This window comes from Ursus americanus, chromosome 2 (assembly GCF_024610735.1).
Source record: "Ursus americanus isolate L20-20 chromosome 2, mUrsAme1.1.p, whole genome shotgun sequence".
In the NCBI taxonomy this organism is placed as follows: Eukaryota; Metazoa; Chordata; class Mammalia; order Carnivora; family Ursidae; genus Ursus; species Ursus americanus.
The window spans coordinates 73,484,968-73,557,056 of NC_142128.1; the positions used below are offsets into that span (position 1 = coordinate 73,484,968).

Sequence of the window (72,089 nt, forward strand, 5' to 3'; positions counted from 1 at the left end):
AGAGTTTGCTCTTTTGTCTAGGCAACCATCTTTGTCTCCTCAAGGAACAGATAGTCACAGTTGGTGGGCAAGATATAGAATCCAGGTGGGTAGTTTCATCTGTCCCACTGAAGGAGACTAAATTTAGGAAGTGATCTGGATGAATAACCAGGCAATCCCAGATGGTTATGGGAAACTTAGTTCTGGGGTTAACAATCTTAGAAGAATTACAAATGTGCCTTACATCGAGTTGTGTTTAGTGCTTAGAAGCAAAATACTAGGTTCTATGGGATCCAGTATCATTCAGATATTCTGAAAGTCATAATAAATCTTCCTTTCTTCTTAATTAATCATCTTCAAACATTTAACTTGCAGCGCATGCTTTTTCTGTGTTGCAAACACAGACTAGAATAACTTCCACACTACAACAGTTAGTTTCACAGAGTGAATCATTTGATGTTGTATGTACGTTAGAAAACCCAGGAATTAGGGAAAAGAGGTTCCCATTGAGGTATTGTAATTGTCATTGTATGGACTAGATTCTTGAGTATTTTCACACTTAGAGACTCATACTACTCTGTTCTGCCTAGACTATGTGCTATCAAGAAAGAAATTTAATTTTCAAGATTAAAAAAAAATCCATTCTTCTATGGGCAAGTTATACCTACTTCTCATCACAGAAACCACTTCTCAAACAGGCACCACCTCTGACATTCTATTTTCTCTCATGCTATGACTCGTAATTCCCATAGAACCCACCGCAGACGCTGTGTATCGTGAGCTGCAGTCCCTTGCGCCTTTTTGCTCTTGTTTACTCAGAGAGGAGTCAAAGATATATTCAGAAAGGAACTCATCATGTGCCCCCTCTGAACAGCAAGAGAGTCTTAGGTTTACAGTAACTACACACAGAATCCCAAAGGGCTCTCCCGACAATCTCCAGACTCCTCTCCAAGCAGCCTTATCAGCTGACTTCTGTCAGAGCTGTGCTCAGCACCTGGTCTTCTGGTCACTCCCCCAGTCCCTCCCCTTTAGTGACACGCAGCTGAGACTTTGCCAAGGCTTCTTAAGTTGGCTTAGGCACCATTTCAATTGTTACGGAGAATTCTTTTCTTCATATTGATTCAAGTGTCTGAGAACACTGAGCCCCAGCATGGCACCCCTGAGACTCTGTGCCATGGCCCCCAAGTTGCAGAGCACTTTCCCAGCACTGTACATCTTTGGGATCTTGACCCTGCTGTGCCCTTCTGCCTTGTGTGGTGAGTATACTATTTATGGGGAAAGGAGGGTAGTTTCTCTAAGATATGGAGGACAATTCTTTTTTTTTTTTTAAGATTTTATTTATTTGACACAGAGATAGAGACAGCCAGCGAGAGAGGGAACACAAGCAGGGGGAGTGGGAGAGGAAGAAGCAGGCTCCTAGCGGAGGAGCCCGATGCGGGGCTTGATCCCAGAACGCTGGGATCAGACCCTGAGCCGAAGGCAGACGCTTAACCCAGGCACCCCCGGAGGACAATTCTTAATTCTCCAATTAAGAATTAAAGGAATGTAGTCAGATAGTGGTAATTCATCACGTTTTTGAGAGAGTATAATGACCTATGTATTAATAAAAATGAAGAATTTTAAAATATAAAGGAAATTATTTCAATTCAGGTAGAATCTATTATGTCTAGAATAAAAAGGTGTTGATATGCAAAATTCCTTGTGAGGCTGCTTTAGCAAAGAATAATCTTGAATTTTGAAATCATTTTCTTATAGTTCAGTGCTCCCAAATGCTTAAAACAAATTTACTTTCCAAATAGGTTAATTATGCCATCCACAGTCTTAGTTACTGATTGATTAGAAATAATTTCCATCCAAAAAAGCAAAACTATTTTCTGTTGTCAGATGGAGCTAGAGAGGATAACGCTGAGTGAAATAAGTCAGTCAGAGAAAGAACAACACCATATGATTTCACTCATATGTGGAATTTAAGAAACAAAACAAAGAAAGAAAAAAAAGAGAAAACCAAGAAAGAGACTCTTCACTATATGTTGTTACAGGAGGGTAGGTGGGCAGGGGGATGGTGAAATAGGGGATGGGGATTAAGGAGTGGACTTGTGATGAGCGCTGGGTGTTTGTTGTACGGAAGTGCTGAATCACTGTGTTGTACACCTGAAACTAATATTGCAGGGTATGTTAACTACAGTGGGATTAAAAACTAATGATAAATAAAAATTTTAAAATACATATTCTGTTACCAAATACTGAGTAAATTTTCTGAGGTAAAATTACAACGTACTTTGTGAACTGTAAGCCATTTTATAAATCTAAGACATTGTTATTGAAATGTAGGGAAATTTTCGCCAGAATGAGAAACAAAAGTGGTTGAGAGAACTTACCAGAATCGATTGAAGGCCTGATGCTGGGGAAATTAATTTGTTGTTCTGTTATTTAAATGGAAATGTCCCTTAAGCAAAGTGATATTTTCCTCTTTTGTTAGTTGACATTATTTTTCATCTGAGAGAATTAATTTTTATACTGAAAAATATTTATAAACATATCCTCTGAAACAGCTATCATGGCATAAAAATTGAGGATTCGAGATAGTTTAGAGGGAAAACCTGGACCCTAAAATAATGCTGAATGCTCCTAGGCGAGCTGGCCTGTTGATTTAAAAATGTGGAAGCCATGCTTTCTTCATCACTAAGAGTAGTCTGGGGGAAATTAAGGGTTAATTAAGGGGGCAATATCTGGAAGAGGATTTTTCACATCAGATGCATGAAAATTACTGAGAGGCAGTGTTAGTTTAGTTATAGGGTTGGCACAAGATAAAGGACTTCATGCTCAGGGGATTTTTCAGTTCTCCAGCTTCATCTCTGAGTCCCCCTCCCATACATCTGAGGTGGCAGAGGAAGGCCTTATCAAATCTGTCACACCTTTCAATTATTTCTTCATGGTTCCATTTCCCTTCCCCCTTTTCCTTCTGTTCCCGCATCTCTTCCCATTTCCCATGGCCCCAACCCTCTGAAATGGTACTTAATGTCTGTCAGCTCTGACATGAAGCTCTTTTCCCTCACAGTAATAAGCTTCTGATGCCAGACTTTGCTCACTGCCCAGTATTGCTCTGCCTCTCCTATCTTACCAACCACTCAACTTCTACCCATCCTTCGAGACCTATCTCCAGCTTTCTCCTGGAGGCCATCCCTCCATACTGCCAACACCTTCTCCTATAGAACTCATTTCCTGTCCTAATCTGGCACTAGAGTGACTGGTATAGAGTTGTGGTGTAACTATGTGTGTGGCTGATGTGGGAAACGAAAGCAGTTCTCCTTACTACCTACAGCCCACTGACAAGTCCTTGAAAGAGGCAGAGTGACATTCCTCTGGGAATTAGCTGTCTTGATGTTGACACTTTGTTAAGGGCAAAAGGCAATCCTAGCCTGACCTCGCCCACCCCCATGATCCTGTAAGCCTACTTTAACATATAAAAATTCTCTTGGAGACTTCCTTTATCTCTAAACCCCCCAAGATATGTGTTGGCAATCCTCCCCCAAGCATATGGCCCACCAATATACATCTGTGGGGTCTCATGGCTAAGGTTTTATTAGACAGTAATAAATGACCTTTTCCCAACAATAGGTAGCGCCCTCAAGGTCCTGAAAATCTTGTTTCCAAATTCCTTAGAGACTTACACTCTCCCTAACCACCACCGCCCCTGCAACTTGAAAGTATATAATGGGCCACTGCTTGTGACCCCAGTGCAGCTCTTTCTGCCCATGCGTCCTGTCCCCATGCTTTCATAAAACCACCTTTTTGCCAAAGACAAAGATGTCTCAAGAATTCTTTCTTGGCCATTGGCTTAAACCCTAACATCTTTCCTACATCATGGCTACATCTTATCTTTTTAAGTATGTTGCAAGTATGCCTCCTTGATATTACCTGAGAAGTGTTGTACAGAACTCTATATGTGTGATTGGTCATAAAAATTAAGAGCTTTTTTAAAATACTTCTATGGAGGGGCTTAATCTGCAGTTTAAGAAATGCTCTGTGGTAGCTGTTGACTCACACACAGGTGAAATCCTTTTCCTCCTTGCTGAAACAGAACTTACTTTGGAATTACTATTCTTATGCTTCCTGGAACCCTCAGAGTCGAAGCTTTGGGAGGAGCAGAGGTAAGGGAAACAGGGCTTGACCTGAGCCAAATCTTTGCATCAAGAGTGTTTCAAGCTTGCTTTGTCTCCTGTGTTTTGTTGTTGTTGCTGCTGTTTTTCGATAGGTCCTTCCTCATCACTGAGGATCTGCTAACTGCAGTTCCCTGGTCTGCTTGATCCTGGGATCCATCTCTGATTCCGGTTGATCACATTCTCTTTTCTATCTCCTAAAGACCTAGTGACTCCTGGAGATTTACTTTTACTGAGGCTTTCTTCCCACCTCAGGAGGTCTTTTTGCACAGGCCTGAAGACAATGCCACCAGGCCTGTCTTATTCATGCAGCCCATTTCCAATTCACTGGAAGTACTCGCTCATCCTTTGTTCCGAATAACACCAGGAGTACCCAGGAGTACGGGGCAGTCTCAAAGCAGCAGAAATCTGTCCTTCTCTCTCACCAGCAGAGCCACTAGACAGCCCACCTTTGCATTTTAGATTTCCCAGGCAGGAGCTCAAAAATAGGCCACTGTGTCTACTGTCCCCCCCAAACTGAAAAGAGGCGTAGTAGCTTTTCTCAGTGGGCTCCTTAGAGCCCCTCTGTCAGTGTGAAGGAGAAATGTCCCCACATGTTTGCCTCACCTGGGACTAATTTGAATTTAAAAATTAAATTCCTAATCTTTTAATGCCTTTGGTTTGGGTGATGGAGTCAAGACTTTTCTAATGGATTCTGAGCTACATACTTCATCAATTATGGGATGTTACTTGACTGTGTTATTGTTCTTCAAGCAAAACTTCCATTTTATGGCCCTTAAATATCCATTGATGCCTTATAAAGTAAGCATCCAATGATCGCTACAGAGAGCAGAAATAGCAGTATTCCAGAAAGTACCAGGGGACTTTGATACAAACCAGAGCTTAATTCCTAAGTTTGATTCATGTTGCTGGCACTTACTAGCTGTGACCTTCTGTGGAATATCTGATCCCTCTAAAGTTGAGTTTCCTTTTCTCTAGAAGGGAACGATGATCATACTGACTCGGAGAGTTAGTGTGGGGGTCAATTGGTTTAACATATATAAAATGATTAACACTGTGTCTAGCAAGTAGCTAAGATCCCAGTAAATCATTCCTATTGATTTCGTCAAGGAAATGAAATATACCTCTGCAGTATAATTTAATGACTTCCTTCTGTAAAATAAGAAGAGTTAATTAAATTAAACTCTAGCTCATTGTCTTCCACCCTTCTCTTTTACCATTCAAGACTGCAAAATATTTCCAAGCATTGCCCATGGATCCTATGAAGACGTGAGTTCATTTTTCTCCTATACTACTGTGGTGCAATATCAATGCGATGAAGGATATGTTCTGGTTGGAGAGCCTAAAATCACCTGCAGGGACTCCTACTGGTCGTCTTCAGCCCCTAAATGTAAAGGTAACTTCCACCTCACTGATGACCCTGTTTTAAAAAGTAGAGCCTCTGTCAATATTCTGACCCTGGAGTCTCTTTCCAGCCAGGGGAAACACTTAACATTTTTTTTTATTGTACTTATTTATTCGTTTCGTGTAGTTAATGCATGCCTATGGTACAATATTTTTAAAGTCTGAACCATCACCCAGTTTATCAGTCTTGGAAGTAACCATTGTTACCAACGTGTATGTTTTCGGAGGTAATCTGGAGGACCACTTTTTGCTCTGTTTTAATAAAAGTTTTAATTGAAATGTGACATACTACAGAACAGTGTACACATCTTAAGTGTAAAAGTCAACAACTATCACAACGTGAACCTACCCTTGAAGCATCGCATGTTACTCCCCACTCTCCTCCCCAAGGAAGGTCACTCTACCAACACCATGTGTAGGAGTGCTAACAGTACTGACTCCATCTTTGGCCGTTCATCTTGTTCCTGTTCGTTTGACGACCTCTCTTGGGGTTATGTGTTCCAGGCGCATTGGAGATTAACATACATACCTCAGAAATGCCCACCGAGGCCCATGTAGGCGGAGGCTCTCCTTGGCTCCCATGAATCTTAGAGATAAAATAGTCCTTCCTCTTCCTGACCTATAGATGGCGCCACAAGATCTAATGAAAGGTTAGCTGTCAATTAGGTGCAAGTGAAGCGTTCGCTCTCCCTGTAATGTCCTGCACTACAATGTCCCCTGGCTCTAAAAAATCTGTGGACTGAAGTCCAGACTTTTTGGAGAATAGCTGTACAGGGCCTGGATCGTTGTCAGCTTGATTTCCCCGCATCTCCATCAGTAAGTTACCCTGAATAAAACTCTGTGTGAACTGTTTGGTATGGTCTGCTTTGTTTTTTGGTTTCAAAGTGCCTTTTCAGCTTGGGGGATACTTTATTGTTCCTCTTCCACCTTCTAACACAATGGATTAGTTTTTTTCAACTTTTCGACTTTGTATAAGGAAATAACGCTTGCACTCTTCTGTATCTGGATTCTTTCTTCATTAGGTTTGGAAAATCATCTATGTTCTTACACATAGTGATAGTTTCTTCATTTTCATTGCTTTATAATATTCCCCTGGATGAATAGACTACATTTTATGTATTTTATAGAAGTTTGAGTTTTTCGTATTTAGGCTATCATGAATAATGCTCTTATGGACACTTTTGTGCATGTCTCTTGGTACTAATATGCCAACATTTCTGTTAGGAATAAGCTCGGGAGTAGAATTGCTGTTTTGTAGAGTGTACACATATTCCTCTTTAGTAGATGAGGCCAAATTTGTTCAAAAGTGGTCATAACAATTTATATTTCTACCAGTTGGGCATGAGTGTTCTGGTTTTGAAAAACTTAAGTTCTAAATTCCAATTTATTTCAAATTATCAATATTTTCCTTGATATTGGAAACTTTTGTGTCTTGTTTAAGAGATACTTGCCTACCACAAGGCAATATTCTATACAACAACAAAATACAACAAAAATGTTCTCCTATGTTATCTTATAGAGCTTCACTGTTTTACCTTCCACAATGGTATCACCAACCCACTTGAAATTCCTATGTGTTTATGGTAGAAAGTGGGGGTCAAATTTGGTTTTCCCCAGTGGATAATCACTTGTGTACCACTTAATAAATGGGCTGTATTTCCCACTGTTACCTTTGGCATAATTCAAGTGCCCGTGTATATATGGTCTGTTTCTGCATATAGAGATAGCAATTTTTAATTTGAGACTATCAGTGAGGATGTAGCAACATTTTAGTAAGCACCTGCTTCATTTTAAATGACTACTCTTATGGATAAATTCCAAACCTCCTTGAGGTGTCTAATATCTCCATTAGGGCCTCACGCATGGCGTTCATCTTCTCATGATGAAGTTGGCCTAATAAGAGACTTCTGGTTGACCACCAAGATTAGGTGTGCCATTTTAAAATCACATTGCTAATAGCAACTCAAGGGACTAATTTCCCACCATTGTCTTCATTTAACACAGGAAGATGTTAAGGGTATGTGAATAAAAATTACATACTTAGGATCATGAAAAAAGTGAGGTTTTGAGATATTGCAGTTTTAAAAACTCGGATTCTAGGACCACAATCCTTAGGTTTATATCATAATCATGACACCTAAAAGCTATGCATCCTTAGACAAGTCACATAAACTATCTGTACCTAATTTTTCTGTCTAGCCAAATGGAGACAATTACAGTGTTTTATGGAGCACTTGGGTGGCTCAGTTGGTTAAGCATCCAACTCTTGGTTTCAGCTCAAGTCATGATCTCAGGGTCATGAGATCAAGCCCTGCCTCAGAGTCCATGATCAGGGCAGAGTCTGCTTAAGGTTCTCTCTCCCTCCCCCTCTTCTCTTTCCCCTGCTTGTGTGCTCTCTCTCTCTTTCTCTAAAATAAATAAACAAATGAATGAATAAATAAATAAAATCTTCAGAAAAATAATTGTTTTATGTTGACAATAGTATGTAAAATAACATTACTAATATTAATTTTATTGCTATAATCATATAATCAGTGGAGGTAGAGAACAATCTCAGCATGCAGGTATAATTTATTATCAGTGTTTTTCATCCCCTCAGTATTCTTCACTTCCGTAAGATTTTTATTCTGAGAATCACAGGATGGTCAAAATGGTGTTTCTATTACAGCTCTGTGTCTGAAACCAGAGATTGAAAATGGAGGTCTGTCTGTGAATGAGGACCAGTATGTTGAGCCTGAAACTGTTACTGTCCAGTGTGACGATGGCTATGGTGTGGTTGGCTCTCAAAATATCACCTGCTCAGAGAACGGAATCTGGTTCCCAGAGGTGCCCAAGTGTAAGTGGGTAAGTGGCACACATTTCAGGATGTCCTATCATGTTCTAAAAATTGTAACTCATGTCACAGCTCTGTCAACCAACATTGATGAAAACTGACTTGTATCAGGACTCACAAGTTGTTTAAATCACTTTGGAAATCAGCCTCAAAGCACCTGGTGAACTTGTTCAAGCAAGTTCTAATTCTCTCATTTTATAGCAAGAAGAACCAAGCCCCTAGATAGGAGGGTTCCATAGATCCAGGCAACCTGGCCCCCAGCCCTGTGTTTTCTACAATACACGCTATGATTTTGCATAACCATCAGAACTGTTCCTTCAGTTGTCCCTGAAGAAGCCCCCTGGGTGTCTTCTGCAGCCTCTTCCTTCCCTGCTTCAACAGTTATTCACTGCCTAGGAGGAGTGCTGGTGTAGTGCTGGGTACTCTCCTGAGACAGAGTATCTTTTGATTTCCTCCATCAGTCCTGAGAATTTTCCTGTCATCACTGAGGCATCCTGAAGACATCCTATACTTTCGCAGTTGGACAGAAGTCTCTAAGTCTATCCTTTTATGTCTTTTAGGAATACCAGATGGGCTGTGAGCAAGTGCTCGCTGGCAATAAACTCTTACAGTGTCTCCCCAACCCAGAGGACGTGAAAAGGGCCCTGGAGGTGTATAGGCTGTCTCTGGAGATTGGACACCTGATCAATAGTCAGACTTGAGGAGGAATGCTGTTTAGAAACCAGCACATCCACCACCAGCACCCCCTGCCTCCTCCCCGCAAAAATAGAGAATTAGGTACATTTCTCTCATTAGCAACTCCACTAATCATTCCTTAAATACTGTTTACTGAAAAAAAATACTCATGTTAGGAGAATCTGTTGATATCCTTAGGGCCAACAATAATGTGGGGCTGCTGCTTTGTATCTTCGATCAGCTTGTGCTTCTGCTGTTCTGGACATGGTGGAATGACAGAAATAAATAATGACCCATCAAGAATCCAGTGTCTTTGTTTTCACTACATTGCCTGTATAATGAAAAATTAGGGCCCTGCACCAATCACTTCTTAATGTGTCTCTAATTAACTTCCTTTTCTATTTTACTCTATCACAAGGTGTATGTAGTCCTTGCAAATGTATACTTGTGCCTTATCTGAGGTGTCCTTACCCTACATCTTCACTTCTTTTTTTTTTTTTTAAGATTTTATTTATTTATTTGACAGAGAGAGAGACAGCCAGCGAGAGAGGGAACACAAGCAGGGGGAGTGGGAGAGGAAGAAGCAGGCTCACAGCGGAGGAGCCTGATGTGGGGCTCGATCCCAGAACGCCGGGATCACGCCCTGAGCCGAAGGCAGACGCTTAACCGCTGTGCCACCCAGGCGCCCCTACATCTTCACTTCTTACCCATCCTTCACTGTCTGGGCCAGACAGCACATCTTCCTCCAAGTCTTCTGGTTTCTTTCTCTATTTGATCACCAGTATTTCTCTGGGACAACTTCTTACTTCTTTACATTTGGTTTTGCTCGACGTTCCTTCCACCCAATATTAACCACCTCGAAAGTCTTTGAAAGCCTAATCTTGTGTCACCAAACCCTTGAGTATGGCCAAGGCTTCCAACTCTTTTCTTAATATTTCAATGAAAATGGTTTTAGTGTCTCTCTTAGACCAGATTCTCCAGAAGCAGACCCTGAGAACAGGATTTGTGAGCAAGTAATTTATTAAGGAAGTGTTGTTCTAAGGAGAAAGAAGAAAAGGAGTAGGGTGAGCAGGACAGCACAGGGAAGGAGCCTAGCATGGTGATCAGGCCAAGTTCTACAGAAAGTGGCTTGTCCTTGACCCAAAGGGAACTCTGGACTATGAATTTGTTTACACTTTGTCGCAATTCCAGGTAAAGGAACTGGGCTTTCATTCTGCGGTACCAGTCAGTCATTGGTGAAGAGCCACCCAAGGGGTGCACAAGCTCTTAGGGCGTCTAGCTCTCTCTGGGGAGTAAAACTATCTAGCAGCCTGAGGAAGGTAGGACCATGAGAAACCAGAACCCACAGAAGCTTGCAGAGGAGCACACAGAAATGGTAGAGGGGACTGAGGGGGCTGGGTGGAGCTCCTCAGTGCTTGTCCCTCATGTGTCCCTCTTATAGCTCTGACATATTCTTGGGAAACTTATATTTCTGACAGTCACCACTTCTTCCAATCTTTTGCCTCCTCTGAAGTCTCATTTCCACTCACGCTGACTTACCCTGGCCTCTGCTTCTCCACTACATCCGTATTAGAAAACGCGTCCTCTTTTCTTTGATTTCCTTAAAACAGCCATCACATGAGTAAGTTTCATAGGGGACTTATACTAAAGCTTTGGAGGTAACAGAGGGGTAATATGGCTGGCTACACAAGACAGGACTTCCACAGTGAATGTTCCAGAACTGTGATCCTAAAAGACCACTGCCTTTCCCTGCCACCAGGAATATCTTCTGTCTGACTTTCTCTGCATGACCTTGTCAGTCTCTAGGCTTTTCTGGTCTGCCACTTTCCCTTCTCAAATCTCTCCTTGTCAGACTTCATCTATTCTTGCTCCCACTGCCCCAGAAACTCATTTCCCTTCACTTTATTAGGGAAAGCATTTTGGGTCACCATCTTTCCCTAGTCTCAGGAATTTTATATCCGAAAGTTCATGAATGTACTCAGATAAACCAAGCGCCATCCATTCCACATCTGGACACCAAGCTATAGAGAAGATTCAGGAGAATCTCTGAATTATGGGTCTTTCCATATTTCCTTTCCTGCAGTCTGTGGAGGGCAGTGTGGAGACATTTTCACACTGATGTGAATTATGCCACAGTTTTTGTATTTGTTAATTCCAAGTTAATTACACATAATTATAATTATAGAAGTGATATATATGTATATATCAAGAATTCAAGCCTTACAAAGGCATATATAAAACATGAAAATGAAATTCTTCTCTCCTTCTGCCTAAGTCTTATTGTTTTACATTTTTCTACTGATTAGCTTAGTCATTCTGCAGAGGAAGCACACAGTATATCATTCGACATTTTCTCTCTAAAGAATATATTTTTATTTCCTGCTACAAAATGATCAATCTAGCTCTGACTTTTTGCCCTCCTCTCTCTCTCCATCGGTCAGTCTCATGTAATTTTATTTTCTCTTATTGATGACTTATCTCTTTGGCTTTAAATAACTTACTTAAATCTCTATTATTTATGCACCTCTAATTTTTAGTAATTTACTATTTTACTAAAGTCATACAAGCAAATAATTAAAAAGTCAAATAATCCAAAAAGACTTGTAACGAAAACTCTAGTAGTTTGACACACTCAATCCATCCCTTGGTCTTATGCCCCCAAAATAACCACTTTCAACTCCTTTAGCTCTCTCTTAGGATATTTATCTATAGATTTCCAAATGACATTCTCATCCTCCTTATGTTTATTTATTATTTTTCAACATTATGTATCAACTTACTATCTGGGAAGAATAGAGTTTAGGTCCTTTACAGTACCATCTTTCCTCAGTTTAGTCGTATCCTACTCCTTGATTAAATTAATAGTCAGTGTTTACCTTATTATGACTGAGCAAATCATAATCATTGCCAACACACAGTAAGCCAAGTAATAACTTATGAATCTCCTTCCTTACAAGCAAATGTTTTAATTTTTATGACTTGAATATTTTATCTTGCTTTTGGTTTAGTTTTCTGCTTCCGTTGCTGATTCTTGCTGCAATAGACCTTTCATAGTCCAGCAATATATTTCTGAATACGCTGAGATGTGTCAGATACAATTTCAGTTCCACCCCTCACCACGCCACACCTCCTGGAGATTTCCTCTCCGGGCCCTCCAGTCAGTGGTTCTGAAATGAATTGTTTACTTTTACTTTTTTTTTAAAGATTTTATTTATTTATTTGACAGAGATAGAGACAGCCAGTGAGAGAAGGAACACAAGCAGGGGGAGTGGGAGAGGAAGAAGCAGGCTCCCAGCGGAGGAGCCCCATGTGGGGCTCGATCCCAGAACGCTGGGATCACGCCCTGAGCCGAAGGCAGATGCTTAACAACTGCGCTACCCAGGCGCCCCGAATTGTTTACTTTTAAATCTTAGGTCTTCCCTTTGCTGTGATCTTCATTACTTGGATTCCACGTCTTCATGTATTTTGGTTTATTTCCTCATTTTTTTTTAGTGCTTAAGAAAAGATGTCTAGGAAGTAACATCTTTACATGCGTTAAAATATCTTCTTCTTCTTCCTTTTTTTTTTTTTTAACCCTCACAGTTGATCGATAAATTACTTGTATATAGAAGTGCGGGTTCTTTCAGAATTTTGAAGTCACTTCTCTGCCGTCACTCAGCTTCTGGTGCAACAGTCCATGATATTCCAATCCCTGATACAGTGTTACTGATTGCCCACCCCTCCGTGATTTTAGTATCTTCTCTTTATCTCTGTGGCTTTGCTGTGGGGTGCTTTTTATGCATTGACATGGGCGCCTTCTGGGAATTTTTGATCAGGAAACACATGTGCTTTAGAATTTAGAAATTCGTTCCCTTATTTTCTGGTTTTGTCTTGTCTTGTTTCCCTCCTCCCACCTCCTGCCCCTGGAATCTGCTTCAGTAAAATATTGTTTTAACCTTTTCTACCTTACTTCCCATATCTTTTTCTTTGTGTTCTACTTGCTGAGAGATTTTCTTGACTCTGTATTTTAAGACCTTTATTGACATTTAAAATCTCTTTATTTCATTTTAATTTCCAATAGCTGTCTCTACATGTTCCTTTTAAGTGGTATCCTATTCTTTCCTCGTGGATACAATATAATTTTTTCGGTCTCTGAAAATATTAAGTATAGGGTTTTTTTTTTTTAATATTCTCTGCTTCCTATTCATAAGAAAGAATGGGGCTGTAACATATTGACTAACGTCTCTGTATGAATGAGCAAGGCTTCTTTAATGGTGAACTTCTTTGTAGCAAGGTGGGCAGCAAGTTCAACTATTTGTATGTTTGTTTTATTTTTAAATGGGACATGTCTTCTCTTTGGGGATGCTCAATGTCTCCTGAGATTTCTGTAATCCCCTCTGGACTGATCTATCAAATTCATTCTTTTCTCTTGCTTTGCTTTTTTTCTTTTTTCTTTTTTAAGATTTTATTTATTTATTTGAGAGAGAGAGATCATGAGCAGAGGGGAGGGGTAGAGGGAGAGGGAGAAGAAGACGCACCCCTGAGTAGAGAGCCCGATGTGGGGCTCAATCCCAGGGCCCTGGGATCATGACCTGAGCCAAAGTCAGATGCTTAACTGATGGAGCCACCCAGGTACCTTTGAGTTTCTACTACTTATGTGGACCATGTAAAATACAGAAATGAGTGCTTCTAAGTTTGTAGGCAATTTCACTGCCCCTTTCAGCTGTCAACTTCTACCTACATACTATTATTTTTATATTGCACATTTATAGCTCTTTGATTCTACTGAATATCTTTGACCACTACCCATTGAAGACAGAACTAACCTCTGCCATATAGTACACTTACTATTTCATTTTGGGCTTTGTTCACAGTAAGTGTTCAATAATCATTTCATAAAGGGATGTCTGAAATTCCATGAACTAAGACTTAGTACAAAAAATCAGTTTTTAAAAATTCTCTGCTGAATGTAATTCCTTCTACGGTACCACAAAACAAAAACAAGTGGTCCGTTTCCTTTCTGGCTTAAAAGGAAAGCCCAGAGCCATGACAAGGGCCAAGAATAGTCAAGATAATCTTGAAACAAAACAAAGCTGGAGGACTCATACTGGTAGACTTCAAGACCGGTGATAAAGCTAGATTAAGACGGTGTGGTGTTAGTACAAATAGAATCAAGCTGATTATGCAGTTGGATAAAAAAAATCGAGAAGTAAATATATTAAGGCAAATATAAACTACATATAATATTTAATATAGTATTAAATTGTGACAAATTTGACCCTGCAGTGTGGTGGGAAAGGATGCTTTTTTCAATACATATTTTCTAGGTCACTTGGAAAGCTATATGGAAAAATTGTATCTTGGTCCTTACCTTACCTCTACCCAAAAGAAATCCAAAGTGGATTATAGACCAACCTGTGAAACATACAGAAGAACACGTCCATGATCTTAAAGTAGGAATACTTCTTATATACAGCAATATAAAAAGCATTATGAAAAAAGTTATAAATTATCCAATATTAAAATAAGCATTTCTGTTCATTTAAAGACATCATTAAGGTTCTCTAAAGAAGACATAAAAATGGCCAATAAACACATGAAAAGCTACTCAGCACCATTAGTCATCAGGGAAACACAAATCAAAACCACAATGACACCCCACTTCCCACCCTCTAGGTTGACATTCATACATTGTTGGGAAGAATGGAAAATACTGTAGCTGATAGGAAAACAGTTTGTCAGTTCCTCAAAAAATTAGAGCTCCTATATGACCCAGCAGTTCACTTCTAGCTATACACCCAAGAGAACTGAAAGCCTATCTTCATACAAACATAAACACATGAACGCCCATAACAGCATTATTCATAATAACCAAAAACTGAAAACAACCCACCCGATGAGTGGATAAACAAAATGTGGTCTGTCCATGCAATGGAATATGATTCAGCCACAAAAGGGAATGAAGTACTGACACCTGCTGCAACACAGATGAACCTTGAAAACGTGACGCTGAGTCAAAGAAGCCAGACACAGTGATGAAATGTCCCAAATAGGCAAATCTATAGAAACAGAAAGGAGATTAGCTGTTGCCAGCGACTGGGGGGAGAGAATGAAGAGTAACTCCTAAAGGGTCTGGGGTTTCTTTTTGGGGTGATGAAAGTGCTCTGGAATTGGATAGTGGTGATGGTCGCACTATCATATGAATTATACACTTGAAAATGGTGAATTTGTGAAATGTTAATTATAACTCAAAAAAAAAAAAAAAGGCCAATGAATTGGGCTAAATTGTCCTCCCTGTCTCTCTCTCCAACACAAATTTGTATGTTCTAGCCAGAGGTATTCTAGTACCTCAGAATGTAACTGTATACAGAGTTAAGGTCTTTAAAATGTGCTTAAGTTAAAATGAGGTCTTTAGGGTGGGCCCTAGTCCTATATTAGAACAGGAAGTTTGGACCCCTCCCACACAGAGCTTAGACATGCGTGCATGCAGAGAGATGACCATATTCTAGAACAGAATTCTCCCCCCCAGCTCTCATCAGAAACCAAACCCGCTAACACTTTGATCTCAGACTTCTAGCTTTCAGAACTGTGAGAAAATAAGTCTCTGTTGTTTAAGACACCCAATCTGCGATAGTTTGCTATGGCCGTCCTAGCACTACAGACACCATTAAGGAAGTGAAAAGGCAAGCCACAGGCTGGGAAGTGGTACTTGTACCCATGTCCAGCTAAGGACTTATCTCCAAAATATATAAAGAATTCTTACAAATTAATAAGAAAAACATATTCAAAGTACTAAAAGAATGGAAAAAAGACCTGAAGAGCCTCCACAGCAAAGGATATTCTACTGGCCTATAGACATATAGAAACATGATCAATTTCATTAGTTATCAGGCAATTACAATTAAAACAACAGTGTATGGTTGAACTACCACATGGCTGGACCTCGAGGCCATTAGGCCAAGTGAAATAAGTCAGACAGAGAAACACAAATATCATACGATCTCTCTTGTATGTGGAATCTAATATATGTATATGCTCACAGCTCCAGAGAAAGGATTGATGGGAGACAGAGGTAAAGTGTGGGGGTGAGAGAAATGGGTAAACTGGTTTTTTTTTAATTTTAAACAAATTGAATACATTTTTAAAAATAAAACAAAAAGTCCTTTAATACGAAAGTATAAACATCATAAACTGATGAAATATTTTCCCATACATATGCGTGCAGACAGCAAAGGAACAATATTTCAATGTACTACAGGGCATAAAAATTCCAGAAAACAAATTAACTCTCTACAAATGCATTTGCTTATTTGACTATGAACTTTAAATGTAATGTAACTTTGTAGAAATAAAGAAGCTGCAGCTGAATTTTGTTTCTTAGAGAGCAAAATTGGGAGAAAAAATTTTGGTTGGATGTTTTAAGTGGTTGTTGATTCCCCTAAGAATTAAAGTTGGCCAAGGAAACACAATCAACAAATACACACACATATCCTACTCACGAATACACTAGAGATCAGGCTTTTTCATAAGAAATTTCAAGTATAGATACAGTGCTTATGAACTGAGAAACTATAAAAGAGCAACTATGTAAAGCAAAACAACCCTTCCCCCCAAAATACAGAGCAATTTCAGTATATATCAGAAGGACTGCTAAGATGATAAAATACCAAGTGTTAGCAGAAACATATGGCAACCCCAACTCTGCAAAAACTGTTGGCAAATTTGTCCAATTGCCTTTTACTTACTAATGCTGAACATGTGCCTACTCTGTGATCTAGCAATTCCCCCCCAGGTACTGCCCCTAAGATGTGCGTGCACCTGTTCAACAACAGACAAGTATTAGAATGTTTGTAGCAGCCCTATCTGTAATAGTTCCGAACTAGAAACCACCAAAATGCTCACGTGCAGTAGAGGGGATAAATTAATTGTGATACAACCCATGATGAAATATACAACAATGGAATGAACGGTTATATGGATGAATTCCAAAAAATAAAATGTTTACTGAAAGATGCCAGACACAGAATAGTACACACTGCTTTATTTAACCTATGTAATGTACAAAAGCTGGCAAAAGTAATCCATAGAGTTTGAAATCAGAATAGAAATCCCTCTTAGGAAGGGGACATGAGGAGGGCCATGAAGATTCTGGTAATTTTTTTTTAATGTTTTTTTATTATATTATGTTAGTCACCATACAGTACATCCCTGGTTTCTGATGTAAAGTTCCATGATTCATTAGTTGCGTATAACACCCAGTGCACCATGCAATACATGCCCTCCTTACTACCCATCACCAGCCTATCCCATCCCTCCACGCCCCTCCCCTCTGAAGCCCTCAGTTTGTTTCTCAGAGTCCATAGTCTGGTAATGTTTGGTTTCTTCACCCTGTTAGTGATAAATGGGTGTGACTCAGTGTGTAAAAAGTCAACTTGCTCTATAAGATATTGCACTTTTTTGCATGGAAAATATATTTCAATAGAAATTAAATTAAAGATTGAAAAGAGAGTGGATTTTCCCTACCATAATCATCTGGGAGGAAATGGTAGGTTTTCCCATTTATTTAGAATATTCTTAATAATGAATTCCGATACAGAAGAAATTGTCATTTTGCTCACAGTGAGTTCATTTTTTCAATGTTTTTATTGACTGCCACTCTTTGCCACTTTACGGCTACACCTGATACCTGTGGTTACTATGCCACCAATTTCGTGGGACAAGAAGTCCCGGGATCCAGAAGTTTCATCTGTGCTGTTTGGCTCCCCCTATTGGCTCATTGATTGTCACTAGCGTGGTAAACGATAGCCAGAGTGTTAGATTTTGTTGGTAGTGTTCTTCAGGTTATTCCACTAAACCAGATCCTTAGGAACTAAGGGTATAGTTTTTATGCCCCACTGGTAAGTTCTACCTCCCTTTATACATCTCAAGGCATTCGGTACCCCAAACTATGGATGGTAAAATAATCTGGGTGCACGATATTATACCACTTTGTTGTTCCAACTTTTTCTTCACAAAGATTTAGACCTACTAGAGGTGGCGACTCTGCATCACCCCTACGGTCACCACTAATCTGCTCAGTGAGAGTATTTACAGTATTGACAATTGCAAAGAGGAAGCCCAGACTGCTGAGAACGTCAAATGCTTGAAGAATCAAAGCATGTGGTTATAGAAAAGATACAGAAATACAGAAGGGAGTCATCAAGGTCAGGACATAGGGCAGAGAGATGAGTTACATTTTCCAAGGGAGGCAGAGGTCAAGTTTCCAGACTTCAAAATCATCACCGTACATGTACTGTTGAGATCATTTCATCTGAGTAGGAGTCGCATCAGAATTTCTGGAAATTCATATGTTCCTTTCTGAGCATAGCCTTATAACATTGAACAGTTCTCCCCACTGTGGCTGCTTTTGATAAATGCTGAGTCTGCTCCTCTGGGCCAGGTGTGTCTCATCAATATACAACGTGTGCGCAGGTGTAAAGACGGAGATGGCCTCCTTGGCTAACATGCTACATTCCTGAATGGGAACAAAGGTTACTTGCTGAGTCATCTTGAAATCAAAGGAAGAGGTCATTAGGGCCTGTCCTGATATTCTCTGCAGCCAAGTCACTACATCTCTCTTAAATAGTACCATTCTCTCCATGACTAAAGGGCATAGGATACTTGACCTCTTCTCTTTATCTTGCCCTCTGCATCTCACCACCCATGTGATTTAGTTGCTTCTTCCTTTGAACTGTTTTTGAGAGAATGGAAAAAAAATTATGTTAGGGCTACAGGAATTTTTCTATAATGTGGGTTTATTGGTTATTTGTTTATTTGATTCGGGTTTTGTAGTTTGTTTATACGTTGAGTAGTTTCGGATTGCACCCTGGACATTGGATTCTATGATATCCCTCTAAAAGGAACAGGTTTGTTTGTTTGTTTGTTTTTTTAAGCAGACAATTAACTTATTTGGATCCAAACTGAACATTCTGTTTCAAATAGCAGCTCAAATCTGAGTTCTGTTCTTTTTCCTCAGGCAGGCTGTTTTCAGTCTGTCCTGCTAATGAGTGATTCAGAAATCAGTGGAGCTTTGGGCAGAGTTTCTACACAGTATGGTCACACCTTCTCTCTGGCTCTCTAATTTCCAAGTGTCCCTTCATTTTCCGGTGGCTGTTGTTGCCCCAAACTCTGTTTCTGTTTCTTCAGGACAGAAAGACTGCCGGTCTTCCATTATGTTTGAGCCATCCCCCACCATGCCAAATATGATCTTCTCTCGGGTTAGCAGCCGTGACAAATGGGAAAGGCACTTTGCTTTGGTTCACAATCCGGTCCCTTCAGGTAGGCTTTTCCCTCACCTTCTATCTTTTCTAGAATTTGTAATGGTTATCTGTGGGAGGATAAAACCATAGAAACTCACACCGCCATTCTCCACACTCTGACACATAAGTAGCCTTTTAATCTTGCAGGTCATGTTGTTTTCTCTTCAGGGAAAAATTTCCCCTAGATACTTGCATGGTTTGCTCCCATATTAATTTAAGTCTTTGCTCAGGTGTCAATTACTCAGAGAAGACTTCTTTGACCATATTATTTCATATAGGCCACCCACCCCACCTCACACAGGACTGTCTACCACTTTCATTATTTTATTTTCATAGTATTTCTTTTCTGACTTTATGTTACACGTTACTTTATGTTTTTGTTTAGATTTATCTTTCCCACTAGACTGTACGCTCTACGAGTACAGGAATTTTTGTCTGCTTCGGGTAGTGTTGTATCTTCAGCACCTAGAATTCTTGGCTCAGGGTAGGGGCTCCATAAATACTCATTAGATTAGTAGTCCATGCTAGACAATGAGAAACAAATCTATGCACAAAAATGTTCAACTGATTTTTGACAAATGTAAAAGCAAGTCAATGGAGAAAAGGTAAATTTTTGGACAAAGAATGGTACAGAAACTGGATATTTAGAAGCAAAAAGTGAACATTGGTCTAAACCTCACACCTCATATAAAAATTAATTCAAAATGAACCTTGGACTAAAATGTAAAACATAAAATAAAAAGAAAAACGTTTAGAATAAAGCACAGGAGAAACATTATGGAATCTAAGACTTAAATGTAAATTATAGAACTATAACACATATTTTTTATTGCTTTTTAAAATATTTTATTTATTTATTTATTTGAGAGAGAGAGAATGAGCAGTGGGGAGGGGCAAAGGGAGAGAGAGAGAGAGAAACGGACTCCCTGCTGAGCAGGGAGCCCAACAAGGGGCTCAATCCCAGGGTTCCATCCCAGGGCTTGATACCAGGGTCTGGAGATCATGACCTGAGCCAAAGGCAGACACTTAACCAACTGAGCCACCCAGCTACCCCAAAACTGTAACACTTTTAGAAAAAAAACATAGGAGACAATCTTAGGATATATGGCTAAGCAAAGAGTTTTTAGACTTGACACCAAAGACACAATTCACAAACGGAAAAATTGATCAATTGGACCTCATTAAAATGAAGACCTTTTTATCTGCAAAATACCATGTGAAAGGGGTAAAAGACAAGCTATAGTCTAGGAGAAAATATTCTCAAACCATCTATCTGACTAAAGACTAATATTTAGAAGAGACAAAGAATGGAATGGAATATTGGCACATAAAATAACCTGAATGGATGTCAAAGGAATTATGCTAAATGAAAAGAATCTAATCCCGAAAGATTACATACTGCACCCTTCTATTTGTATACACTTTTGAAATGACAAAATTTTAGAAAAGGAAACCAGATTAGTGGTTGCCTGGGGTTTGGGCTGGGGAGATGGCCAGGAGGGAAGTGGACGTGGTTATAAAAAAGGCAACGTGAGGGATCTTTGTGGTCATGGAACTGTTCTGTATCTTGACTGTAGTGGTGGATACAAAACCTACACATGGGGTAAAATGGTACAGAACTGAATACACTCGCAAGTATAAAACTTTGAATTAGATCAGTAGATTGTATCAATGTCAATGTCCGTTCACACACTGGCTCTTGATTAAGTCCTTTTGTGGTTTGGAGGAGGGAGATAGTGGTTCTGCGTTCTGGATCTTAACTGCATTTTCTTATGTTCCTTGTCTCTACTTTGCCTCTAAATAGTTATCTATTTTTTTGACAATTATTCATATTATTTTAAAAGTACTAGGTTATAGTGGAAAGCATGGATCTAGTTCAGATTCTGGCTCAACCACTTATTGTTTGTAAATTTTTTGCAAGTGTTACTTAAACTTTTTTGAGAAGATTATTTAAAAAATCACAGGATTGGGGCGCCTGGATGGCTCAGTTAGTTAAGTGTCTGCCTTCAGCTCAGGTCATGATCCCAGGGTCCTGGGATGGAGCCCCACATTGAGCTCCCTGCTCAGCGGGGAGTCTGCTTCTCCCTCTCCCTCTCCCACTTCCCTTGCTTGATCTCTCTCTCTCTCTGTGTCAAATAAATAAATAAAATCTTTAAAAAAAAAATCACAGGATTGGGGCGCCTGAGTGGCTCAGTCAGTTAAGCATCTGACTTCTAATCTCAGCTCAGGTCTTGCTCTCAGGGGTGGGCTCAAACCCTGCATTGGGCTCCACGTTGGGCGTGGAGCCTACTGAAAAAAAAATTCACAGGATTGTTGTAAGATTAAATGAAAGCATTTATGGAAAATGCTTAGTACATAGTAGGTGCTTAATAGAAGGAATAATTCAAAATAGTCCTCTGGTGAATATTTTTAATTGCTTGCTTTTTTTCTAACTGTTTCGTATTGTCTTGGATTCTTTTGCTAAAGTAAAGCAAATTCATGGTGAATTTATTTGCCTTTCTTTGTCTCAGGAAGGTTGAAATTTAATTGTGCTGTAATCAATACTACATCATAATTTACCTGCTTATCCGTAGCGGGAGCTAAGCCCTTTGGATTTTGAACCCTATAGTAGCCTGCCACCGACCTGGGTAAGAAGATTGTTTCCAGGCGTTTCTCAAAACTCATTGTCTTCTTTGAATAAAAATCAGCCTATCTTCAAATACAACTTCCCATGAAAGATAAGAACTGTGCACGTAAACACTTGCCGTTTGCTGCTTTAGCCCGAGACACAACACAGGACCAGGTGTATCTATTGGCTGATTGAACACATTCCAAGTCGTCCTAAGGTTTTATGGAGCTTTACTCTCTTCATAGTTCACCACTCCCCCCCTTCAATGTCTGGGGCTTGTTTTCTCGCTGCTTCAGGCACCACTGTTCCTGTCTCTAACAGACTAGAAAGGCACCCAAGTGTGATTCATCAGGTGCCTTAGGTAACTGAGAAATAACAAAATGGAACGTCCCCCTCAAATACTGTCTGAGGAATTTTTTTCAGGCCAGTCTGTATTCCTGAGCCTTTTCTGACTTCTCTCTCCCTACTAGGCTTTAGAACTTCAGGAAGGGGATTTAACTTTCTCTGACATTTTTTGTTTTGTCTGTTTTTTAATTTCATTCTGCTGTTGCCAGACCAAACTCCTCACTGAAGTCACAGGTTTTCCTAATAGGTAATGCTTCTCAGGAATAGCTTTCTGGCACACTCATTTTCAAACTCTAGTGGACTTAGCAGTCAGCTTTATCCTACTCAAGTTTTGCTGCCCACTCTGAACCAAAGTGCTCTTTGACCGTCCCTTGTTTGTTACACAGAAGTCAGTTATTCACATTTCTCGATAGCAATTTCCCACTCCTACCATGAAAAAGAAAAGGTTAGGGTTACACTTCTAAATGCTCTCAGGGTTGCACAAATCTGCTTGCACCTGGCATCCAACCACTGACGCTAGAAGAGAGGTTTCAAGTGCCCTTTGACTCTGTTGTTTCCTGGAACCCTCTTCTGCTCAGCTTCTCCCTAACTCAGAGCTCAGTCTTGACTTGGACTTTTCCCTAGGGTTTTGCTGACCCTTGCACAGCTCAACTCCGGTTTGGCACGAGTTGCTGAGAGTTGACTCTCTTTCTTCCAGAAATTTCCGGGTGAAATCTGAGAGTTTCTGCTGGTGCAGGGTCAACAGGAACCACGAGGACTCTCCCAGGGAGCCACTCCCCAGCTCTGTGCCACCTTGGGGTTCCGCCTGTGCTCCTATGCCCAGCCTGCATACCTGGTGAGTAAGGCAGTTACGGAGCTTAGAGCCCAAGGCAAACAAAGAGAAGTGTTCAATTAGTGAAGAGAAAGTAGTTGAAACCAATTCTTTGCAAATGTATTCCTTACTAGGAATTCTAAAAGTATGACCAGATTGTAGTGTGTGAAACTCTTTCAATGTGGATTAATTTATGAAAATTACTTACTAAACTGCAAAACATAAAACCACATTTACAAAATATCTGATAGTTTACACAGGACTTTTACGCACATAACTCATGAATTTAGACTTCAGTGAATTTTCTCATAATCAGTGATAATTACAATTTCACTTTTGCTTTATAGATGGTAAAAATATGACAAGCAATTAGAAACAAAAATATCTGGGATAAAAAACTCATTTAAAAAATAAAGGAACTTCAAGCATTTGTGAATTTATATTTACAAAGGTGAAGTTACTTGCAATTTATTCTTATCCATTTACAGGAGCAGAGCCCCAGGAATGTATATCAAAAAACTATTTTCTCTGGTAATGGTACCTGCCTATGCCTAAAATTATTAAAACCTTTTGAAAATATTTTGGATTTCATTCTTTCCATTAATAAAATGGAAATTAATAAACAATGTATTATACCATAGATACAATTTCATTGTTAATAAGAATTAACATTAATAAAACACGTTATACCTCCCACAAAGGAAATGTAAATAAATCAACATTAAAAAGGTTAGTACCTGTAGGACTCCATGGAGAAATATGGGGACTAGAATATTTCATTAAGTTTTATATAAATGAATATCTATGCTTTAAAGGTGATTTTTTTAAATTAGGCGATAATGATTACTTTTTCCCCCCCTTAAAACATATACAAAACTCCATATACTCATCACCTGCCTTCAAAAATTGTCAACTCGGGGGGCCTGGGTGGCTCAGTTGGTTGAGTGACCAACTCGATTTCGGCTCAGGTCATGATCTCAGGGTCATGAGATAGAGCCCATCCTTGGGCTCCTTGCTGGGTGTGGAGCCAGCTTGGGATTCTCTCTCTCTCCATCTCCCTCTGCCCCCCTAAAAAATATAAAGTCATAGTCAATCTTGTTTTATCCATACCTCTACCCACTTTGCCCATTCTAAGTTAGTTAGAAGGAAATCTTAGACATAGTATTTCAGTTCTAAATATTTCAATAGGTATCTCTAAAAGAGAAGCAGTCTATCTTTAAAAACATAACCACAAACCATTATCATACCTAAAGTTAAATAAAAATTCTATAAGATCAAATATCTAGTGTCCAAATTTTTCTGATTGTCCCGCAGATGTTTTTGTAACAGTTTATTTGTTCAGATAAGAACCCAAATAGTGTCTGCACATTGCAATTGTTTCGTGCGTCTCTTAAGTCCTTTTGAACTTATAAATCCCTCCCTTTCTCTTATATGATGTTTTGTGAGTTAATTTTTAACTTGAGTTTTAAAATATTTATTCAGAGATTCCCATGCCAGCTCTTATAACAGTAAAGAACAAGATTTTGATACGAGGGGAGATGTGCTGATTGATTTCTATGGGCCTAAAGAAATTAAAATGCAATTATCCTTCTTTAGACTTTTTGAAATGCCTTAATACCCTGGTGACGTTGGGGCAGTTTTTTAAAAGAAGGTTATGGAGACATTTTTCTTTTGAAAATTTCTTTTACAGTAAAAGATGAAAATCATCAAGAGAAGTCTGGAAGTTAGGCAAGAGAATCAATGTAGGATCATGGATCTCTTCATGTTTTTGGCTGGAAATTGGATCTGGTGGTTTTTGAGCAGATTTAATAAATAGTCAAATTCTCTTTCTTCTTTTTGCACACAGGTGTGTGTGTGTGTGTGTGTGTGTGGTGTATTTATTCTATCAATCTTTCATGTTCGTTGGTTCTTATTCCATGTAGACTAAGTCAATGAAGGAAGGCCGTACACCATTGGTCAATAAGTCTTAGGAGTTATTCAATTATTTTTGAATAAATTCCTTCTTTTTCATTCCCTTAATAATTCCTCCATTGTTTATGGAATTACATCTTTAACTCAGTGTGTTGTTCAAAACCTGCTGGACTCTGGTCTCAACTTATCTCACTTCTGCCCCATGTGATTCTCTAGTCAAGTTCATCTACTAAGTCACCTTGAATGTTTCCATGCATTTCATTCCTTCCCCCTCTCACTACGATAGTTCTCCCCAAATATAAAATGCCTTCCACCAAGGCAGCTACCTATCTAATTCCAATTCCTGATGCCAGGAGGCATTTTCCCGACCTATTTAACTCTTGGTATTCTTTCTTTCTTCCTATATTACTTATTGTCTGCTCTCTTTTGACATTTGTCAGACTCTGCCTGGTATTTTGACTTAACTATTCATGTGTTATGCCTCAGGATCCCAAGGGACTTAATATTCTCCCTGAAGTTTAGGGCAACAATCTTACAGCCATTGTGTTAATAAAAATTTATTTTATATGAAGCTCAGAAAATGCCAGATTTCTGCTCTAGACTTTCTTTTTTTTTTTTAATGTTTCTTTATTATATTATGTTAGTCACCATACAGTACATCCCCAGTTTCCAATGTAAAGTTCGATGATTCATTAGTTGCATATAACACCCAGTGCACCATGCAATACGTGCCCTCCTTACTACCCATCACCAGTCTATCCCATTCCCCCCCTCCCCTCTGAGGCCCTCAGTTTATTTCTCATAGTCCATAGTCTCTCATGCTTCATTCCCCCTTCTGATTACCCCCCCTTTCTTTATCCCTTTCTTCCCCTACCGATCATCCTAGTTCTTATGTTCCATAGATGAGAGAAATCATATGATAATTGTCTTTCTCTGCTTGACTTATTTCACTTAGCATTATCTCCTCCAGTGCCGTCCGTGTTGTAGCAAATGTTGAGAACTCGTTCTTTCTGATAGCTGAGTAATATTCCATTGTATATATGGACCACAACTTCTTAATCCAGTCATCTTTTGAAGGGCGTCTCGGTTCCTTCCATGCTTTGACTATTGTGGACGATGCTGCTATGAACATTGGGGTGCATATGGCCCTTCTCTTCACTACATCTGTATCTTTGGGGTAAATACCCAGTAGTGCAATGGCTGGGTCATAGGGTAGCTCAATTTTTAACTTTTTAAGGGACCACCACACTGTTTTCCAGAGTGGCTGTACCAACTTGCATTCCCACCAACAATGTAGGAGGGTCTGCTCTAGACTTTCTGTGTAGGTAACACTATCATTTGGGAACTACTCTTTTAAGAGCAACATGCTAAGTGCCTATGGCATGGAGAGGTACGAAAGGTGCTCCTTGCTCTCAAAATGCAAAAGTTTTAATAAAAATCTGTCCATTTATCTATCTATCCATAGACATGGATACACACACACACACATCATAATACAACTGCCAAATCAGTGGGACAAAGAATAGAACCTCATTAAGAGCACAGATTATGGGGGCAAATAGACCTGAATTGTACTCCATTCATTGAGTGACCTTGGGTGACTTATTTACTTACTCTTTTTATTTATAACTTATTTATTCCGTTAGTCTGTTTCTTCATCTACAAGCGAGGAAGGTAATAATACTTAATAAGGTTATTCTGAGGATTAAAGGGAATATTACAAGCTAAGTGCTTAATGCAGTGCTTGCTACATAGATAGATACTCCTGTTTTTACTAACAAGCGAGATGTGGTTCAGAGAAACCAAAGATTGTTGTGTGCCAAGGGCAGTCAAGGGGGTTCACAGATGTGATACCGTGATTTACGAGAAAAACATATAATCGGTCATTCAGAGGACCTCTGTTCCTGGCTCACAGCTCCGCAAACCCTGGGGCTTTCCTAGGTGAGGAGAACTTCAAAAGTGTCTTTTGTTATGTAACGACCTTTGTAAAGTACCTAAGGATAGTTGCCAGGGGAATCAATCTTGCGATTAGAGAGTTGGAACTTTCAGTCCCATCCCCCTGGCCTCCAGGGAAGGGAGAGGGGCTAGAGATGGAATCAATCGCCAATGACCAATGAAGTAATCAGTCGTGCCTAAGTAATGAAGCTGCCATAAAAACCCAACATGACGGAGTTCGGAGAGCTTCTGGGTTTGGTAGAGACGGTGAGGGGTGTCATGCCTGGAGAGAGCATGGAAGCTTCTCGCCCTTCCCAGATGCCTCGCCCCATGCATCTCTTCCCATCTGGCTGTTCCTGACTTACTTCCTTTTACAATAAACTGGTGACGTAGTAAGTAAACTGTTTCTCTGAGTTCTGTGAGCTTCTCTAGCAAATTAGTTAACCTGAGGAGGCGGTCTGTGGAAACCTGATTTATAGCCAGTCGGTCAGAAGTACAGGTAACCACCTGGGCTTGAGACTGGTGTCTAAAGTTGGGGGCATAATTTAATAAAATAATATTATTATAAATAAAGTTGGGGGCAGATGCCGTCTGGTAGGACTGAACCCTTCACTTGTGGGATCTGACGCTCTCTGTGGTAAGACAGCCAGCTGGTGTCTGGAGGATTTCCTGTTGGAGGTATGGAGAATGAGCCCCCACCCCACCCCCCACTGTTTCACGCACATGTTGAAACTGGGTCCAAGAACACCAAAAAGAACAGGAAGGTGGGAATTGAATTAGATAATGGGGAAAAGGATCAAGGAAATGGTAGGGAGAAAGGATAGCATAAGTAAAGATGTGAATGTAGGAACCCAAAGCATGAGGGCACAATGCTGAGCACTCATTTTCAATGAGCAAAACCAGGAAAAAGTTTTTCTAAAAACCACAGGATTGCTATATCGTTTCAATCTTTTATTTACAGAAAATACACAATTATGAAACCTTTCTCAATCCCAATACAACATCTTCCCTAAAACCTCTCTCTTTAAAATCATCTGTACTTACCATTGCACTAAAATATACTATTAAATCTCTAACAAGGGTTTATGAAATTTTATACAATGTCTTTTCATATGAACTAATTCTTATTTCACCACTCAAGCAATTAAGAAAAGATTTCCCCCAAGATTCCTTTCTGTAAAGGATTCATAACCAGAGAGTATTGTTGGCGGTGATGGGGAGGGAGGGAGGTACTTGGGGATTCTGGATTTGCAGTCCTTGCAAGTATTCACAGAGCACTGTCTTGTTGTCACAGATGTCTCTTGAGTAACTTCAGTTTCAAAAAAAAAGGACTCCTCAGCAGCTGACTTTAGCCTTATTATCTTAAGGTTCTTGCCTGTCCCCAGTAGCTGTCCTCTCACCTAAGACAGCGTATTTGCCAAGAGCGCGGGGCAAAGCAGCATGGACTCCTGCCTACTCCACCTTTCTGTTGTACCATTTGTTAAATGGGGATAATAATAATGCTTGCCTCACGGGGTTGCTTGGGGGGACTAAATGAGTTAATACTTGTTAAATGCTACAAATGTACACACTATGGTACATACGCACACAATTTGCTGAAGACTTAAATTTATTGAAAAAAATTGTTCTGTACAAGGTGAGGAGTCCATCCCCTTTCCCCAGATACCCATCCATCCGTATTAAACCCACTTAATTCACAGCCACGTGGTAATATGGCGTGCCCCCCTACTTTGTGAATGATTCCAAGTTGTCCTATGGGCAATGACATGGATTAGGAAGGAAAAAATCTTCCAATAAATCCCCTTACATGTGTGCTATTTTTTTTTAATGAGTCAAAAACCATAAAACGAACAACTCTCTCTTCTTTCTCTCTCTTACCGTCCAAGGTTGCAGCACCATCCAGAATTCAACAAGGACACTGTAACAATAAGAGTAGATTGCTAGCGCTCACTACCACGATGGAGTAGGGGTGCAAGGGAGGGTGTGTGTGCTCTGGTCCAAGCAGCTAAAACATCCTCTACATTTTCACAGTGGTCATCTCTGGCACCTCGATGAAAAGATCGCCCCTGCTTCCTGGAGCAGAATGGTGCTGAGCAGGCAGGACCGCTGTAGAGTGTGGTTCAGAAGTGAATCTGAGATGAACAGTCCTCCCAGTCGGAGGCAGAGCTGCCTCTTTGGGCACAGGCTTGAGCCTGAGTGAGGTCCATCGCTGTTGAATTCTAGATATCTAAGGAATAACACCCTCGGCTTCTGATGCACTCCAGAGCCTTTCAAGAGAGAATTGACCTGTGGGGTTGACCTTCCTCTTTTCAAGCAGCTGCTATGGCAGAATACGTAAAACGTTCCTAAGCAAGTTATGTAGGTCATTTTACTCACAATGGTTCTGGAAGCTGAGTCACTGTCATTGCTTTCATTTTACCCAGGGGAAAACTGAGGCAAGAAGAGCGGTCCTATAGTGCCTAAGAGCTCAGAATCTGGAATTAATTAACACCCCTGGGTTCACACTCAGGCTCTGCCACTTAAAAGTTGCTGTGTGATTTGTGACAAGGCATTTAGCTTCCCTGGGCCTCCGTTTCCTAGTCTCTACAACGGGAATCACCCTAGTGCCTTGCGTCCCTCATGGAGTCGCTGAAGGCTTTCATGAAATAATGCGTGTTTTGTGCGTGTAATGTGCCAAGCACGTGGTGCTCAGTGAATACTAGCCAGTGCTGGTGTTGGTAGACGCAGTGCTGTTGGGGGAAGTAGTGGTGGATCCGTAGGGCAGAAAAAAAAGTAGAAGCCAGCAATAGTTCTTGTCCCTTTTAGGCTGATATTATCAGGGTTAAAAATGTGTTTTCTTTGAGATACTCAAGATGGTAAGAAAATGTGCTTTGATTAGATCTTTGTGCCTAAAACCAGAAATACCAAAGGGAAATCTGTCTGTGGAGAAGGATCAGCGTATCTACCCTGAAACTGTCACCATCCAGTGTGACCCTGGCTATAGGACGTTTGGCTCCTAGAGTGTCTTTTGCTCAGAAAACAAATCTTGGAGGCTGAGAGGGTGAATTATATTCATTCAATGACTTTTATGTCATATGACACATTGAAGTAAATTACAGGAAAGTAGGATGGTTCCGAGAATAGGAATAGTATTAATATGTCCTAAAGGACTATCTCGGTTGTTGGGGTTAGTTTATAAGATGTCTACTGGCTCTTTCCATCTGGAAGCATGATGGTGAGTCTGTAGTGGCAGCAAAGTTGATTGCATGGATTTTATCACAGGTCAGCCTGGGTCTGTGAACAGGAGCATCTCCTGACCACATATCCTGGCCCTTAACATTTTCTCCAATATATGATGTGCTCTTGTTCTGTTTCTGGTTGGTCAACTGACAGGCCAGTTGTTGGTTCAGATGTTTTTGGGGGATTCTCTCACTGCTTAAATTCCCTCTCTGCTTGAGCTAATTCTGATTATTACCTAAGAACAGATACGGCTTCAGCTCTTAGGGAAATATTTTACTAGGATCCAAAGTATTTTTCTGCAGTGTCCTGCCCATGAATCAGTCCTGTGGTCATTCTTCATCTTCCAATCTTCCTCCTACCACAAGACTTCCCAAAGAAGCACAACCTTTTACAAAGATGGAGAAATTTTGAGAAATCACCCTTTTGATTTTCTTGTTCAAGAAGTCTCTAAAGTCGGCGGGATAGTCCTGAAAGACAAAACAAAAACAAAACACCCATATATACATATGGCTATTTACAGTATATAAATATGCATGTATTTATATACTGGCTATTACTAGCCATATATATATGGGCTATATTTATATTTATACATACTATATAGCCAGTAATAGCCAGTATATAAATAACCAGACATTGTAAATATATATATATTTATATATATATTTCAAGTGCCCATCACTCAAAGATGATCCTGGAGTTACATAAACTATCTCTGAAGGTTAAAAAACTGGAGTAAGAGAGAGAAAATCATTTAAATAATACTACACCTCTTTCCCCAAGAAGATAGAGAAAAGGTTTGCTTTTGTCTACAGCTCTAGAAAGAAAATCTTACTTTATCAACTCCACTGAAACATCATCGTTTATTGTAATATATAACTTTGGTAAAACTTGTTAAAACACATAGTGACCATGGAACTATGGATACTTCATATCATTCAGCTTAGATTTGTACTTCTCTGGATTTGGCAGGCTAGCTGAAATAATTACCTATTAAAAATCAGTTGGTCCTAATTCTCTTTTTTTTTTTTTCTTGCCCTAATTTTCATTTGGATATCGATGTCTTTCAACGTAAGTGCCCTGCACAAGTCCACTTCCTAAAGAGAGTTAAGTTTCTTTTTCATTTTATTATATCCCAATGTCTGTGAAGGCCAGTGAGTTTACATAGTAGTGTTCATGCAATTATTTCTCTCTTTCTGGACACCGGGTACATATTCCTTAGCTCATAAGAGCCTGTTATCTGTGGTCTTTACAAACATCCCTCTGTCTTTTCTTTTCTCTAGATTACCATTCCCCATTTCCCATTCTCCACCTTCCAGGAACCCACTTTTAATTCAAGATAGATGTCCTTAACTATGCATGCAGGTTTGGGATGTGGGAGCACATTCCTTTTTCCTGAGTGCTGCTTAATATTCCCTAACATGTATCTCCTACATTTGCCTAGTCATTTTCTTTGTGGTGAACACTTAGGTTGCTTCCAACTCCCCTTTACCCCATACAGCTCTGTGGTGAATATCCTTGTACATGTCTCTGATACTTCTTGAGGCTTTCGCTTGGATATCTGCTCAGCAAAAGAGTTGCAGATCAATTTACTTCACTGTGCGGGAGAGTTCTTCTCTGTCCACACCCACACGACATACAGTAGTATTTACCTTACTAATTTTCATCATGGTGATTTCTTATCCTTTTAGTAGCTGCAGGATCTGTAGTGATGCTCATTCCTGATGTTGATAATTCATAGCTTCTCTCTCTCTTTTTTATTTTTCTGACCAGTATGGCTATAGGTTTATCAATTTTGTTGATCTCAAAGAACCAGCTTTTGGTTTCATCAATTTATTCTTCTCTTTACCTTTTCATTGGTTTCTGCTTTGATCTTTATTTCTTCTGCTTACTTTGGGTTTAATTGGATCTTCTTCTAATTTTTTAAAAAGATTTTATCTTTAAGGAAACTCTATGCCCAACATGAGGCTCAAACTTACAACCCCAAGATCAAGAGTTGTGTGTTCTCCCAACTGAGGCAACCAGACACCCGTTAACTGGGTCTTCTGATTCTAGTTTCTTAAGGTAGAAACTGAAGTCATTGACATAGATCTTTCTTTTTTTCTTTTCTTTTCTTTCTTTCTTTTTTTGGCGGGGGGGTTGTGGAGAGAGACAGAGATGGGGGAGGCGCTGAGGGAGAGGGAGAAAGAGACTCTTAAGCAGGCTTCACGTCCAGTGCAGAGCCCAACATGGAGCTCAGTCTCACGACCCTGAGATCATGACCTGAGAGCCACCCAGGCACCCCTCTTCTTTTCTCATATAAGCAGTTAGTACTATAAATTTCTCTGTAAGAACCCCAGTACTGGCATTCCACAAATTTCAATATGTTGTGCTACAATTTCATTCAGTACAAAATACTTCCTAATTTCCTTTTCAAGCTCTTCTTTGGTCCATGGGTTATTTAGAAGTGTGTTATTTAATTTCCAAGTATTTGAAGGTCTTTTCCAAGTCTACTTTTGTATAGATGTCTAACTTAATTCTAGTGTGAACAGACAACATGCTTTGTGTGATTTGAATCCTTTCAAAATGTATACATGTTTTGTAGTTCAGAATGTGGTATCTTTCTAAATGTTCCATGTACACTTGAAAAATACTTGAGTATTTTGCTGCTGTGGAGTGGCCATTTCCTACATATGTCAGTTAGGTCAAGTTGGCTGCTGGTATAGCTCCAGTCTTCTCTATCCTTGCTAATTTTCTATTTGTTTTATCAATTATTGATAGAGGGATATCAAAATTCCCAATTCTCATTGTGGATTCATCTATTTTTCCATGAAGCTTTTGGTTTTTGTTTCGTGTATTCTGAAACTCTATTATTAGGGACATCAATGTTTAGAATTTGTATGTTTTCTTGATGAATTGACCCCCTATCATTATGTAATAATCTTTATCTTTGATAATGTTTTGTTCTCAAGCATAATTTCTCTGATATTAATATAACCACTTCATCTTTATTTTTCTTAGATTAAATTCTAAAATAAATTCTGAGAACCAAAGTGAGACACTTTGGATGAATTTTTAGTAGTTACATTAAGAAAAGTAAAAATAAACAAGTGAAATTAATTTTAATAATATATTTTTTAACCCAAGGTTTGAAAAATATTCTCATTTTAACATGTAATCGATATTTTTTATTTATAACACATCTAAATTTGAACTAGCCTCATTTCAAGTGTTCAATAGCCACATATGGCTAATGGCTGCTGTATTATATAATGCAATTCTAGGCTTTCTATGTAAATGTTAACAAATATTAAAATGTGTTAATGTTTTCATATTTCTAGGGGTATATTTGACTTTTTTAAGTGTACCTTGGAATCTGGAAGACATAAAGGAGAAATATGCAGAGAACATAATGCCAGGTACAAGAAAGGAGAATATTTATCTACAAGTAGGCTATAAAATATTACAGGAATCCCAGTACCGTAAGTGAAGAGGTAATAGAAATGAAAATTACTCACTGCTCTAATTCCTCCAGCTCTTGAAAATGCACATAGTAATGGTGAGTTACCACAACTTGAAATATCGAGTTCCTGGTTCAGAATGTTGGTAAATGTGAGTGATGAACTTTTATCCCAAGTCATACAGAACAGCTGTTTAGTGCTATGAGCACCGGCACAGATTTGTGGAACTAGATGTGAGGCAGGAGCGACTTAGGCCTCTGAAGGGTTGTAGTGAGAGTGGAATGAGTGTATTGGGTGGATTCACTGTCTCTGATCAGGAAACTCTTCAGAGCAAACCTGAGGCCTGGGATGGAGACCACCTTCTTATGGCAGATGCCAAAAATAAATAAATAATAAATAAATAAATAAATAAATAAATAAATAAATAAATGGCCGTGGATGCTTTCTGTCTCTGTATTCACATCCTTAATAATCCCTCTCATTAGAGGTAGAGTCTTTCCTCATTCCTTGAGGGTTTGGGCTGCCTTTCATTTGGTTTGGCCAATGGGACAAAAGTAGCAAAAAGGATGCAGGCAGTCTCGCACATCATTGTGCGTCAGGACTTGCCCTGAGGCTGCTCTTAGAAGCCCATGTTCTAACAATTTTCTCTATCCATGGCTACTTCCCTTCAAAACACTGTTACCTCAACAAGTCTCTTACACATTTCTCTCTCAGAGAAATTGAGAAAAGACAAAATCTAATCGTTATTTTGAGGCCTATTCTTATCTCCCTCATCGCCCTCACGCTGAACAATAGTTCTGCCAGGGGCACCACACATAATGTTTCTGAAACCCCTCGTTTCCTTCTCCCGTGCTTGGCCTGGTTTGTCACAACCATGGGGAAATCCACACTCTCACGTGGGGTACGCTAGTCACACCCAGTACAGAGAGAAGCTCCTTGGTACCAGACGTTCTATAGCAGCACCAGAATAAACCTTCCATCCCACTTCCTTTCCATCCCCACTCACATCCCAAGTCCAGGTTTACCTCCATGTGATTGGAAAGAATGTGCTGGGTGAGTATCCCTTCAAGATCTGCCAGTTTTGCCCGAGTCATCTCCTGCAGAGGCCACACCAACCACCATCTCAACAAAACAACAAAAAGCAAGTTATTTCATGTGTCAAAATCCCAATCAGTCTTTGTTAGCTGAACGTGTCCCATATATAATGAGCCCCGTGAGATGCCTGGGGTTGATACTTGACAACTGCCAAGTTGACAACTGCAATCCCCTCTGTGCTTTAGCTTAACAAACTGCTAACAAATGACAAGGGTATTTTGATGGGCCTTTGTGGCATAACAATCCTAAAATTTAGTTCCTTAAAACAACTATTTATAAACAAGGATTCTTCTGAGTAGTCTTTCTGGTATGTCTCAGGCTCTACGGGTCTTGCTTAGACTAGCTCATTGTCTGTGGTCAGTTGGTGAGTGAGCTGGGGACCAGCTAGTCCCAGGGGCTTCACTCATGTGTCTGGCAATTGGTTGACTATCAGCTGAGCAAAGAAGGGGCACCTGTCTTTCCTTACCCTGCAGGATATCAATAGAGGACTGTTTTCAAATATGATGTACTTATAAACAGTGGAATTTACTCACTCATTCACCAATATTCATAGAGTGCCTACCGTGTGCTGGGCACTGTTCTAGTCACTGAAGATAGAGTCATGAATATTAAAAAACCGTTTAAATTTAATGCAGATATTAACAAGAATGAGGTGATTTATATGTACTGATATGAAAAGATATCTAAAATATGTAAAATGAAAAAAAGCATGTTGCAGAACGGCATGTATCATATAATTCCATTCGTGTAAGATATTCTTTTATTTATTTATTTATTTGAGAGAGAGAGAGAGAGAGCATGCATGCGAGTTGGAGGAAGGGTAAAGGAAGAGAATCTTCAAGCAGACACCCCACTGATCGCAGAGCCTGAAACAGGGCTTGATCCCAGGACCCATGAGATCATGACCTGAACCAAAACCAAGAGTTGGACGCTCAACCAACTGAGCCACCCGGGCGTACCCCGTGTAAGAAATTCTTACGCATCTATATAAATTACATACATATATACACAATTTCACAGTGATTATCTCTGGGATTTGTATTTGGGAGATGTCTAGGAAGAGAAAGTATTTGGCATTTTATACTCATGTAATATGAGTGTGTTTTTATATATAATAACCATAACTTGTGTGTGTATGTGTATATATATATATATATATATATATATATATATGATAGAAAATACCTGTGTAATTTTAAAGATTAACAAAAATTGTATTTGGCTGCTGAAGAGAATAAACACAGAGGGCAGCAGCTGGAGTGGCACCTCAGGGTAAGGGGTTGATTGGCTGCAGGAGACAGAGGGGAGAGTAGAGGAGATTGGCACGAGAAAGCCACATGGGTTTCCTGGTAAAGCTATAGTGGATAAGATTCAAAACTCAGCTGTGGAAAATGACCTCGGATGGGAGGATGGACATCTGCACTTTAGAGGGGGAAAGGTAAAAACAGGTGTGGACACTGTTTGGTTGTATATGAGGTGTATGCTCTGGCTTCTGTTTTCCCACTTAAGTAGGAGGTAAGGACATTTTCTCCAAGGAGGTCTGCATTTCAAGAGAGGAAGAGAAGGGTTGAAAACGTCGTAGAAAGTCTTAAGAGCAACCGGGTCTAGGATGGCCATTGGAAAGGGTGCTGAGTGAGGAGAATGTCACTAGAGATATGGAGCTCAAGGAAATGAGAGGCCAGGCCCTAGCTGGGGTAATTTCCTGACCGTACATGTCCCTGTTAGGGAGCAGGGGAGGGGATAGAGTGATGACAGAGAAGATGGAGTGCATTTGGCAAGGCATAATTCAGGTATTCCTGAGTCCCTTGGGCATATGGCTATTTATTGCCACCCAAATCCCCATGTGGTCTCTAATAATGACATCCCTGGCCCTCAGGAGATCAGAACTCTCTGCCTTAGCTCCTGCCTCCTGGGACCTGAAATTCCATCATTGGTCTGGTTGATGAGTGCACCAGGTCCTCCAAAGGGGGTGGAGAGATCACATATATTTTGCTGTAAATCTATGTTTCCTTTATCACGCCATTTACTAGGTCTTGTTTGTGGCCACATTCTATTCCCTGCCCCCCCCTCCAAATATGGTCCCAAGAGAGGATCAGTCCTACTCGCTCCAGGAGGTAGCAACCCTTGAGGGCTCGTTAGGCAAGGTTCTGCTGGAGATGTTTTCCCTCTCACGAGTCCTGCCTCTACAGCCTCCCAACCCTCCCAGGGCTGCCCCTATTCCAAATTTCAGAGTTTATATGGGAGGGGAATGGAAAGTCATTGTAAAGCTTCTTATGTAATTTCTATCTTTAATGAGTAATACGGGTTCTTGGGATGATTGGAAGAGATGGCATCTTTAGCGTCCCGATTGAAGGGGAAGATGGAAGAAATTAGTGGTTATGCACACGGAACCTAACGTTCTGCTCCCAGAGGTCACAGGTGGTTCTGAACACTCTCTGGGGACAAGTCTGCTTACCTAGAACCTGTCAATGGATAATCCAAGCAATGAGGGTGCACTTCCAAAATGCTGAGTTGGGCCCAGTGGGTCTCCAGTGATGTGCCTACAGCTGACATCCTTCAGTTCTTCACTACCTGTGACAATGCACGCAGACCAGGAACGCATGCACCTACCCCTGCCCATGTGTCTCAGAAGAAACTGTCACATTCGATTGCACAATAGAGCAACTCTCCTCCAGCCCACAATACCGTCTTAGTGGTATAGATATCAGAGAGGTACCTAGTAACCTCAGTACTTGGCCACAATTTGAAAATCAGCTTTGTCCTGTGGAAGGCCAAATAGCTGAATGCCTCTTATAGCACAATTTCTGGCATCCCTCAAGGCCATATCTAATCACATGTAATCCAAGTAACAGGGATGGTAATGTATAAAAAGAAAGTCATTGAAATGTATAGTCACTACTGAACATTTTCTTTTCAATATGGGTAGTAGGCATTCTGGATGCAACTTGGTGAAAAGTCTCCTATGTGCTTCGTATTAGGATTCCTTCAGTCAGTTGAAGGATATCTACTACACATGTATTATTACAAATACCTCATATATATTACCGTGATAAATCACTGTTAAACCTGTTGACTGTATGTACAAAAAAAATCTTTCAATATTTAAATAAGTAGGGAAATAGTGACCGTTAATATTAAATATTGACAGTGCATTATACGGACAGCTTGAGGGAAAACATAACTTTTCAGCTAACAAACATCTAATAAAATTAAATAATTGTACGAGGCAAAATAATAATTTGCATCAAAGTGATAATTTTTATGGAATTGCTTGATATGGTAGCACTCATTGTTAAACAAAATGATCTTTCATAGCTGTATTGAGTTATTTTATTTCCTTTAGGCCACTGTGTTTTTACACAAGTCCTCTAGCAACTCACCAAAGCAGAATGGAAAGGAGAACATCAATGCTGCCATTTCAAATGTGACAAAAAGAGAAAAAAATGTCCAAATGACATGTGACATTCATGATAAAGTATCATCAATCATAATGTAATAAACTATTACAAGACATGTGAAAAAAGGAAAAATTATTAAGAAAAAATGTCATAGTTCCCAAATATCTCGCTCTTCGGACTTCATTGGAGAATGAAGATCTGGAAAGTGTCACAAAGAAGCAGTACAGCAACCATGGGAACAGCCCAGCAGCTGACAGCACTGAGAAATTCTTGATAAATGCTTGTTCCTGCATGAGAAAAGAAACCTTAAAAGTTCGACTATTCAATTTTCATAATATATTGGCGATAATTGTTCAACTGTCTTGGTTTACCCAAAATATCTAATTTTTCTCCCTCCAGCGTCCAAATGCATTCTTCTGTGATCCTCATAATAAGCTTTGGCCTCCACTTTGATCAACTCTTACACTCTGGTACTTGGCCTTTGGGCACCAGGCCAAAATGTATATTCGATGCACCCTTGGAGATCCGCTGTCCTGAGTAGTACACTCCCAACCTTAAAGCCAAACTTCAAGTTTTCCCAGACACAGCTCAGTCTGCTTCCAGGGGCCACCTCGCCATTTTGCATGGCTTCACCTCCCAAGACTCAACATTTATATGACAATCCCTTTTCAAAGCTCTCCTCAGAGCTCTGCACATCTGTGTTCCCTGAACAGGGTCAGGCACAGTATATCAAATCGGTGCTGGAATAATTCCTTGCAGTTACCAAGAAAGCAGACAGAGATAATTGGGTATTAATTTGCTGGCACAGTGTTTTTTTTCTACCATGGGTTGGAACTTTCAGCCCCAACCCCTGACCTCAGGGGAGAAGTGTGGGGTTAGAGATTGAGTTCAATCACCAATGGTCAATGATTTAATCAATTGTGCCTCTATAATGAAGCTGCCATAAAAAAACCAAACAGACAAGCAAAGGGCTGGGTTCAAGAGCGTCCGGGATGGTAAACGTGTAGAGATGCAGGCAGAGTGATGCCCAAGAAGTCATGGCACCTCCTCACACCTTTCTACATACCTTCCATTTGGCTGTTTCTGAGTTACATCCATTTATAATAAACTGGTAATCTCGTAAGTAAAATGTTTTCCTGAGTTCTACACACTAATCTAGCAAATTAATGGAACCTGAGGAGCATGTCCTAGGAACCTGCAATTTATACCCATTGGTCAGAAGGACAGGTGACAACCTGGACTTGTGATTGGCATCTAAGTGGGGGTGGGGAGCATTCTGGTAGGACTGACCCCTTAATGTGTGGGAGCTGACGCTACCGCTGGGTGGATAGTGTCGGGATTGAGTTGAATTGCCGGGTATCCAGCTGGTGTCGCAGAATTGCCTGGTGTGTGGAAACGCCACGCATCTCGTGTCGGAAGTGAACGGTGTTGTAGTGAAGCACTGAGAAGAGGGGAGACACAGGAGGAGCGTGTTTTTCTTTAGTGGAATAAAAAAGCCTATTAGTTTCATCCTTGTGCATGTATATGCTGACGTCCTTTAGAAAGAATGAATTCACCAGCCCTTGCTGGTTGCGTCAGGTCTCTGTGGAGATGTTCGTGAGATGGGAAAGCATGTTGCTAAAAGCCGTGACTCCATCAGAAAGAACCATCTGGCTGACAATCCCTTGTATTTGGCAGTTAGAATTCTGAAACCATAGAAAGCACGACACTGTTGTCTGGAAGAAGCAATTTAGTTTATTATCTAAATTTAAACGCCCTAAATATGCTTCCAAAGTAGTTTCCTAGTTTGGAAAATTACCACCACAACAGAAACAAATAAAATCTAAAGAGAGAATATAAACAGTGTCAAAGAAGGAAACACTTTCAGCAACATAAAAACCAGAAATAAAGTTTGCTAAACAGTATTTGATGTTTCCATGTGTTTTCAAGCACTATTCAATGACTGTATCTGTAAAAGGGACTGCTAGCCTTTGTGAACAAGACTGATGATTTTTAAGTGAAAGATAATTCCAGATAAACTGCTATGCTCCTTGCTGTGTAATGTTAAGAAAGCAGACTCTGGAATCCACTAGCCATTCAAATTCTGGGTCCTCCATCTACCTGCTGTATGTGCTAACCTCTTGCGTCTCAATTTCCTTATTCATAAAAAGAGGATTTAAAAATATTATTTCTTTCATAGAGCTTGGGCTCCTTATGAAACTGATATTACCAGAACACCTACTATGTACTTCTATAATCAGGTAGAATTTTTTTTAAAGGCTGATGTCTTGCGGAATTTATATTCTGTAAAGAAAAGACAGAAAAGGAGCAGTAGGCATAATAAACAGGTAAATAGTACCTTAGAAAGGGAACTTTGCTATGGAAAAGAAGTATAGCAGGTTAGGGTGATTAGAAATAGCAGAAGTGGGTGGGGGTGTGACTCGAAGTAAAATGGTAAGAGTAGAATTAAATAGTTTGAGGAACAAATGAAATAATGGATATAACATACTTATCACAGTATGTGATATATTGTGAACAATATTAGCTGTGATGATGAGAATGCTAAGGATGATATCATGAATCCTGAATTATAAGTTTTAACATAAGGTAACAGACATTTTTTATTACTAAAGGTCATCTTCTTCCCATTTTACTAAATAAGTACCGAACCATAGTTTAAAAAATACCAACTTAAGGTGGAGCCAGTTATTAAAACACCCACGTGTCACGCTCTGGTCCAGGATGCTCAGAGAACTCGTGGCTCTAAGAGAGTTCTGGCTACCACCCTGGTCAGATCTCATAGAGTTGGAAAGCAGTGTACCAGCTGTCCATCCCCAGATGTATTCTGTTCTTGCCACGGATATATTGGAATTTTCATTGCATGACACTCATAGTAGAAAATATTTATGTTTCCTAAAAAGTGAAAAGTGGGCTTCCTGGGTGTGTCTGTGGAAATGTAGGGGTTTGTCAATTACCCTGGAAGATGGTGGGCAGAAGCAGGCACGCTGTATGTATATAGGGGTGTACAATATTTTGGCGTGTCTGGACTGAGAGATATGAAATTTTGGGGGTTGGACATGTCAGAAAGTTAAATTAGAACGATGCCATAATAACAGACTTCCAAGCATGTGAGAGGCTTGGAATTTACCCAATAAGTTATAGAGAATTATTAACCAATTTAAAAGTGGGAAATAATATAATCAGATACGCAATTTAGAAAGATTATTCCAGCTCCTGGTGAGAAGTTGGATTCCTTGAGACAAAAAAATGGGAGAGCAAATGTCATCATAAGAGCCATATGGACTGTGCGTTTACATTCTGGAAGTAATTAAATCAAGGCTTGGAAAGACTTTTAATGAAAATGGATGGATGGGCTTAAAGTCACAGCAGGATAGAAATTTCTCTTCTATGATAAAATAAGTAGGAGTAGACAATAGGGATTTCACAAGAAAAGGAGCTGGGCATGAAGTATTATCAAGATAGTTTGGTTTCTGGTAAGATAGGAGGGAATAAAGGCAAACCTGTTCAACAGGCCAGCCATGGGTGTGGGGTGTGGGCCTAGCAGGAAAGTCAGACGGTGGACGGCAGGGTTGGAGTCCCGCGGATTATTTTGAAGGGAAAGCAGAAGTGATGGTTTGGGTCTGGTTTTGTGTGTGTGTGTGTGTGTGTGTGTGTGTGTGTGTGTGTGTGTTTGTTTTGTTTTAGGTTGTAGGAGTAAATAGCAGGGGTGAAGGACACTGAAAGCTTAAGTATCAGGCTGGGAACAAAATTTGGCAATAGGGCCAGGAAGAATAAGCAAGAACAAATCCTATTGGTTAAGGGGGCTTGAGGTAGGTGGCAGAAAGATTCTAAGTTGATAGATGTATTCATCGTTTATTATATAGCTCATTTATTCAGAGTTTATTCCAAATAATCACTCCTGAATTTGATTAAATATTTACAGGTTGAGCAACAAATGTCTTCTAGAGCTGTTTCCTTCTCCAATGAATAGAAAACACTTTGTTTTTGTCTGAATTCATGTTTATGAAGTTGGTAGGATTAATAGGTCAGAAGTCCATATCCTGCTTTTTCAGGCTTCAGAGGCCAGAAGTGAGAAGTGGACCTTTTTATTTCAACTCATTCATCATTGTTTTTAAAGAGCAGGAAGTATGGGGTGCCTGGCTGGCTTAATTGGTGGAAGGTGTGGCCCTTGATCTCAGGGTTGTGAGTTTAAGCCCCACACTGGGTGTAGAGATTACTTAAAAATAAAAACTTTAAAAAAACACATAAAAAAAATAAAGAGGGGGAAGCTGTTGTCATAATTTAGCAGGTTTCTTTTTCCTACTCATTAACTTTCGGACATTTGTCGTGCAGTTAGAATGGCTGAACTTACAATGACAAGCACACACCCTCAATAATGACCAAACATCTAATCTTCCATTTAGGAAGTTGTGTGTGGGGGGGTGGGGGATGGGGAGTTTCTTCTACTCTTCTGTGTTCTTCTAACTGATCTACTAATCAAATTGACGTGAACCCTGATCATGGAGAGAAGTAAGGGAGAGAGAGAGAGAGCAGCACACAGGGGATTGCACGACACTCTCAACTAGGAAAACAAGAAGGGCTGATTATCGTGAGTTATTACAATGAGCAGAGCTCGAAGACTGAGTGTTAGAGGTCAGTGACTTGGCTGGTATTGAGCCCAGCAGGCACTGCGCTGCTCCTGTGGAGGAGGTCAGAGGCCCGGGAGTGGAGGGTGCAATCTGAGGATCCCCTGGTATGGACTGGGAGAGCTGGTTCTCCCTTCTTAGAGTGCATCTGGGAGAGGTAGCACTGCCTCTCAGGGGACAAAAGAGCTGGCAGGTAGCATGGCACTGCCCCATTCCTGAGCACAGGGGCAGAGACACCTGGTGAGGGTGACTAACCTGGACATCAGCTCTTTGTTGTGCTTTATTCTAAACTTTAATCTCCTGCACATTGGCGCAATTGCCCTGGGACAAACCAGCACCAGCCCCAGTGAGGTGAGATCTTCCCCCAAAGGATGACCATGGGTCCACACCATGCCAGGTCCCTAAAGTTTGGAGTTTTGAAATTCACCCGGCCTGCCTGAGATAAAACACAGGTGCACTGTGCTGCCGAACAGGCAGATGGCCCAGGCACAGACAGGGTGAAGGCAGGAATATGATGGATGCCTGGGATACACGAAGAGAAATTGTTCATTCTTCTGGGAGGGCTTCCCAGACAGTGTGGGGGGGTGCAATCTCCCCTCTCCGGGGATGAAGGAGAGGGCTGTTGCCATTTTTCTCCCCCATCCATCAGCACAGACTGACTTCAGTGAGCAGCGCTGTGCCAACAGCGGAGGCCAGAGCCGCTTACACCAAGCCCCGCCCCTCTGTGCTCTGCAGGTGCTTCTTTACTAGGGCAAGTGTGCCTGAGAACCAGAGCAGCAGGCTGCTACCCCAGAACACCAGTGCAAAGCCCCACCACCACCATGTCTACTGACCACAGAGTGTGCAAAGCTTCAGCTCTATTGGAAATATCAGCAGGCCTCTTTTAACAAGCAAAACCAGAGCACACCTAGTTAAAACTCACTGCACTCTGGACAAGGTTCAAACACTCCCCACTGGAGGCAGGGAGAAACTCTGCAAAGGATGGACCCGAGGGAAAGAGCAGCCAGAACACAGCAGCAGAGTGCACCCAGCATACACCAGAAACACGTCCTGAAGCATGAGGCGCTAGACAGCATATGACCTCTTCTTAGGAAAGCTATTACTCTCAGGAGAAGGAAACTTTCCTAAAACACAGGCTTTCCTAATACACAGAAGGCAAAGACCTAGACAAAAATGCCAAGATGGAGGAATTCATCCCAAAAGAAAGAATAACAAAAGGTCATGGCCAGGGATCTAATTGAAACAAATGTAAGTAATATGCTTGATCCAAAATTTAAAACAACCATGTTAAGAATACTCCTATGTTTGAGAAAAGCATAGAAGACACCAGGAAGTCTCTTACTGCAGAGATAAAAGACCTAAAAACTAGTCAGGCTGAAGTAAAAAATACTATAACTGAGATGCAAAACCAACTGGATGGAATGACCACAAGGACAGAAGAAACAGAGGAATGAAGAAATGATATAGAAGATAAAACTGTGAAAAATAAGAAAGCTGAAGAGGGAAAGAAAAATATCGAATCACAAATGTAGACTTAGGGTACTCAGCGACTCCATAAAGTATAATAACGTTTGTATCATAGGAGTCCCAGAGGAAGAGAGAGAAAATGGGGCAGAAGGCTTTCTTGAGGAAATTATAGCTGAAAACTTCCTTAATCTGTGGAAGGAAACAGACATCCAAATCTAGAGGCACAGAGAACTCCCATTAAAATTAACAAAAGCAGGCCAACACCAAAACATATCACAGTAAAATTTGCAAAATATAGAGATAAGAAAAAAATCCTGGGGCGCCTGGGTGGCACAGCGGTTAAGCGTCTGCCTTCGGCTCAGGGCGTGATCCTGGCATTGTGGGATCGAGCCCCACATCAGGCTCCTCCACTATGAGCCTGCTTCTTCCTCTCCCACTCCCCCTGCTTGTGTTCCCTCTCTCGCTGGCTATCTCTATCTCTGTCAAATAAATAAAATAAATAAATAAAATAAAAAAAGAAAAAAAATCCTAAAAACAACAAGGGAAAATAAATCCTTAACTTACAAGAGAAGACAAATAAGGATATAGCAGCAGGTCTTTCTGCAGAACTTAGCAGGCTAGAAGGCAGTAGCATAATATATTCAACGTGTGGAGTGAGAAAAATATGCAACCAAGAATACTCTATCCAGCAAGGCTGTCATTCAGAATAGGAGAGATAAAGAGTTCCCCAGACAAACAAAAACTAAAGGTGTTCGTGACCACTAAACCAGCCCTGCAAGAAATATTAAAGGGGACTCTTTGAGTGTGAAAGAAAGACCAAAAGCAACAAAGATTAGAAAGGAAAAGAGAAAATATCCGGAAATAATGACTTAACAAGTAATACAATGGCACTAAATTCATAACAATCAATGATCACTCTGGGTGTAAACGGACTAAATGCTCTAATCAAAAGACATAGGGTATCAAAATGGACAAAAAAAATAAGATCCATCTATATGCTGCCTTCAAGAGACTCACTTTAGGGGCTCCTGGGTGGTGCAGCAGTTAAGCATCTGCCTTCGGCTCAGGGCATGATCCTGGCGTTATGGGATCAAGCCCCACATCAGGCTCCTCCACTGTGAGCCTGCTTCTTCCTCTCCCACTCCCCCTGCTTGTGTTCCCTCTCTCGCTGGCTCTATCTCTGTTGAATAAATAAATAAAATCTTAAAAAAAAAAAAAAGAGACTCACTTTAGACCTAAAGACACCACCAAATTGAAAGTGAGGGGATGGAGAACCATTTATAATGCTAATGGATGTCAAAAGAAAGCCAGAGTAGTCATACTTATAACAGACAAACTAGATTTTAAACCAAAGACTGTAGCAAGAGGTGAAGAAGGGCACTATATCATAATAAAGGGGTCTATCCAACAAGAAGATCTAACAATTGTAAATATTTATGCCCCCAACTTGGGAACATAAATACATAAAATAATTAATAGCTAACATAAAGAAGCTCATTGATAATAATACCAAAATAGTAGGGGACTTTAACACCCCGCTTACAGCAATGGACAGATCACCTAAGCAGAAAATCAACAAGGAAACAATAGCTTTGAATGATACACTGGACCAGAAGGACTTACGGATCTGTTCAGAACATTTCAGAACATTTCACCCTAAAGCAACAGAATACACTTTTTTTTTTTTTTTTTTTTTTGAGTGCACATGGGACATTCTCCAGGATAGATCACATGCTAGGTCACAAATCAGACCCTAACAAATACAAAAAGATTAAGATCATACCATGCATATTTTCTGACCACAATGTCATGAAACTTGAAGTAAACCACAAGAAAAAATTTGGAAGGACTACAAATACATAGAGGTTAAAGAACATCCTACTGAAGAATGAATGGGTTAACAGGGAAATTAAAGAAGAAATAAAAAAATACCTGGAAGCAAATGAAAATGAAAACACAGCAGTCTAAAACCTTGGAGATGCAACAAAAGTGGTCCTAAGAGGGAATTATATAGCAATACAGGCCTACTTCAAGAAGCAAGAAAATCTCAAATACACAACAAAACCTTACACCCAAAGGAGCAAGAAAAAGAACAACAAATGAAGCCTAAAGCTAGAAAAAGAAGGGAAATAAAAATTAGAGCAGAAATAAATGATATAGAAACAAACAAACAAACCAAAAAGCCAGTAGAACAGATCTATGAAACTAGGAGCTGGTATTTTAAAAGAATTAATAAAATTGATAAACCCCTAGCCAGACTTACCAAAAAGAAAAGAGAAAGGAGGGGCACCTGGGTAGCTCAGTCAGTTAAGCATCCAACTCTTGATTTCAGCTCAGGTTGTGCTTTCAGGGTTGTGAGATCGAGCCCCATGTGAGGCTCCACGCCGGGCATGAAACCTGCTTAAGATTGTCTCTCTCCCTCTCCCTCTGCCTCTCTCACCACTTACACAATCTCTCTCTCTATATATATATAAATATATAAAATCTTAAGGAAAAAGAAAAAGAAAAGAAAAGAGAAAGGACCCAAATAAATAAAATAATGAATGAGAGAGGAATGTGATCTCTTCACAACCAACACCACAAAAATACAAACAACTATAAGAGAAAAGTATGAAAAGTTATATGCCAACAAATTGGGCAATCTGGAAGAAATGGATAAATTCCTAGAAACATATAAACTAGCAAAACTGAAATAGGAAGAAATAGAAAATTTCTTTTCTACCCATAACCAGCAAAGAAATTGAATCAGTAATCAAATCTCCCAAAAAACAAAAGTCCAGGGCCAAATGGCTCCCAGGGGAATTCTACCAAACATTTAAGGAAGAGTTAATATCTATCAATATCTAGTTAATATCTATTCTTCTTGAGCTGTTCCAAAAAATAGAAATGGAAGGAAGACTTCCAAACTCATTCTATGAGGCCAGAATTACCTTGGTTCCAAAACCAGACAAACACCCCACCAAAAAGGAGAATTACAGGCCAATATCTCTGAAGAACAAGGGTGCAAAATTCTCATCAAAATACTAGCAAATTGAATCCAACAGTACATTAAAATAATCACCCACCATGATCAAGTGGGATTTATTCCTGAGCTGCAAGGGGGGTTCAATACTTACAAATCAATTAACGTGATATACCACATTAATAAAAGAAAGGATAAGAACCATATGATCCTTTCGAAAGATACGGAAAAAGCATCGGACAAAGTACAGCATCCATTCTTGATAAAAACCCTCAACCAATGAGGAATGGAGGGAAGTGATTTCTGTCCTTTGCTAATAGATTTGGCTGTTCCTTTCCAGGCAAACCCAGACCTTTAAAGTGCAAATATCATCACAGTCTCAGGAAAGATTCATTGCTGACCTTTAGCTGTTTTTATTCTGGGATACTGGATGGCCAAACAGCTGGGTGAGATGATCTCTCCCTTTAAAAATACAACAACATTAAGTGATTTGTGCAACAATATTTTATTTTATTAATTTTATTTATTTATTTGAGAGAGAGAGCAGGAGTGGGGGGAGGGGGAGGGAGAAGCAGACTCCCCGCTGAGCAGGGAGCCCAATGTGGGGCTCAATCCCAGGACCCTGAGATCAGGACCTGAGCCGAAGGCAGACGCTTAACCAGTTGAGCCACCCAAGTGTCCTGGAGCGATTTGTTTTGAAGGTAGGAACAATAGTAGCAAACTGAACAATTCGGGACTGAGAATGCAATTGGCTTGGAGGCAGGATACGGAACAGCGGGCAGGAAAATTGCTTAGGACAAACTTTACCCAAGTCCAGGCTTCGTAGAATTGGTGATAGTTGTTTTTTTTTGACCAGATTTATTTTCAGTTTCTCAATGGCAATGACCTTCCGGATTGCAATCCAAATGACATAGGAAAAGCATCATTTAACAAGGCTGGCCATTCCCCACATTAATCATAATTTATGAAACTTCACCATATTATCTGTTCTGCTTTGTTTCCAATGACACTGTCATTGGGAAATGTGTTCTGTTCCCTCCCTTCCTCTGAAGGCTCTTGCCAGGGTGAAGAGTGAGAGCTGCAGGAACAAATCGAGTATCTCATGTTGAGACGGTCACTGGGCGGCTGTTCCCAGACGATGCCTGTCTGATTTTCCGGCAGTCAGGAGGACCGTGAAGATTAATAGCAGAACCGCACAAGCAGTTTACCAGTCGCACTCTAGGGTGTCAAATGTTGAGGGCATCAATGTAGTCTGATGGGACTGATGGAAGAGAAGGAAGGAAGAAACATTCATTAATCAAGCAAGGATGTCATGAGAGCTTAATATAGGCTTATTGAAACAGGTGTTACTAGGAAATAAAGGGAAAGCTAAAACAAGGACTCCTCTCTCCAACAATCCCAAATCCACGTGGAGAAACAAAATATCTGAAGCAACATAACTCAGTGGAAGGTCAGAGCTGTTTTGGTCAAACCTCAGGGCCACGTACAGGAATTCGGGGCCAAGAGAGGGCATTTTAGCTGAAAGGCTTGTAGAGGAGGTGGGATTTGGTTTCAAACTTTATACTTAGTGATTGCCTCTTTCCATGGAGCATGCCTGAGAATTTTGAATAATGTAAATTTTCAAGACCCCTGGTAGTCCGATTAGGGGTGGAACAGAAGTGACACGTTACTCCCGTGGGTCAACAGGTCTGGGGGGAGGAAGATTAGCTTACATTTACAGAGTTCTGCTGATACGCCAACCTCAGAAGAAAAACAGTTTTGTTTTGTTTTTTTCAGGACAAAGCAGAAACCCGTCTTTGTGACTCTGGGAATGTATTTATGGACGACCGGAGCTTTCCAGCTCTGCTTCATCCAGCTCTAGCCTGGAGCTCAGCCGAAGCCTTTTTACAAACCCAGCAGTGTCTCTCTCCAAGGCCGGGAATTCAGATCAGACATTTCTCTCCATTCTTCCCAGGAGCCTGTCCCCATGTGAAGCTGTCGCAGGCATGAGACCTCCAAAAGCCATGCTCTTCGGGGGCTGGAAAGAAATAAACAGAAAAGGAACATTTCAACTGTGTGAGATTTCAACATGCCATGAGCACAGGGAATGGGAATTCTAAGCATGTTGAGCACAGAAGGGACTTCAAAACATGGGATGATGACTTTGTCCCGTTGAGGATGCCTGTGAATTCTCTCTTACTCCTACAGCAATGATCTCGGGTACTGGTTTCAGTGGTGTCTTAGTTCTTACCGATGCATGAGTCTCCTATCTTCCCCTTTTAGTTCTCTCTTAGCTCTAATGAAGAAACTAGGAGAGGTTTGAGGTATTCAAAAGGGGGTGATGTGCACCCCGCGTGGTACACTCTATAAGTACTTTCCCGGAAGCAATAGGTAGCTCTCGTGCTCCCTCCTCACCTTCACCTACAGGCACATATGTGTCCTGTAATATTATTGGCAAGCCCCAGAGGCCCGAGTGTGCCCAGAACGCACAACGTTTGGCCTCCACTGAGCCGCAGTGAGACACCTGCTTTAAAGGGGCCTAGCTGTTCCTGGCTGGAATCTGCCCTCCCCAGAGCTCTGCGCTTTAAATATTGTGGTAAGAGATTTCTCAGACACACAGTGAGATGGCTCCACTTGCGAGAAAATGTTAACTGAATTGGTAAAATAGAAGGATGTGGCAGTTGGTCAGGAGTTTCTTTGTGGCTTAGCGTCAAGAGCAACCAGATTCTCAGCTTTCTTTGGCAGTAAGACTGCTGATTCCAAAGAAAAGCTTCATAAAGCATTTATAACAGACACCATATGGGTGTGTTCTTTCTTTCTTTAAATTCCCTCCTACAGAGAGTTTATTTTTCCTTACTCACCCTCTTTTGGATACTGCTGAATCTGTTTAAAGAACTATAAATAAAAAACCAAATCCTCCCCATGAATTAGCCATAAAAGTTAGATATTTTTTTTCTTTTTTTGATGGGAAAGATGTTTTTTTTTTCCCCAGAGACTTCTGTCTGGTTTACAAATGACAAACGACTTGCTCAGCATAATTGTCTTTGGGTAAGCTGGTTATACTCAGGGATGCCAGAGACAGGAACAAGATATTACTTCTGCTCTGAAATATTCTGTATTTTTTTCATTTTTTAACAAATTTAATTCCAGTATAATTAACATAGAGTGTTATATTAGTTTTGGGGGTACAATATCATAATGCAACAATTTTATACATTATTCAGTGCTCAGCATGGTAAGTGTACTCTTAATCTCCCTCACCTATTACACTCACCCAGTTCAGCTATAGTAAATAATGCTGCTTAAATATAGGGATGGATGTATCTTTTCAAATTAGTGTTTTTGTATTCTTTCATTAATACCCAGTAGTGGAATTACTGGATCATAATGTAGCTCTATTTTTAATTTTTTGAGGAAGCTTTATACTGTTTTCCACAGTGGCTGCGCCAGTTTGCATTCCCACCAACAGAGCAAGAGGGTTCCTTTTTCTCCACACCCTCACCAACGCTTGTTTCTTGCGTTGCTTATTTTATTTATTTTATTTTATTTTATTTTATTATTTTATTTTATTTTATTTTATTATTTTATTTTATTTTATTTTATTTTATTTTATTTTATTTTATTTTATTTTATTATTTTATTTGACAGAGACACAGGCAGCGAGAGAGGGAACACAAGCAAGGGGAGTGGGAGAGGGAGAAGCAGGCTCGCCGCTGAGCAGGGAGCCGGATACGGCTCATGGGGATCACGCCCTGAGCAGACACTTAAGGACTGAGTCACCCAGGCGCCCCTTGTGTTGTTGCTAATTTTAGCTATTCTGACAGCTGTTAAGTGATATCTTATTGTCATTCTGATCTGCATTTCTCTGATGATGAGTGATGCTGAGTATCTTTTCATGTGTCTGCCGGCCATCTGTAGTCTTTGGAGAAATGTCTGTTCATGTCTTCTGTCCATTTTGTAATTGGATTATTTGGTTTTTTGGTGTCAAGTTGTGATACTTTTTATCGGATATGTCATTTGCGTGTATCTTCTTCCATTCCGTAGGCTGTCTTTTAGTTTTGTTGATTGTTTTCTTTGTTGTACACAAGCTTTTTATTTTGATGTAGTTCCAATAGTTAATTTTTGCTTTTGTTTCCCTTGCCTCCGGAGACATATCTACAAAAATGTTGCTATGGCCGATGTTGGAGAAATTATTGCCTGTGCTCTTTTCAAGGATTTTTCTGGTTTCAGGCCTCACATTTAGGTCTCTTACCCATTTTGAGTTAATTTTTGTGTATGGTGTAAGGAAGTGGTCCAGTTTCATTCTTGTGCTTGTAGCTGTCCAGTTTCCCCAACACCATTTGTTGAAGAGATTGTCTTTTTCCCATTGCATATTCTTACCTCCTTTGTCAAAGTTTAATTGACCATATAATCATGGGTTTATATCTTGAAATATTTTGTACTTAGACCTTGCATCATCTATGCTTAAATTAATTAGAAAATGAATGTTTTACTGTCTTAGGGCCAGTAGTTTCTTTCCTGCTTTAAACTAATAATGCTTCCAGATTTTGCAACAAAATTCATTTGCAAAGCATGGGTAGATGGCCATCACCTGCTGTTTGTATAAACTGCATTTCTCTCCTTGATTAGGACTAGATGTATTTGCATATTTAGAGATGATTTCATTATCACGTTATACTATTCTGTAGTCCTAGGTCAACCAGTCATTTAACAGTGTTTCTTCTGTCCAGATGACACCCTCCTCTCAAGAAAAAATAAGTTCACTGCCAACTTTCCCATCTTTCCAGGAATATTTGGGGGTGGAGGGAATTAGATAAACTGCAGAAGTTTATAGGCCTTATTTATCCAAAGACTTTTTAGAAGATGTTAGTTAATACTGGCATTGTATCTTCCAGTGGTCTATAATAGAGGTCATTAGCTAAATGCCATAATACTGATGACTCAGGGGGGTGTTCAAATTCGTGTCAGCATTTGCCCTTGACATGGGTGCTCCAGTCCCCCTGGACACTCACACGGATACAATAAAGTTTGAGTCTATGGAAGTAGTTAGAATCCACGTATGAGCTTCATGTTAACTGAATACTAAAAACCCCGCTTCTCTCCCTCTCTGGCTGCTGCTGAGCAACCTTGGGGCGTCCCAGGGGCAGAAGCAGCCAGCTGGGTTAGGCACGCCATTTGGTACCTAAACCACGGGGACTCTGTAACGCAGCACAGCCTATAATTCCCAAAGTGAGAGTCCAAGAGGGAAAGGGGAAATAAATAGATCTCACCTGAAGTACGTTCTAACCAGTCACAAGTCCCTTTGGAAGAAATCGGCTCAAAATGTCCCCGGGAGTTACCGAAGTTAGAAGAGCCCAGCGATCACCCCGTAAGAATAGGCAGACGCCAGCGGAAGGCAAAGTTTAGGTGAAACGCTCTTAACCTGGCCAAGGTCATTGCCCAAATATGCAATTATCCGGAGGAGAGTTTTACAAGTGTGGTCTATGTGTAAATGGGGGATTTACAGTTTAGCTTTTAAAAAAATTGTTCCCAGCGGTGGCCATCTCCCGAGCCAGAATGAGGGTTACCAAGCAACAAGAGAAACAAAGGCAAGTTCCGAGAAGTTCATTAATCCTCACAGCTGCAGGGCTTTGCTTCACTATTCTCCACCCTAGTGGAGGAGACATTCCCAAGCAGAATTGATCCCTCTTCTCCCCGTCTCTGCCCTCCCCCACACCCTCATCTCCCACAGCACTCTGTTTATGCTGTTAATTTTAGCACAGAAGACTTTTGCCGTGATAACCATCGCTTTTAAGCGGTCTGTATGTTTTCCAATTAGATCACTGGCTCCTTTAAGGCAGGACACATGACTTTTTTTGTCTTACTCACTTAGCGCCCAAAACAGTATCTTCCTATACATGATAAGTTTACAATATACGAATGTTAAGTACATATCAATTATTTTTGCCTAAGAATGTTCCAACGTTCCTTTAAGGCTTATCTCAACTGCTCCCTCTTTCAAGAAGCCTTTTCTTATCTCCAAGGTGTTGTCATTTCCCTCTGAATTCCTTCAGAATTCCTTTACCTCTTCTGTGAAGCTTATTTTGCCTTGTAGACAGTCATTCCAGTTTGGCCTTAACTGTGTGCTCCTTCGGGATAGAAACCGTGGCTTCCTTGGCTCTATATCCTTGGATACAAACGCTTGCACAGACTTGTTCATTCACTTATTCATTCCTTCCTTCCGCGAATATAACTGAGTAGCAACTATATGGATTCTGTTCTAGAGCTAGACGGATAAATCGCATATAATAGACATGTCTCACGGAGCTTAAAGTCTCAAGGGGAATTTTGACAAGTAAAGAGAAAATTAAAGCTCAGTGGTTTGATGGGATACAGAGACATGAGATCACTTGACTCAGTTCAGGGGATTGGAGGAGACTTCCCTGAGGAAGTGACACTCATGCTGAGGTTTAAGGAATGAAGGAACTGCAGATGCAGAGACCAGGAAATGAGAGAGAGACTGATATATTTAAGATGGAGAAAAGTTTAAAAGTTCAAGCTGGCTCAAATGGAGAATGCTTGAAATTTACATCACATCTTTTTCTAGAAAACTGAAACCTACAGGAGCAAGGCATAAAAAGGAGAAACCTAAGTTCATATAGATGACTGAGCTAGCAAGAAATTCTGCCTCCCAGGTCAGCTCTCTCTCCTTTAAATATTTCTACTTCTGCATTTGTTTCAAGGCCAAGGCTCTTTTCCATCATTACCCTCATGGAAATCTATTCATGCAGAAAGTAAATACATGCAAGCATTTGATGACGCTTATGACGCCTCAGGTCATTCTACTTCTTGGTTAAACAGTGTTGGCTCTGATGGTTCATCCTTAAGAGAATAACTTGTTACAAGTTGGCAAATAAGTGCTTAGAAGTTAGAAAGTGAATATGTGGGGAACCTTTTTATAGTCTGTGAGCACATCGACCTGAATGTGACCTGGCAAAGTTGGTTTCAGGAAATCAACATCTAGATGGCTTTTGTTCTGCGGATCTACAAAGTTTCAACAGGGAAAGAGGAAATGGAACTATAAATAGACTGACCATATAATTTATCATCCCAACTGGGACACCTTCAGAGTCAAATCGAGAACGAAAAACAACTACGTATTAAGAAAACAGGGGCAAACTGGGACCACCCACATAAACTGGGGCATATAATCATTCTATCTATAACTAAAAAATTCACAGATTTAGAAATCTTCATGAGCATGGTTTCTCTCTGCTTTTATTCTAGACCACATTTTACAGAAGATACTCTGAAAATAGCTGATGTTCAAAGAATGTTAACTATATCCTAGATCACATCCCCTTCCCTCATCCATAGCAAATTGGGTCTTTCATCTCTAATTACAAAATCTCTAAAAATTACCCAACTACATAGTCAATATTTATGAGTAGGAGATAATAAGCAGTATATATATTGATCTCTTCCCCTGATTCCTGCTAATAGCTGGTCTTTGACTCCAGTTCCTATGACACAGAGCCCCAAAACCTTGTAATTTCTCTAGTGATAGGAACATCTGACACAGGGCTTCTAAATCCCTTGGAATTTTGTAGGTGATAGGAGTGTCTTTTGTTCTAATGAGTCAACTCTTGGTTGGCTCTTGAATGGAGGCTGGTCACCAGAAAGACCAAGCCATGATTAGAAGCTTGAAACTTTAACCCCACCCCACCCCTCACTCTCCAGAGGAGAGAGGGGGCTAGAAATTAAGTTAATAATCAATCATGCCTACATGATGAAGCTTCCATAAAAATGCCTAAAGTGTGGGGTTCAGGGAGCTTCCAGTTTGGTGAATACATCTGCATGCAGGGAGAGTGGTGTATCCCAGCCCCACAGGACAGAATTTCCTGTGTTTAGGAGCCTTACAAACCTTGCCCTATGTATCGCTTCGTCTGGCTATTCATTTGTATCCTTTAAAATATCTTATGTAATAAATCAGCAATAGTAAGTAAATTGTTTTCTTGGTTTCTGTGGACCGCCCCCCCAGCAAATTATCAAACTCAAGGAGAAGGTTATAGGAACCTCAAATTTGCAGCCAAGTCAGATAGAAGGTATGAGCCACCTGGGGAACCACTACTTACAATGGGTGTCTAAAGTGGGGGGCAGTCTTGTGTGATTGAGCCCTTCACCTACGGAGACTATATTAACTTCACACAGCGTCTGAATGGCTTGGTACGGAAAACAAACACATCTCGTGTCAGAAGTGTTGTATGAGCAGAGGAAAACAGAGTTTTTACCAGTGAGACCCAGAACTACCTAACACTCTGGATCAGCATCGTCCCATAGAACTTCCTGCAGTGATGGCATGTTTTCTATGTACACTTTCAGTATAGTAGCCAGTAACCACGTGGACTATCGAGGAGTTGAAACATGGCTAGTATGATGGAGGAACTACGTTTTAAATTTGAATTATCATTAGTTGAAAAGTAAATGCAAACGGCTAATGTGGCTAGCAGCTGCCGTATTACATAATGCATCTCTAGATTGCCGGGAGTGAAAAGGATGACATGTGAATGGTATTAAGATAAAACCAGAACATCTTTCATTTTCTTGCCCAGTGTGTGCACACGCCACCAGGATCCTAGGAGGCCAAAGTCTCAGCCTTTCCTTTTGTTTGAGAATCAGTTTCATCTCTATTAAATATAAGAAAAGGAAAGACCTTAAAATACATAGACATCAAGAGTATTTGTGGAACAGAGCACGTATTTGCATATCCATTCTACTTGAAACACTGTGGAAAGAGTTTATACTAGTGCAAAAGATGTGACCGTGAACAAGAACTTCCTCATCCCATCCTATACGATGCTTTAAAGAAATGCACAATTTCTCGAGGAAGTCCTATTTCTGCCAGAGCCTTCTCTAACAGTATCTTAAGGCCCCAAAGCCCTCTCTCTGACATTTTATTCTTCTTCATAAAAGCGGTTGAGGCTCAAAGCAATTGATATTGGATTTCCCAATCTCATCAAATGTATCCCTCTCTTCTGTCCTCTTATTAAGCTCTTTGAACCTCCTCTGTGGCTTACTACTTTCTGTTTTGTGTTGGCTGTGTAAGTAATACAAACCAGTGAGAAGTGGATGCCGTGGAAGGTCGGTTCATCAGATTACCTCTCCTACTGGAGAATAAGTACTTTGAGGGCCAGGACTATTCCCTAGCATTAGGTACAGTTCCTCACGCATAGTAAGTTTGTTAGGAAATATTTGTTCGTTCATTTAGAAATTTTTCTTTGTAGATAACTCACATCTTGTAAAAATTAAGTTTCCAGAACATGAAATGAGATAAGGTAAATTCTTAACTTTGACAGCAAGCCTACTGTCAGAGTCATAGGAACTCATGAGTCCCTCCCAATTGTAGTGCCTCACAGATCAGTAATGAATATAAATAATGAATATAAATTTTAGGGTGTGGTAGACTGATGTTTTTCTCACTTTTTTTTCTTTTGAGAGAGAGAGCGAGCATATGAGCTGGGGAGTGGGGAGGGACAAAGGGAGAGGAAGAGAAAATCCAAGCAGACCCTGTGTTCAGTATGGAGCCCAACTTGGGCCTTGATCTCACGACCCTGAAATCATGACTTGATCCAAAATCAAGGGCTGTTCACTTAACTGACTGCGCCACCCAGGTGCCCCAAGACTGATGTCTTTCTCTTAAAATAGCAAGCTGGTACAAGTCTTTTGAAAAGTAATATGGAAATTTCTACCAAAAGCCTTTGATATAACAATTTTGTATTTGAGACTCATTCTTTCTTTTTTCTTATTTATCTTACAACAGGAAGTTGGTATCTCTTTAAAAATTGAAGTATAATTAACATATTGTATATATTAGTTGCAGGTATGCAGCATAATGATTCAACAATTCTATTCATTATTCAATGCTCATAGTGCTAAGTGTACTCTTAATTTCCTTTGTGTATTTCACCCATCCCTCTCTTCCCCTCTGGCAATCACTGGTTTGTTCTCTGTATTTAAGAGTCTGCTTTTTTGTTTGTATCTTTTTTTTTATTTCTTTATTTGTTTGTTTCTTAAAGAAACTCATTCTCATTGAAATAATTTTAAACCACTTTACTGAGGTATGATTGATATATCAAGGCTGTGCATATCTAACATATGCAACTTGTTCAATTTGGAGGTAAGTATACACCCATGAAATCCTCACCACAATCTATGCCATAAACACCTCCATCATCTCTAAACGTCTCCTCCCATCTTTTTCACTTATTATTAGTTTGTGTGTGTGTAATCAGATCACCTGTCATAAGATCCACCCCCCTACCAAATGTTCGAGCATACAATACGCATTATTCTTTACTATGTTGTACAGTAGAGCTCTAAGATTATTCATCTTGCATCACTAAAACTTTGCTCCCTTTGATGACTACCTTCCTGCTTTCCTCTCCTCCCAGACCTAGGCAATCACCATTCTACTCTCTATTAATATGAGTTTGATGTTTTTTAGACTCCTCAAAAAAGTGTATTTTTTGTCTTCTATGTCGGCTTATTTCACTTACCTCACTTGTAATGTCCTCCAGGTTCATCGTTATTGTTGCAAATGGCAAGATTTCCTTCTTTTTTTAAGATTGAATAATATTCTATTGTATGTATAAAGATACGTCTTCTTTATCCATTCATCTGTCAGTGGACCTTTAGGTTGCTTCCATGTCTTGGCTATTGTGAATAATGCTGCAGTGAACATGGAGATCAGGTCGCTTCAGGATTATGATTTCATTTCCTTTGTGTATAAAACCTAGAAGTAGAATTGCTGGAACTTCTGGTGTACTTTTAAACTTTTTTTTTTTTTAAAGATTTTTTATCTATTTATTTGAGGCGGGGGAGAGAGCAAAGAGGGAGAAGCAGACTCCCTGCTGAGCAGAGAGCCCAACACGGGGCTTGATCCCAGGACCCTTGGATCATGACCTGAGCAGAAGCAGACGCTTAACTGACCGAGCCACCCAGGTGCCCCAGTAGCTATATTTTTAATACTTGAGGAACTTCCATACTTTTTTCCATGGAGGCCATACAAATTTACATCCCCTGCAGTGCACGAAGGCTCCCTTTTCTTACCACGTTCACCAACACATGTTACTTTTCATTGTATTGAGAATAGTCGTCCCCCTAACAGGGACGAGGTGATATCTCATTGTGGTTTTGGTTTGCATTTCTCTGACCACTAGTAATGTGGAGCACCTTTTCTTATACATGCTGGCCATTTGTATGTCTTCTTTAGAGACATTTCCATTCAGGTCCTTTGTTCATTTTTAAATTTGAGTTATTTGGTTTTTTTGCTATCGAGTTATAGGAGTTTTTTTAATATATTTTGGGTATGAATCCTTTATCAGATGTACAGTTTACAAATACTTCCTCCCATTTCATAGGTTGCCTTTTCATTCTGTAGTTTCCTTGACTGTGAAGAAGGTTTTTAGTTTGATGTAATCCCATTTTCTATTTGTGCTTGTGTTGCCTTTGCTTTTGGTGGCATATCCAGAAAAATCATTGCCAAGGCCAATGGTATAAGTGTCCATCGATGAAATCATTTAAATACTGGGACACTGTATATAGAGGATGTTCATTTCTGCCTTATTTGTAATGGTGAAAAACTGGAAACCATCTAAGCATTCAACAATAGCAAAATGATGAATAAATTACTGACCAGTTATAGATGTACCGTTGTGAAACTATTTTAGAAGTTTTCATTGATATTGGAATGTTCACAATATACTATTAAGTAAAAATAATATAAGAAAAAAGTCAAGGGGAATGCACCAAGATACTGCATAATCACTTGTGATGGGTTTACCTCGATGTTTACCCCCTTTAATCCTGTATATTTTACTTAATGTCAATGATATTAAATATTTATGAGCATGTAATATGTGATTTGACAGTAAGTATTTCCTCTTTTTTAGAGGTAATTCCAACTAACAGAGACTTAGGATAACAAACTTCTAGAAAGCCAAGTACTCAAAGATTATATGTTTTATTTGTTTGTTTCTTTTTTGTGAAGGTAGATGGCTTGCCATGTTTTAATCCAGCATCATGATTTTGAACAATAAGCTTAAATGCTTAATATTTTTGTGGTCTGGTAAGTGAGAAATTGTCAGTAATGAGTTCCAAACTGAATAGTGACAAAAATATTAACACAAAAATATATCTCAATTTTAATACATACTGATTTTTTATTTTTTTTGTTTTATGCATTTATTTATTTTTAAAAGATTTTATTTATTTATTCGACAGAGATAGAGACAGCCAGCGAGAGAGGGAACACAAGCAGGGGGAGTGGGAGAGGAAGAAGCAGGCTCATAGCGGAGGAGCCTGATGTGGGGCTCGATCCCAGAACGCTGGGATCACGCCCTGAGCCGAAGGCAGACGCTTAACCGCTGTGCCACCCAGGCACCCCCATATTGATTTTTTTTAAATGGGTTTTGTAGGGGTGCCTGGTGACTCAGTCAGTTAGCATCTGATTCTTGGTTTTGGCTCATGTCATGATCTCACGGTTGTGGGATTGAGCCCTGCATCAGGCTGTGCACTGGGCACGGAGCCTGCCTGAGATCCTCTCTCTCCCTTCCCTCTACCCTCTTCCCTCTCCCCCTCCCTGCTCACACAAGCACTCTCTCTCTCTCTCTCTCAAAAAAAAATGGGTTTTGTAAAATAATAAATAAAAGAATAGCTCTCTTAGGAAAACTAAAGCCAGTACAAACAATGGGATTAAATGATGGGTGTATTTTTATCATATTGTAAAGCCTCATCTTCCAGCATAAGTCTTGCATCTTCATATCTCCCTGTGATGAATCTTGTGCTGCTTTCTGACCAGCAGATTTTTTTTAAATGGTCACTATTTGTGTAGGACATACAGTAAAAGAAAGAAACAATGGCAAATGGGAGAAAGGAAAGTGTGGGGAAGTCCGGATGTAATTGTGCAGGTGACGGTGTAGCTCTAGCAATGTCTTTGGTACCCCGAATGCCCATCAGTTCCAAGTTCACTGCACAAAGCTTTGCAGAGAGTAGACAATCAATACGTATTAAATGAATTAAAAACAGAGGGGGTTCATATTTCACCTACTTGGACCATTTGTTCTTTAGAGTTTTCTTCTGGTGAAATTTCCTCTTTCTAACAAGGTGTAATTTAAAGAGTAGGGGTTAAGAAAGAGTTAAAAATTGTAGAAAAATCTGAGAAAGGTATAAACACAGTCTTTTCCTGGAGGATTTGCCATTTAAAACTGCAGCTGTTTTAATGCCAGGTATCCTTGGTGGCCAGTGCCTTCTGAAAGCATAGAAGCTGCAGAGAACAGGGTTCAAGTGCTCCCTGAGGGCATGGCTTGTAGCTTTCCACTCATTATGGAATCCAGCCTTGAGAACCAGTGCCCTGACTGAGCCCATTGCTCGGCCCCACCAGAGAGAGACTGAAGAGGATCTGAAGAATGTAAAATGGAGGACATTTGGACATTTAAGGCATCTAAAAATTTTTAATTCATCCCTCATTTGGATATTAAAAAAAAGAGCCAGAGAACATATATTACAGGCCAGTAGCTAGGCTGAAGAAAGGGGTAGAAGATTAGATTGAACAAAATTTCCTTGGGGGTATGAGATATATTTATGGTTTTCCAGTTCTCTGACTGTTGGTTTCAATAATACCAAAAGGATCTTCTTTTTCTTTGCTTCCTCCTGATTTTTCCTGCACTTTATTTCCTTGGTCCCTGAGGGAAATTCAAGGGTTGTCATAATTATGCCTAACATTTCAAAATCATGTTTAATTTAATCAAACCTATTTGCATGAACAGAAATAAGGGCTTTGGAGCCAGAGAACTTTGAATCTGGTCCCTCCTTCACTACTTCCTAACTGTGTGTTCTTGGGCAGCCACTTAACCTCTGGTTCTCAGTCTCCTTAGATGGACAAAGAAGATCAACGCTACCCACATCTAAAGATTTGTCGTGTATAGTAGCCCAGTGCCCGGTGCATTTATAGTCACTTGGTGGATTTCAGTTGTTATTATGCTCAACAAATCTGTTTCAGGCTCTCTACTATTTAATACATAACTCCTTGCCTCCAGAATCAAGATAAGATCAAAGGTAGACAAATACAGTGTAAGGAATAAGACGAGGCCATTAGAAAAAAGGAAAGGAGGAGAGAAGGGAGGGAGGGAAGGAAGGAGGATGGGAATCACAGTAAATAACACAGGAATCTGGGGAAGAAAGAGATCACAGGGATGAGCCACTCTCATACCTAGTTCATCAGACCCTCACCACAGTTCTGTGATGGAGGTAGGAGAATGATGAATGCATTTGGCAGGATGGAAAAACTAAAACACAGAAAGGTCCCAGCTCCATTTCAGCTGCTAGAAAATGAAGTGATGTACTAAGAAAATTCTGAAGTTTCTTTCAAGGCTGTAATTCCATTATTCTTTGACTTTTTCCTAAAGTAAGCCTACTCGTCTATGAGATTTGACGCTAGAACTCACATTTCTTGATTCTCAGCCCAAGACTTTGTGCCGAGGCCAGAAGTGCTTGAGAACTAGGAGATTCTTGCTTCAGAGGAAAATGAAAATTTCAGCTGTGCAGAAATATCCATCTTTCTTTTCTCCTGGCACCGTTTTCACATGGGCTTAAAAATTCTCAGTACCATGTCCCTACCAGTGTGTCTCCATGTGTGCCCGTGCCTGAATAATGATTTCCAACTCCAGACGTCAGAGTCCTCGCACTCCGTTGTAATTACACCCAGTTCTTACATGCTTCTGGGGTTTGCTCGGGTCTCTGTCAGATTTCTCCACACTCATGCTTCCCTCCATGCCAGAGAAAGCAACTCTTTTTTTACCTCTTGGTCTTATTTCCTTTCTTTTTAGTTGTTTATTGTCTTAAAAGAAGTCAGTCTTGCTTTCCAAAATAAATATTTAAAGTCGAAGTGCTACTCTTTTGTCAAGAGACAAAATAGACACGCTAACAGAAGAGCCTGTCACACACTGAGAAGAGTAAGAGAGGAGGCCATTTCTACTGGTGGGCGCGTGAGCACACATGTGAACGAACACTCGGCCTGTGCTGTACTTTATGGTTGGCTTCTTTAGACTCCAATTTGATCTGAAGTCCAAAGTGGCCTCAGCTCCCCAAAGACCTTAGGGCCTTATTTTGTTCCAAGCGACAACACCATAGCAATGTCATGCTTGCCTGGTTACAAAGACTTCCACAGAGGCCAGCATATTCCTGGCAAGGTTTAGCAGGCACTGAATTTGAGATAAGCATCGGATCTCTGTAATTTGGTTCTGACTGCTTTTATTCAATGAATCTGTTAATAAGGATGTATGTAGTAAATCCCTATTATGTGGAGAAGGGGAAATAAATCCTTGACTAACTTTTTTAAATGGAGAAATTACATTTGCATTCAAGTTAAAAAAAATGACTTTTGGGTATGCCAAGTCATGTTTAAAAAAGAAAGGAATAGGGGGGTAATCAGAGGGGGGAATGAAACATGAGAGACTATGGACTATGAGAAACAAACTGAGGGCCTCAGAGGGGAGGGGGGTGGGGGAATGGGATAGACCGGTGATGGGTAGTAAGGAGGGCACGTATTGCATGGTGCACTGGGTGTTATACGCAACTAATGAATCATCGAGCCTTACATCGGAAACCGGGGATGTACTGTATGGTGACTAACATAATATAATAAAAAATCATTAAAAAATAAAAATAAAAAAAAATAAAAAAGCCATTACTTTATTATACTTATGCAGTGAGAAGCACCTCAACATGTGGAACTTGTTCTTTTTGCCTTCAACCAGCACCTAAAATAGACACTGGCACCGAACAAATGCTACATGATGTGTGATCCACGTAAATGCTAAGAGCAGCAGGACGTATGTATCATAAGAGAGACTATACATTGGAAAAACTAAAGGCCTTGAAGACGCATTTGGGATCTTGTAATTAACAACTTTGCAACCTGACCAAGTCATCAATATCCTTCTATGTAAAGTGGTGGTGATGAGAGCATCTTCAAAGTGTTACTGAGAAGACGTATGTGAAGATTACATGTAACTAAGGCATGGATGTGCCTAGCATAGTATCTGGCACATAATAAATGCTCAATGAAGTTTGTTAAATCAGAACTCACTGAATTTCAAAGAACGTACTGAAGAATGGGCACAATGAAAAGAAATGAGAGAGAATGTAGGTTAATAATTGGGGTGGAAGATGGATCTCAGAGATAAGCCAGGCCAGAAAGAAGAGGAAAAGGAAAGGTCCAGCGTGGCAGGAAGAAAAACTGGGTCCAGATGACAGGCTGTGGATATGGTAAGGGTGTCTTTGGGTCTTTGTGCTTGGTGAAGCCATTTTCTGACAAATTAATAAAATGATATTTACAGAAGTATATAGATGCTAATAAACTAAAGTGAATCTTAGTATTTCTGAATTTGTGGTAGCATTTTTAATCACTATATATTTTTTTAAATTAAAAGATTCTAAAAAGTAAAACCACTATTATATAAGGATCTAGATTCTGACATCCAAAAAGAGTTACAGTACTGGGTTGGAAACCACTTGTTCAGACTGAAAGTAAGGGACTATAAAACCTCATAGGTCTCACATGCTGGCCCAAGAAACTCCTTGATTCAAGTTATGCCACTGTGTGTGTTCTCCAATAGATCCGGTAGCACACTTTCATGAGAGCATGCACAAATTACATGTCAGCTTTACATATTTACATATGAAATATTAAAACTGCCCCCGTGATGATGTGAAAATGGTGTCAAGTCAATTATTATACATTATACCAATCGCACACAGGGCCCCTCGTGGAACTGAGGTCAAAAATGGTCTTTAAGTTGGAGGAGAGTTCCTGAAACTGCAGACAAACTGGATGGAGAAAGTATAATCATCTGGAAATAGAGCTATTGGAAAGTCCAAAGTCCTGAAGGGAAATCACTCTTCAAAAGGAATGATTCTTCATGTCTCTGTCTCTTACAGAGCTGGACTCAGCTAGCTTTAAGCTAAAAAGTTGTTTGCTTATTTTCACATAGGTCCTGGCGGGCCGCAGTGGGGTAGGGGGCAGTTCTGGGCTTGCAGTTAGAAGAGGCGGTCAGGAGTCAAACACTTTGGGTTCTATTTTCATTTCTTTTTTTTTTTTTTAAAGATTTTATTTATTTATTCGACAGAGATAGAGGCAGCCAGTGAGAGAGGGAACACAAGCAGGGGGAGTGGGAGAGGAAGAAGCAGGCTCATAGCGGAGGAGCCTGATGTGGGGCTCGATCCCATAACGCCGGGATCACGCCCTGAGCCGAAGGCAGACGCTTAACCGCTGTGCCACCCAGGCGCCCCCCCTATTTTCATTTCTTACCAACTCCTTCTCTCCCTTCCCAGCCAGCTTACCTGTTGGCAAGAAATGGGTAAAAACTGCTGCCTCTCAATATTGTAAGATTCTTTAATGAAGATGTTCTTTTAAATGATAATAAGGGGGGAGTAGTCTGCATAAATTATGAGGGATGTTAAGGATGTTAACATTAAGTTGCTGTTCCTGTTGCTAAAATAAGTATTAACTTGCCATTAAATACAGGCTCATGGGGTAAGCATCAGGAACATAGCCCCCTACAGGGATGATGGATACATGATGTAATCCACACTTATTCTGCTAGTCTTGGGTGGACGAAGAGCTTTAGGCCCAAGAATAAATGAGCAATATAGAAGGCCCAGCTGAACTCCAAAGATGTAAATGAGAGGCTAAGGAAAAGGGGACGGAGTCGAAGATTACCTGCATTTGTCAGGAGAAAATACAAGAATACCCAATGCACAACTTAGGCAAAGTCGACGTCAAGATAGTCTCTGTTTATGCTTTCGTCCCCTGTTCTCTCTTCTGTTGCCTCCAATATTTATTGAAATCTTAACTCTCTGTCAAGCTCTGGGGTAGGTCTTGTATTCAAGAGCAAGGCAGACATGGCTCTTCCCTCCTGGATCTGATAATTCATCTTTCTAGTCATTTCCTCCCATGCATTGCCCTGAGGTTGGTGAGCTGGGTCCCAGGGCCAGATCAAACCCCAAAGGGAGGGCATGGAGTTTCCCTAAATTGGGATGGGTATTCACACTGTGAGGTTTAAAGAAGCAGGACCTTTCAAGGGTAAGACTGATCTACGGCTCTAGAGGACAAGGTGGCAACGCTATTCAGTGGGGTCCATCCACCCACGAGGGCACTTCTTGTGAATAATTTCACCTTTTTTTTTTTTGTTTTCTCTTGGACTATGGTTACAATTATGTTTAGCCAAGAGTTTTTGTAGTTACTAATTTTGTTTTTGCTTGTCTTTTTAATTTCCTCTTACATCACAGGATCTCTATATGTACCCCCAACTCTTCAGAAAAAAATTGATGTATCAGGATAGCTTTGTCTGCATTTTTATATTTTATTTTTTTGTAAGTAGCCTTCATGCCCAACATGGGGCTCAAACTCAAAACCCTGAGATCAAGAGTCATGTGCTCTACCCACTGAGCCAACCAGGCTCTCCTGCATGGGGATAACTTTACATGATAATGTTGCAGGGAATAAATGGATGGAGAATTTTTTTTGGAAAGAAAAAAGGAAAGTGTGGCCTGCTGCACATTAACCCCTCTGCTGAAACCTAGCATGACTTTGAGGAGGCCGTGTCCATGTGATTTGGGCAGTGACTGTCAGCTGAGAGACGCTTTCTCTGGGTGGGCTTGGGAAAGAGGAGAAGAAGCAGCAATGCTGTGAGGCAGCCTCCAGGGCCTCAAGAGACAGAGCCTTTCTTCTAAAACACTAGCAAAGTGAACTGTGGAGGGTATGTTTGTTGGAGGAGGCTGATGCCTGCCTTAGAGCTGCTAATTAGAAGGGGAAATCCTCTACTGAAAGCGAAGAGTCAACCGGTTGGGGAGAAGGATAACTATTTGAGAAAAGTGGAAGAAGTAGGAAATAGGTGAGATTGAGGATGGCACAGAGTTGATGAAGAAACACGGTACTGTTTCTTCGGTTCAGATCGTTTGATGTCTGTTGGGTGTCTTATTTTCTCCAGAAGATCATCCGAAGAGGCAGATACAGGCAACAAGGGGGTCCACGGAGCTTTGGTGTTTGGCCAGGGGTACAGTGGAAGAACAACAGGGTACGAAAGTTAAGGGTGTTGGGAAAAAAAATGGAGAAGTAATGGGCCAGAGACTATCCATCAGGAAAGGAAGGAAGGAAAACAGGCAGGAGCTGAGAGGGGGTAGAAAGTAGAGGGATCAGTGAGTTGGAGGTCTCGGTGAGGACAAACAACTGTAGATTGAGAGTGATTGATTCAAGGTTATGTTCAGAGTCCAATGTCTGAAAAAAATGTTTTTGCAGCTGGAGCAATCCCAGGTGATGACAAGTCCCAGGGCGTGTCTATGGGAAGAGTGGCTGCAATAGGAGTTATTGGAAATGAATATGTGAAGGAAATAAATGTCCATCATGTCAAACATGGATATGATGTCATCCAGAAAAATGGGTGGATGTTGGATGGAGAAGAGTGTGGAATGCCAAAGTCTTCAACAAATCAAGAGCTGTGGTGAAGCGAGGTCTACAGCTGACATTGAGCAGAGGCATGGGACAGCATTGCTAAATGGAACAAACCATCGGGGCAGGGAAACGTTCTTATGTGTGGGTGGAAGAGAAATGATCTGAAACTACAGTGCAGAACAAACATGTTATTTACTAATAGAAACCACAGAATTGGTGAGGTTGGGTTGATATTTTTAACTTTTTCTTTAAGAAGAAAAATTTAAATAGAAAATGAATTAGCATGGTGTAAATGGCCTATATTTAGTTCCCTTGCCTGTGTATTTTCTTTAAGTCATGTTTTCTGCCTGTTGAGTACACCCTAGTTTGAGGCTCTCCCTTGTTCTGCTCTGTGCCCGGTAGACTGGTTTACTTGTTTGTACAGTCCTGTAATATATTACGACAAAGTATGTGATGCACTACACCCAGGTCCTTGTGACTCACGATTCTTTGGAAAGACTTAGAGACATTAAATCATTCATTTATGGCTCAGTAATCTGATATATTATGATTATAAGCCCGAGAGTTGATGGCTTCTATGTACACAAGCCCTGAAACAAAGTTCTAATGAAAGGAGAGAGAATTGAAGCAAATCTCTGTCCTTGACAGATTCACCCATTTATACATTTATTGAGTGTATCTCATACATCATGCACTGCTAGATAAAGTTACTTGCTAGGGACATAAGGGTGATTAACTCCCGATCTTTCTCCTTGAGAGGCCATGGTCTAGTGGAAGAAGTAATTACAGATCTTTGTTAAGGGCTGTGATAGAATATTGTAAAAAGCATTATGAATGTCTCCACGGAAAGGCCGTGGAGAATTTCCTGAAGCTGACAACAGTTAGCCTGCATCCTGAAGTAAGAAAATCTTAGGGAAGGGCCTAGTAGTTGAAGTAGAAAAGAGCACAGCATACAGGAAAGAACCAGGAGTTTCGCTGGGCTTTAGCATAGGCTATGTGGAGGGAAGAAGCAGGTATGGAGGGAGCCGATTCTGAGGGCCTTGAATGCCATGCTAAGGAGTCTGGCTTCTAATCTATAGAAAGTCAAGGGTATGTAGGATTTTACATAATTTTTTTAGATGGCAATGCTGGTAACATGGATTGAGAGGAGTAGGGATGAGGGTTGGGAGAACTCAAGTCCAGAAGATCAGTTACGAGATTATTATAAAAGAAAAAAAAAAAAAACACTTGTGTGGTAAAGGAAAAGAGAGAGAGGAGAATAGAGACGTTTAGAAGGTAGAACTCCTAGGACTTGGTGGCGGAAATGTACATTGAAAATGAGAGAAACATACAGGAATTCCACGATGACTGCAGGAGTCTGGCCCATGTTTACTTGGTGTTCTGTGGGGGCCATTAATTATGATGAGAAACACTGGAGGAGACACAGTTTTGGTTGCAGGATGAAGAAGAAGAGGGGAGAGTTGCTGGTTAGGGAGAGAGATGCAAACAACCCTCTCAGAGGACAGATTTGAGATGATTCTGAGAAGTCCCAGCAGCGGTGGTTCTGCGAGTCTGGAACTCAGGAGACCGCAAGCATGAGACAGAGGTCAGTTCTGTCTGGTCAGTGGTTCTCCAGGCCGGGGAAGAAGATTGGCAACAGAACGCACGGGGCACGTAGATGCTCAGCCTGAGAGACCCGAGACGACCTTTGGAGCATCTGTGAAACAGACACAAATGAAATTAATTTTTCCCTTTAATTTCCTTCTTGCTACTTCTTTGTTGAAAAGAAGGAAAAGAAAAGAGAAAGTATTGTTCCCTTATCAGCATGAGTAGGATGGAAGTGGGTGCTGCTGCAGAGTCAGATAAGACACACTCCTTAGCAGATGAGAGACAGTGGGAGGGACAGAGAGCACGTATCATCAGAAGGAAACAGCCCTGTGTCACCCCTGGCAGTCTCCGTGTTGCCTAATCTTCTGACAGGTCCAGAAGGACTATAAACATGGTATTTTATGGGAAATTTCTGGATTTTAAAAACCCTGTGCATGAGTTCATTTATTCACCAATCTGTGTTGAGCACCTACTATGCGCCAGCACCATTCTAGAATCTGCAGACTTTGCAGTGAGTAGAGGAGACAAAAATCCCTTTCTTGGATGGAAGTTACATTCAAGAATGGGGACACATAAAATAAACAAAGGAAATGAGGGAAATATAGAGTATGTTAGTTGGGGACGCAAGCACGAAAGACATAGAAAGCAGGAGTGTGGGATAGGTGATGTTGGAGTGGGCTGCAATATTAAATAGGGTAGCAGAGAAAAGCCTTCCTGAGAAAGGAAGGTCTGAGTAAAAGCCTTAGGGAAGCGAAGGAGCCAGCCGCTTGGATAATTACTTTCATATTCACATGAAAGAGAACAACAATTGTCTCCAAGGTAGGACTTTGCCCAGTGAGTTCAAGGAGGCCAGTGCAGCAGACACACCGCGAGGGAGAGGAAGAGTCTGGAAAGATGAGGGGAGAAGTAAGGAGGACAGGATCCTCCTGGGTCTTTCAGCCACAGTGCGGGTCTGGGCCATTCTCCTGGGTGAGATGGGGAGTCACTGGTCCACTGGAGCTGAGGACGGACTCTGTGCTCGCTATGTTGAAAGCACTCTTCTACAGTCAGGGAAGGAGCGACTCCTTCTACTACTGCGGTAACTCTAGCTAGAAATGACACTGGTAGGGGGACACAGAGTCAGATTTGCCATGTCTTTGGAGGTAGAGACAACAGAATCTGCTACTAGAAAGATCCAACTGAGAAAAAAAGCTTATGATGCAGGCAAGTGGGGAGACAGTTGCTGCAAGAATGTCCTAGAGCAGGAGGGTAGGATGGGATCCAGGGCCGAGCGGAGGCAAGAGTGCACACGGAGCACTGGGTCCAGCCTGCAGGCTGCCGGTTTGCCATGACTGCATATTTTATCTGCTCATCCTGCAAACACACTGGACATTATGGATCCTTCACAACAGAAAAGACTTCCTTTGGGAATACTCTCCATATTCAGGTTTCTTCGTCTAAACATTGCCAAACTAAAGTTGCTACCCACAGTTTGTGGGACTTTGAAGGACTCACACTCAGGAAATGGTCTATTGGATTTTGGCTCAAAGAAATAAAGACGAAATTGACTTCAAATTGCATCATCCCCACTAGAACTCACATTTCTTTTAAACATTTTTGTCTCGGTCCGTGAGGAATAGATAGCTACATCGTTTGAGCTACTAGATTAAAACTACTGATATTTCTCGAAGAACTTGATTTGTGAAGTATATGTTGTTATCATCCCAGAAAAATTCTTAATTTGGAACACCCTTTTGGAAGCTTAGACTCATCACATATTTGGAATGGTGTAAACTTCAACTAGAAGTAAAAACTTCAGTGCTCTATGCCCAGATCGAGCACCTCTGATCCCTGGCAACCCTTCTGGATTGGCTGCCTTAGAGAAGGAAGGCTCCCCCTGGAGCCCTATTACTTTATCCACAAGAAATACTCCCATCAAAGGGTCGGCCAGCCCAGTTCCTGGCACAAAGTGGAGGCATGATGACTAGTTGCTTAATTAATGCATAAAAAGTTAGTCCTGACTACTCCCTGAAGCACTGCTCCATTAGACCCTGGACTTCGAATTAGCATTTTTTCATGTGATTTTATTGAGAAACATGGCCAGACTTCGAAGATTTTCCTCCTTTCTTTTTAAATTTTTATTTTGATTCCAGTGAATTAGTATACAGAATTATATTAAATTCAGGTGTACAATATAGTGATTTGACACTTCCGTACACCACCTTGCGCCTATCATGGTTTTCTTTTATAACTCATGAGTTAGTGGGCTTTTCAGAAGACAAACGTTGATGCATCTTGTTGCATTTTATTTATTTTTATTTATTTTATTTTTTAAATTTAAAATTAATTGGTTACCAAACAGTGCATTATTAGTTTCAGAGGTAGAGTTTAGTGATTCATCAGTTGCACATAACACCCAGTGCTCGTTATGTCAAGTGCCCCCCTTAATGCCGGTCACCCAGTTATCCCATCCCCCACCCACCTTCCCTCCAGCAACCCTCAGTTTGTTTCCTAGAGTTAAGAATCTTTTATGGTTTGTCTCCTTCTCTGATTTGCATTTTAGGTAATATTGGGGATAAGAACAGCCCACACTCCAAGCCATTTAAAAGGAAAGAGCTAATTTACAGTTTGCCTTAGTTGCCAGATGTGGGGGTTTCTTTTCCCCTAGGGACAAAGATTTTCCAACTTATGCCTCTGTTCTGCATTTTAAATTGACATCCAGTTTTTTTTTCAAAGTTCCTAGCCAGATGCTAAATAAATATTGGCTGATAAATTGCTCTCTGTTCTTTAAGTGATAATAGCATCACATGAGATGGTTAAGCTGTAAATCTATCTATCTATCTATCTATCTATCTATCTATCTATCTATCTATCATCTATCATCATCTATCTATCATCGACAGGGACTTTCAGTTTAAAATGATAAAAAATGAATATTCATGCTTATGTCTACTCTTTCCCCAAATTCCACTGAAATGACAGTAATTTTTTCAAAGGCATAGGAACACATGAGAATGACAATGGGTAATGAGAGGCAGGAAGGTATTCGAATGGTCACTGATTAAGCAGAGAGGAGAAACCTAACTGCCTGCATAGGGAGAAGCCTGTCTTTTATGCTGAAGAACCTCAGAAAAGCTGAGAAGTTGGAGGCACCAAGAACCTCTGAAGATGGAGGATGAGGGTTTGGACTGAAAATGGGAGACCAGGTTGAAAAGCTATGTAAAGCAGTTGGACCCCAAGGATCCTTCTCAAACACAGAGCATCCAGGTGACTACCCCATAGGAGGCAAGGGGGGTTAAATGGAAAAAATCAAATCAGAGTAATTCTCAACTCTCCAAGGAGAAAGATTTTCGAACTAGAAAGTATGGGGCAGATATTATTAAAATGCAGCTAAATTGTAAGAACTTTAAGTAGAATATCTGCTTTTTAAAAAATAAATTCACATCACTAGATTCAAACAACTTACATCCCAGAACAATCAAATACTTCGCAATTATGATCTTGAATCAGCTATAGGATTTCTTTTAAAATGAAAATAAAGATTTCTAGAATGGATAGTAATATATGCTCAATACGGGAAATAGAAAAATAAATAGAAGAAAAAGAAAATATTTCATTATCTGTTACAAAGTTATTTGTATACATGACTCTAAATAATTATACAACATCCAATAATGTGAGCATATGTCCTAAAAGGTGTTTAACCAAATATAATGGTATTTTTAAAAAAGATTTATTTATTTATTATGGGGGGAAGGGGAGGGGCAGAGGGAGAGAAAGTCAAGCAGATTCTGTCAGTGCTGAGCGTGGACCCTACTTGGGGCTCGATCCCAGGACCATGAGATCATGAACTGAGCCAAAATCAAGAGTCAGAGTCTTAACCATCTGAGCCACCCAGGTGCCCCCAAAAT

General features: G+C 40.3%; 1 protein-coding gene across 1 annotated transcript; it reads left to right on the forward strand.

Moving 5' to 3' along the window:
• The first annotated feature begins 1,046 nt into the window (after nt 1-1,046).
• Nucleotides 1,047-9,221, forward strand: LOC123785869 (apolipoprotein R-like). The gene is made up of 4 exons (XM_045787906.2): nt 1,047-1,235; nt 5,365-5,535; nt 8,212-8,387; nt 8,937-9,221. Exons 1-4 carry the CDS (start codon nt 1,130-1,132, stop codon nt 9,075-9,077), a joined length of 594 nt encoding a protein of 197 aa, XP_045643862.1. The 5' UTR covers nt 1,047-1,129; the 3' UTR covers nt 9,078-9,221.
• Nucleotides 9,222-72,089: the final 62,868 nt, after the last annotated feature.

Excerpts from the sequence above, each read along its gene's own strand:
- LOC123785869 (XM_045787906.2), top strand. The coding sequence starts at position 1,130 with ATGGCACCCCTGAGACTCTGTGCCATGGCCCCCAAGTTGCAGAGCACT. Across the intron at positions 1,236-5,364 it reads GTGCCCTTCTGCCTTGTGTG|ACTGCAAAATATTTCCAAGC; the intron begins GTGAGTATACTA and ends TTACCATTCAAG. Across the intron at positions 5,536-8,211 it reads TTCAGCCCCTAAATGTAAAG|CTCTGTGTCTGAAACCAGAG; the intron begins GTAACTTCCACC and ends TTTCTATTACAG.